The sequence below is a fragment of the Gobio gobio genome (assembly GCF_949357685.1).
Source record: "Gobio gobio genome assembly, chromosome: 23".
Taxonomy (NCBI): Eukaryota; Metazoa; Chordata; class Actinopteri; order Cypriniformes; family Gobionidae; genus Gobio; species Gobio gobio.
The window spans coordinates 10,323,217-10,395,305 of record NC_137119.1 but is presented as its reverse complement, the minus strand read 5'-3'; the positions used below and the strand labels follow the sequence as shown (position 1 = coordinate 10,395,305).

At 42.1% G+C, this 72,089-nt stretch overlaps 1 protein-coding gene across 1 annotated transcript; it reads right to left on the bottom strand.

The window, feature by feature from the left end:
- Nucleotides 1-23,156: 23,156 nt before the first annotated feature.
- On the bottom strand, nucleotides 23,157-61,590 carry LOC307119574 (NXPE family member 3-like; the record flags this gene model as incomplete). Its single annotated transcript, XM_079805917.1, has 8 exons — nucleotides 23,157-23,354; nucleotides 43,307-43,647; nucleotides 46,535-46,750; nucleotides 57,491-57,561; nucleotides 57,700-58,115; nucleotides 58,331-58,696; nucleotides 60,715-60,814; nucleotides 61,553-61,590. The coding sequence occupies 8 exons, from the start codon at nucleotides 61,588-61,590 to the stop codon at nucleotides 23,157-23,159; spliced, it is 1,746 nt and encodes a 581-aa protein (XP_079662043.1).
- Between the last annotated feature and the right edge of the window lie 10,499 nt (nucleotides 61,591-72,089).

The window sequence follows — 72,089 nt, the reverse complement described above, 5'->3', positions numbered from 1 at the left end:
TGGCCCCGCCCCCGACACAGCACCTTGCAAGTTGCTCAAAATAAAAAAAGTCTGATAAAAATGGATAACAGGAAGCGCAAAGGGGCGATGAAAAGGCCAGAATAAAAAAGAAGAAAGCTTTGGAAACTGACGCGGCCAAATGTTCTAAGCTGAGCACATTTTTCCTCAAAAAAACAAATGAAGATGACGAGGCCGGTAAGTAAGCTAACATTAAAGTAGTTAGGAGCAGTTCAAAATGCTAGCGACCGTGCAAAACAACGTGTTCTGCAAACCACGTTCATGAATCAAACTTTTTCTTGTAGCTCTTCAGCAGCAGCCGCCTCTAGTCCGGTTTGCTGCTAACAGTGAAGAGCAAGGCCCAGTAACTTTACCAAACTCCAGTCATGAGCTCAACACACCAGAATGTGCAGGTAGGATTGTCATTCAGAAGAACTAGTAATAGTAACGAAGAGCCCTGCTCAATGAAAAATGCCCTGAGATAATTAATGATACCTGATGATTCAGCAATACATTAATGAAACTGACTTGACTTGATTTGAAAGCTTTGTAAAAAGGGGATATTTGTGGTGAGAAATAAATGTAACAAATTTCATTTAGTGTCAGAAAGAGAGCCAGGACCCAGTTGTGAAGAGACTTATGCTCTAACTGTGAAAGACAGGTAAGCTGTTATTGTACCATAGTGTGTGAATAAGCAAACATTATCACTGAAAAAATGCTTTTCTTACTTAGTATCTTACTTGTTTACAGTTCAAATATATAAATTATTCTTAATTCAAGATACATTTACTAGACAAGTGAAATGGCATAAGAAATGATGTCTTGTTTTCTGGAGAAAAAATCCCCCTAAAAAATATTATTATTTTGCTTAAAACAAGCTAAATCTAAAACAATTATTTTTTAGATAACAGTGCAATACTTGTTTAATTCTTTAACTAATGTTCTCATATTTGAAGTTGTAAAGCAGCTGTTTCCTTGAAAAAGAGGTGCTACTGTCATTAGAAAGTGCAATACATTTTATTTTAATCTTTATTTTTTATATATTTATTTTTGTTAGATTTTTTTGAATATAGTCAGTCGTGAACTAAAGTGGGCCGGTCTAAGGCATGAAACTCCAGGGCTGAAAATGAGTCCCAATCCGGCCCTGTTTCCGGGAGTCTACAGGCATTTACGGGGTCGAAAATCCCACTTTTCATGCAGTGAGTACACCAAATCCTTCTCTGATAAGACCCAGAAGATGCTTAAACATATATATCTTTCCATCTGTAGTCCCTCATGAGTCATGACCTAACATGCCAAGAACCTTTTGACTAAAATGTTTATTAGTTTCAATGATATTCATTCACTTATTCTGATTCAGTTTTGTATTTAATTTTACTCAACAAACTTTGTTTAACCTGTTTTTTGGGAAGGTTACAACTTTGGTGTTCAACATATTGTTTCAGAAATGCAAACAATTCAAGATATTGAAATTTCAACTTCATTTGGTTGGTTTTATAAGAAAAGAAATAGGACTTTGTAAAAGGAAATTGGATTATTAAAGGTGTTTTTAAAATGAGGTAAATAAAAAATCTTCTGCGTGTCTATTCACACCAAGTGCAAATAATGTGCCTTGTTGACTGGATAAACATTAGATGCTAACTGTTTTTCAAATAGTGAATATATTCTTGCTATGGGAACAACAAAATACCCTTGGTGTAAATAGCATCTATCACTATTTTCAATTAGTGCAAATAGCCACTGCCAATTATCTTTCCAATCTCACATAGGTTTGATTCAGATTTAATTAGATGGTCCGTTTACACCCAGATGATGCAACTTACCCACTGACTCGGATCAACTTACCCCTAACCTGGGGTAAATTGAGCCATATGATAAATTTTTTTTTATTAGAAGCCATATTTTTAGAACCTTTTGCCATAGATATATTTTAATCACTTAAAATGATAGCAAACATTTTTTAATTTATATACTTTAGATACTTTCATTGTACTTCTGCCTTATTTTCTCTTATCTTGAGGATCACATAAGTAAAAATGTCTCATCTTACCGCACTCTCCTCTATGTGAAGTTTTAGCTCAAAATACCCCACAGACAATTTTTATAGCATGTTAAAATGGCAATTTTTGGGGGGTGAGAAAAAAAAACGTGCCGTTTTGTGTGTGTATCTTTAAATGCAAATGATGGTCCTGGTGTTAGGAGATTTTCGGTTTCTGAGATTTTCTGTTTTAGTGGTCGGAGCATACATTAATATTCATGAGTTTCCCGGGCATGCGCATGGAACTGAGAATTTTAGTTCATGCTCCTTTCTCAGCAGGTTTAAAGGTGCACTATGTAGTTTTTCACCGCTAGGGGTCGCCTATTCAAAACAAAGGCGTAGCTTGATGACGCCGAGATTGAGTGCGGAATCTTGGTAGATGTCGTCTTCACTTCACAGCCGGTAGAAAAGAATCGGGATAGGAAATCTTCATGAATGAGATTATTAAAGTTACTGTAGTTACTGTAGAAGCAGAGCAAGGCCGAGTGCTGTGGGATCTGAACGAGGCCGCTGGAGCGATTGCTAATGAAAGACGACGAGACACGTGAGAATATCATATTAATAAATGCTGGATGGGTTATGTTGCAAAAAATGCATGTAATGCAAATTAATTTTAAAACATATTGTATGACAGGGAAAATGCTGTTTTACTGTAGAATAATTAGTTTTCTGTCGATGAACATATCCAAACAGTTGTTCCCTTGTCTAATAAATCACAAAATATATTAAAGTCTTTGGTTTTTCCATGGTTTCTACAAAATTGAAATTGAGGGTAAAGCAGGTATGATGTCATTAATATGTGACGCACGGACACGGTCCTATTCATCGTTAAAATAGCTGATTTCTCTGGATTTAAACATTCTTAGAAACATTTGGGACAAAGTACACAAGTCAACAAAATATATAACATTTTTCTAGTGGTTTTTGGATATTTGAATAATATTGTGCTTTTAATGGATTATTTCAAAAAAGGTAAATATAGTTTCAGCATGAATTTATGCCTAAACTAGGCTACTAATGTTTTTTGTTTCATAACAGTTTATAATTTTTTTATTTAATATTTTATAATATCTTTAATTTGTGGACATGTTTTTTTTGGTACCCTTTACTGGTGTGATGATCCATATGATGTTTGTTCCGAGCATGACTATTCAACATTCTCCATTCTCTGGTTATGAACAAAGTCGTGCAGTACTGTTTTTTCATGTTTCCAATAAAAATATGTATATATATTTTTTACAAACAAATATAAATGTAAAAATTAAATTTAACTATAATTTAAGTTCCACTTGCACAGTGAAACAAAAATACAGAACACCTGAATGATTACAGCACTGATTTCCAACAGAATAGCATATATAGAATTTTCTTAATACATTTTTTTAATTAATTTATTGCTATGCTCTTCTGTTAGCTTATGAAGCTTAAATACTGTGTAATACCACTGGCAATGACTGAAATAATGTCCGCATCCATATCAGTGGCCTAATGATCATTTTGCAACAATGATGTTATCCGTTCTTTCTTTGACCATGTGTTGCACTGCAAGGATGAATTAAATTGATTTATTATGGAGACAGATTAGTCTCATTAATAATTCACGCAAAAAACAAGATGCACACATGATGTGTAGCCAATTTCACATGCATAAAACCAAATTCACGTGCGCAAATTAAAATTATACATTCATAAAATACATTTCACAAATGCAAAACACAATTCGTAGATTTACAACTGTGCACAAAAACTTCTGAATGTTTAAAATGTACACGTTCATCCTGTAATGTGAATGTGCAAATCGTCATTCACTCGTGTGAATTGCTTTGGATTTGTGCGTGTGTTTTTGAGACTTTCCTGGCAGCACTCTCCTCCCACCCACATTTAAGCTTATCAATCGGCCAATCATTATCACGTGGGGGCGGGCCCACCTGCTGTTACTTCATCAGCTTCCTTTCGACCACAAGCAGAGGTAGTAGTAGTGGGAAGTTCGGATCATTTTACTGACTCGGATCTTTGAGTCTCGTTCAGCAAAATGAACTAATCTTTTTTCGAGTCATTTCGAGTCATTTCGTTCATTTCAGATATAATTAAAATGACATGTTAAATAGCCCAACCCATCTAGTACTTATGAAAATGTTGATTACATTTGTAAAACTAAATAAAAATAAACTATAGGGTACTGCAACCAAAGCCAAATGATAAGAAACTGAAACGTTTAATTAATTGATTAGTTGTTGGGTCAGGCTATTGCAGTCTAACTCTGTTAGTTCACCTCACCTCCTGATCCAAGACATTCTTTCTTTTGCAACTTCATATTTATCACGTTTGTTCTCCGCCTCTCGTGTCTTCGAACTCCTCGAGACGTTAGTTGTCGACTCGTCTGTGTCTGACTCTGATCTGGGGCCGGCTGGGCCATGTGACACAGGTCCGGGAACAGAATGATTAGTTCATCTTTCGAGTCTCGAGTTCGGGTTTGAGTCTTTCAATCTTCCTGTCAGTCCCATAGAGTCTATGCTGTCAGTAGCGGAAACAGAAAAGATTCGTTCTTACGAGTCTTTCGGGTTTGACGTTTGAGTCTTTCGTTCTTTTCCCACGTGACTTGTCACTGTGTCTGTATTGAACACTAGTTCACAACCTTTTTACTAACAAGCACGTAGTTATTTTTTTATCTTATTTTTATTTTTTTATATATATAATTCTCAGTTAATATCAGACATAAACAAATATGGGAAATATATTGACTATTCAAGTCTAACATCACAAATTCAAGTCAATTAGACTATTACTCATTTTGAATCATATAGCACAAACACACACACACACACACACACACGTGGGAAAAGAACGAAAGACTCAAACGTCAAACCCGAAAGACTCGTAAGAACTAATCTTTTCTGTTTCCGTTACTGACAGCATAGACTCTATGGGACTGACAGGAAGAACGAAAGACTCAAACCCGAACTCGAGACTCGAAAGATGAACTAATCATTTTTGTTCTTTCCAGTACAGATTCAGCGTAATGCGCATGCGCGGTCAACACAAAATGAACAAATCATTCTCTGAGACAACTCGATAGTCCCGAGTCATATTAAAGATTCGTTCAAAATGAACGAATCGTTCATGAACGACACATCACTAAGAGGTAGGCTATGTGCAGTGTGATCGGTTCATTTCTGTGTTTACTGAAACGAAGAAGTTACAGATCAGTTGAAGTGATAGTTTATTAACTGCTGTGTGAAAATAAACATTTATGTAGCCTATTGATGGATTCTTATGTTTACTTCATAAAGAATTATTCATATGCATACCATACAATGCTAGGATTGTAGATTCATAAACTCCATAGAAAGCATAACAATGGTTTGAATGATGAGAGATGGTGTATATAAATAGACTATTATGAAAAGTATAAAGTTTTTGGATATTTTTCACTTGTTCTATTATTTAATTAGGAAAGAGCAGTCACAGCAGTGTGTTTGTAACTGAATGTCATGTCCACCACACATTCAACTGATGATGATCATTATGGAATGAAGTGCATACATTGGAGACCATGTACGTTTCATCTATGCTTTGTTTTAAGCTGCATGTATAGAGTTTTATTGTTTCAGATTTACAAGAAAGATGATGTATGAAGTTGCAGAGACAACCAGTACCTTGACCTTACCATTCCTACTGTAATTCTTTCAAAACACTCATGTTGCAAGCCATCCATTTTGACTGTTGTTTCAACAGGAGGTTTAAAGTCATGCATTGTTACTGTATTAATGTACACACTCAAGGAATAAAGCCCTGCTATGCACAGTTGATGTATATGTTTTATTAATTTGAAAGTTTCTGAATCCTTTGGGAATAAAACCAATATGAAATGACTTGGCCATGATTAAACCCAAAAAAATCACCCAAAACTTCTATCAATCCTATCAATGGTTGCTATATCTGCTTTGTTTAAACATTCTTCCAAATATCCTCCTTTTTGTACAGCAGAACAAAGAAATTCATACAGGTTTGGAACAACTTGAGGGTGACTAAATGATGAACTTACAATATCAAGTATGAATAAAAAGTATGAAGAAGGACAACATGTATTACAGATATATATATATATATATATATATATATATATATATATATATATATATATATATATATATATATATATATATAGAGAGATAGATAGATAGATAGATAGATAGATAGATAGATAGATAGATAGATAGATAGATAGATAGATAGATAGATAGATAGATAGATAGATAGATAGATAGATAGATAGATAGATAGATAGATAGATAGATAGATAGATAGATAGATAGATAGATAGATAGATAGATAGATAGATAGATAGATAGATAGATAGTAGATTGATAAGTAAATCAATATTTATGGCCAAATGATACATTTAAGTGCAATACATCAGGTGAAAAGTTAACAAATGAAATGTGTTTAATCTAGACCTCTCGCTGTCAGAACAGATAACAGATTTTGGTTTGATATTTAAAACAGTCAGCAGCACGAAGTATAATAGGTACAGGCAGATGAAGAGCAGGAAGCAGGAGATGAAGTGATGGTAAAATAATTGAATATAGTTTACTGAGTAATCTTAGTTGCATGATGTTAATTGCATCTTTGATCTTTGTCTGATCAGCATAAAAACTGCTTTTTTTTTTTTGCCAGGCAAAGTAAAATTTATGCTTCACAACATTTTCCTGTGACATTAAAAACCTTGAGATCACAATACAGCTCAGAACATGAAATAACATGTGTATTGAATAGATTAAGACATTAATACAAAGTATAAAAGAGAATAAAGAAACTGAAAATACAGGGGAACAATAATACTTTAACACTGTATACTGTTGCACAAATGGCATAATATCTATCACTAAACAATGAGTGCTCATAAAAATAAATCTCGATGAGGTTAGTGCTAAGTGGGATTCGCCACTCAGATAGGGTGACCACCATCAAACAAACCAAATGTGGGACGATTACTAAGTTTGTGTGGGACAATGTGGGACAGTTGGACGTTACCAACATTAAAACATAACCTGAAACTGTTGTATAATCTTAAATTCAACATCACTGAGCCCAAAGGCAGCAGGCATCATGCAGATAACTACTTTTGAAACAGTTCTGACAAAGTGCAACTAAAATCCAACTAAATATATAATGAAACAAATAAAACAACATTAAATTAGTTAATCTTATATATATATATATATATATATATATATATATATATATATATATATATATATATATATATATATATATATATATATATATATATATATATATATATATATATATATATATATATATATATTTATTTATATATATATATATATATATATATATATATATATATATATATATAAACTACAATCCCGACCCCCCCAAAAATTTATTTTTATATATATATATATATATAAAAAACGGCTTTTGTATTTGTGTAAGGCGGGATGTTACTTCTGACGAAGTGCTGTTAAATAGAGGTAAAAAACGATGCCGCATAAATAATAAATAAAATGCTTTCTTCAAAAGGCAAAAGAACGCATGCATGTTTTCTCAATATGATCATTAAAAATCAACAGACTGGTGAAAATGCGGGACATTTTCTCAATATGCGACATTTGGGACAAGGGGTGAAAATGCTGTGCGGTACAACGCAAAGCGGGACAGGTGGTCACCCTACACTCAGATGATTGTTTTGCACTCATTTATGTGATTGTAACTGAGAGAGATGTCCGTCTCTGTACCTGCAGCTAAAATCCAACACAACAAGCATCACTTTCCTCTTCATATGGGACATCTGATTACCACAGCAGTTGCTTACATCTGTTAATTTTTAATAAACTATCACTTCAACTGATCTGTAACTTCTTCGTTTCAGTAAACACAGAAATGAACCGATCACACTGCACATAGCCTACCTCTGCTTGTGGTCGAAAGCTAATGACGTAACAGCAGGTGGTTAGGGTTAGGGTTAGGGTTAGGGTTAGGGTTAGGGTTAGGGTTAGGGTGGGGTTAGGGTTAGGGTTAGGGTTAGGGTTAGGGTGGGTTAGGGTTAGGGTTAGGGTTAGGGTTAGGTTGGGTTAGGGTTAGGGTTAGGGTTAGGGTTAGGGTGTACATTTTAAACATTCAGAAGTTTTTGTGCACAGTTGTAAATCTACGAATTGTGTTTTGTATTTGTGAAATGTATTTTATGAATGTATAATTTTAATTTGCGCACGTGAATTTGGTTTTATGCATGTGAAATTGGCTACACATGTGTGCATCTTGTTTTTTGCGTGAATTATTAATGAGACTAATCTGTGTCCATAATTTATAGGCTATTGTTATATCAAAACAAGCACAAGCACACTTTTCAACCAAAACATAAAAAAACAAAAAAATATGTTACATTATTTTTCCAGTATGCATAATAATTAAATACAATTATTTTGTGAACATCAAATTGGTTGTTTATTCTATTCCGTAAAACGATGTTAAGTATTTTTCTCATTTACAGTAGTTGTACCAATTTCTCCATACACTTTTGTTTAATCTAAATTTCACTTTTTATGTATTAAAGAGCACATATAATGGAATTTTGAAATTTACCTTTCATGTAGTGTGTAACATAGATCTAAGTGAACAAAAACATCCTGCAAAGTTTGAAATATGACAGTGCACCGTTTATATAGTTATTTTCTTTCAAAATTAAGAGTCGACTCTGAGTCATTTTTAAGAATCGTTAGAAGACCGAAGCTTTTTCTCTGACTAGATGACGTCAACTTGTCAAGTCATTTGAATACGATACGCCCACTTATTGCGCTCCAAGACGCCAGTGAAAACTAGAAAACATGGCGACGAGACGCTGTGTTCTGAAGTGCGACTCAAAAGCAAACTTTTTTCATCTGCCCAAGGATGAGCATTTGAAGACTAAGTGGCTTGAAGACAAACCATACATCGTCGCGATTGTGTGTTTATTAGTCTTCAAATGTCTCTATTTGCATGTTTCGCCATCTCAGGAAGCTTTTATTATGGACTTCTATTATGGCACATGGTATCTTCTTCGTCTGTCTGTACCATATATGGATTACATGTGCACAGGGCGCCCTCCGGCTGCCAGTATGAATTGAAAACAACACATAAGAGACTCAATCGCTCAAGATTAGGCTATATGCGCATTTTGAGGAAGTATTGAATAAAAAATACTCCTCTGTTTAGAAATTTGACACAGACATATGAGAATCTATCAATATGTCTCCTCATCAGCACACTTTTGAACTAAAAGCCCTGAGGGATGTTGATTTGTCGTGAGTCTTCGTGACGAGAATAGAGGAGTTTTTTTATGAATGAAAGCAGTTGAGGCTCATATTACAATCAAGCGGTACCGACGCGGTTTTCATATTCATAACTCCTGCCACATATTAACAAATTACTGTCACTATAAGACTTTGATGGGCGTTCCGTTTCCGAAAATATCTGCACAGACTATACCAATCACAACTGACTGGGTCATCGGACCAATCACCGCAGATTAGCGTCACGTAAAGGCAGGGTTTTGAAAAGTGAATCAATAATGGAATCATTTGAGAATCGCTGTCAAAACAGGTAAAATAAATGCATATTATAAGAAAACTAAAGTCTTTTTTGTCATTGCATGCATGCAAAACTGTTGTTGGGCACTTCTAAAACAATATTTGGAACATTTTAAATGCCATAATAGGTGCTCTTTAAAGCAGGGGTTCTCAACCCTGGTCCTCGAGGCCCACTGTCCTACAAAGTTTAGCTCCAACCTTGATCAAACTCACCTGCCTGTCGCTTTCTAGTAATCCTGAAGAGCTTAATTAGCTGTTTCAGGTGTTTTTATTAGGGTTGGAGCTAAACTCTGCAGGAATATGGGCCTCGAGGACCAGGGTTGAGAACCCCTGTATTAAAGCAACACATTAATGCTTGTGTGTGGTCTTAAATTATTTGGCTTATACAGTTGCAAGAAAAAGTATATGAATCTGTGAAAATGTGTTCTGGCTGGGACTGGGTGGCAGAAGAGCTGCTGCATGACTGGAGTTAATAGGGGAAAATACAAGTAAAGCAGACGATTATTCAATTCTCAATTCAATTCAATTCTCAATTCTTTATTTAATGACCACACAGCCAGGCTGGTGGAATTTGTTTTCAGTACAGCTCTATGTACAGGTTCCAACATTACATTAAACAGTAACAAATAGGGTGGTCATGCCTACTCCACAGTACTCAGTGTTCAGAGTTCAGTATGCTTATTGCTCTGGGGATGAAACTGTTTTTAAAGCGAGTTGTTCTGGCGGCGATTGTCCTGTAACGCCTTCTAGAGGGCAGTAACTGGAAGGCGTAGTGTGCTGGGTGGGTGATGTCTGAGATTATCTTGTGGGCTCTGCGTAGTGTCCGTTTGTGGTAGAGTGATTCAAGTGATGGTAGAGGTGAACCAATAACTTTGGATGCTCTGTTGATGATGCGCTGTAATTTTTTCTGGGAAAGTGTGTCTAGACTGCCAAACCAAACTGTGATGGATGTGGTGAGGATGCTCTCAACGATGGCCGTGTAGAAGCGGAGCAGGAGATGAAACCTTACTCTAAACCTCTTAAGCTGTCGGAGATGGAAAAGTCTTTGCTGGGCTTTTTTGTAGATATGATCTGAATTGATTTTCCATTTGAGGTTATTGCTGATATGGATTCCAAGGAATTTGAATGTGTCAGTGATGGAGATAGGTTCACCGTCAATGAGCACAGGAGTTTTGGGGGATGGCCGATGTCTTAGGTCGATGATGAGTTCTTTTGTTTTTGATGTGTTGAGTAAGAGATCGTGGTCTATGCACCAGGTCACTGTTTGATTGATCTGTGCGCGGTATTCGGTTTCTTGGTTGTTGGTAATGAATCCTACGATAGTTGTATCGTCCGCATATTTGTATAGGCTGACAGAATTGTGGTGTGATGTAAGGTGGTTTGTGTAGAGAGAAAATAGCCAGGGTGAGAGAACACAGCCTTGTGGTGCGCCTGTGCTGAGGAACAGAGGGGAGGATGTATTATTTTTAATCTTTACCTTCTGTTGCCTATTACAGAGAAAACTGTGAATCCAGTGACAGATGCATGGGTCGATATTCATGTCCAGTAATATATTAAACAGTTTGGAAGGGTTTATTGTATTGAATGCAGAACTGAAATCCATAAACAGGATGCGGGCATATGTGTTTGCGGACTCAAGGTGGTTCAGTATGTGATGTATTGCCAAGTTGACGGTATCCTCAGCTGACCTGTTGGCTCTGTATGCAAATTGGAAGGGGTCCATTAGGGGGGTGGTGACGCTTTTTAGGTGTTTGAGTATGATGCGCTCAAATGATTTCATGACTGCTGATGTCAAGGCAATAGGTCTGTAATCATTGAGGCAAGAGATGGTCTTGGTCTTGGGAACCGGGATGATAATGGATTCTTTAAAGCACTTGGGTACTGAGTTTTCACAGAGGGAGTTATTGAAAATGCTGCTGAAGACTCCAGCCAGTTCTGCAGCACAGTGGTAAAGAACGGTGGGGCTGATGTTGTCTGGGCCGGGGGCTTTATTCCTCTTAAGTCCCCTAAAGGTGCTCCTCACCTCCTCCTCATAAATGATATAAGGGGGGTGGTGGAGGGGGTCGGTGGTTGATGGTGGTGTAGCCGGTGCCTGCTCAAATTGATTATCAGTTTAAACTAAAGGTTTGACTCGATAAAGAGTTCCTTACTAAAGATCCAGTGATCCATGGATATTGACATGTAGGATATTTTATATTTTATATGGATAATTCCATGTAGGAATTGTGTTTTCCTAACATTATCATGAGTCTGATTTCGACATAAATATTTATCCCTGTCAGTCATCACAATTTCGAGAGTGAATCCCGCATGTGCATACTGATGGTTCTATGTATTTAAGGTGCACTATGTAGGGTCTAGATGGGTCTATGTATGTGGCCGCTTGTCAAGTATTAATAACAAAAGTTTTTTTCAAATTCTGAATATATTATTGGCCTATTCATTTTTTCTTTATATTGCCTAGACAGTGCGCAAGAGCACTCCCTTTATAATCACTAAAAGCTGTCACTCATTCAATGAATGCAATCTCACAAAGTTCTGTTATATTATTTACATAATATCCACACTTAGAGAAGATTAGCGCACATGCAGAACTCAGCACTGGACAAACACTCGAGCGGTGAGTGGATTCTAACTTCAACACCTGTGATTGGCCAATTGTGTTGTAGAAAAAGAAAAAAAAATAACACAAAGAAATAAAGCCACAACACAAAGAAAAAGCCACAACATAACAGAATAAAGCCACAACACAATGAAATAAAGGCACAACACAACGAAATCAAGCCACAACACAACGAAAAAGCCACAACACAACTGAAATGCTCCCGACCACTAGGGGGCTCTCGGAGTGCGGTAAAGTTAGTTTTCCTTGCATTGTTCTATAGATTCGCCAGTCTTACACATATTTAAACACTACGATCAGTTTTAATTGTGCTATTGTATATTGACATGAAATATCAATTCAAAATCACCTACGTGCATTATATCTGCATATTTATACTCGAGAACGCTTTGACCCGCTGCCACGGCGCTAAGGGAACGTCTGCCAATTCCACCAAGTTGAAACATATAATTTGTATGAATTAAAGGGGTGGTAAACCACAATTTCACTTTTCTAACTTTAGCTAGTGTGTAATGTTGCTGTTTGAGCATAAACAACATCTGCAAAGTTACAACGTTCAAAGTTTAAAGCAAAGGGAGATATTTGCTTTTAAAGAAATCCATTTCTAAGGACTACAGCAAACGGCCGCTAGGGATTACTAGACATTCCTCCAGGGTTGCTGACATCACCAACCCCAATATTTACATAAACCCCTCCTCCGAGAATATGAAATAAGGGGGGCGAGGCCATTTTGTATCACCGCGGGGAATAGTTGTTGTGGTATAGTTAGTAGGCTGGAGTGTTGTTGAACTTCCACTTCCCAATGGAAGTTCATTGGGACTTCCCCAATGAAGTGAGGATTCCAGCATGGTAATCCCCACTTCACAGGTGCAAAATCTTGGTGACTTTTTTGATCCACAGTTAACATTTGAAGCACACATAAAACACATCTCTAAAACTGCATTTTACCATCTGAGAAACATAGCTCGACTTAGACCTTTTCTCTCTTTTGCAGACACAGAAAGGCTTATACATGCCTTCATTACAACTAGCTAAATCTCTGAGCAAGCTTCAGTATATTCAAAATTCTGCCGCTCGTGTGCTCACTCGTATTTCTCGTGAACACATTACACCGGTTCTTTCACAATTGCACTGGCTTCCCATAAATGCGAGAATCAATTTTAAAATTCTTATTTTAACATAAAAGCTACTTCAAGGGACAGCACCAGAATATCTTTGTGATCTCATCAACCCTTATACTCCATCACGCTCTCTTTGCTTCACCAATGAGAGTAAAAAAACATAGACATACGAATCCATATTAAGCCCTGCAGCTCGTGACGATACATTGATGTCTTAAGACACGAAACGATCAGTTTGTGTGAGAAACCGAACAGTATTTATATAATTTTTACCTCAAATACAACACTATGTACAAAAGTCGCAAGCGCGCCATCACTTCCGGCCAGTGAGGTCAGATGTACACGATAAGGTGTATCTCAATGGGATACAAGCGACAGAAGTGATCTCTTGCGCGTATCTCTACACCATATCGTGTTATTTGACCTCCCTTACAGGCAGTGATGGCGTGGGGACGGCTGATGTACATAGGGTTGTATTTGAGGTAACAAAAAATTATAATTACTGTTCAGTTTCTCACACAAACTGATCGTTTCATGTCTTAAGACATCAATGTTAGAGAACTCAGAATTTCCAAATCAAATTCGAAATTTAACTGATGCCAAAGGGTATGGCAAAATAATTTGGAAGCATCTAAAGAGCCTACTAACTCCAAAGGGTACCATCACCCAAAACAAATATGAACTTAGAGTACAGGTGCTGGTCATATAATTAGAATTAGAATATCATCAAAAAGTTTATTTATTTCTCTAATTCCATTCAAAAAGTGAAACTTGTATATTATATTCATTCATTACACACATATCAATATATTTCAAATGTTTATTTATTTTAATGTTGATGATTATAACTGACAACTAAGGAAAATTCCAAATTCAGTATCTCAGCAAATGTGAATATTGTGAAAAGGTTCAATATTGAAGACACCTGGTGCCACACTCTAATCAGCTAGTTAACTCAAAACACCTGCAAAGGCCTATAAATGGTCTCTCAGTCTAGTTCTGTAGGCTACACAATCATGGGGAAGACTGTTGACTTGACAGTTGTCCAAAAGACGACCATTGACACCTTGCACAAGGAGGGCAAGACACAAAAGGTCATTGCAAAAGAGGCTGGCTATTCACAGAGCTCTGTGTCCAAGCACATTAATAGAGAGGCAAAAAGATGTGGTAGAAAAAGTGTACAAGCAATAGGGATAACCGCACCCTGGAGAGGATTGTGAAACAAAACCCATTAAAAAATGTGGGGGAGATTCACAAAGAGTGGACTGCAGCTGGAGTCAGTGCTTCAAGACCCACTACGCCCAGACGTATGCAAGACATGGGTTTCAGCTGTCGCATTCCTTGTGTCAAGCCACTCTTGAACAACAGACAGCGTCAGAAGCGTCTCGCCTGGGCTAAAGACAAAAAGGACTGGACTGCTGCTGAGTGGTCCAAAGTTATGTTCTCTGATGAAAGTCAATTTTGCATTTCCTTTGGAAATCAGGGTCCCATAGTCTGGAGGAAGAGAGAAGAGGCACACAATCCACATTGCTTGAGGTCCAGTGTAAAGTTTCCACAGTCAGTGATGGTTTGGGGTGCCATGTCATCTGCTGGTGTTGGTCCACTGTGTTTTCTGAGGTCCAAGGTCAACACAGCCATATACCAGGAAGTTTTAGAGCACTTCATGCTTCCTGCTGCTGACCAGCTTTATGGAGATGCAGATTTCATTTTCCAACAGGACTTGGCACCTGCACACAGTGCCAAAGCAACCAGTACCTGGTTTAAGGACCATGGTATCCCTGTTCTTAATTGGCCAGCAAACTCGCCTGAGAAGATCTATGGGGTATTGTGAAGAGAAAGATGCGATATGCCAGACCCAACAATGCAGAAGAGCTGAAGGCCACTATCAGAGCAACCTGGGCTCTCATAACACCTGTTCATACTTTTCAGTTGGTCAAGATTTCTAAAAATCCTTTCTTTGTATTAGTCTTAAGTAATATTCTAATTTTCTGAGATACTGCTGTGGCGGAGGGGGCGTGGTTTCGCGAGGTCTGCAGCAGGAGAGAGAGGGCGGAGCCGAGCGGTGAGTAAGTAGGTCAAGTGCAGATCACAAACACCTGTGTCTCATTGCAGTAAATGGCTTGGAGAGACCGCATAAAAGCCGCTGCGGGACGAGGGAAGTGGAGAGAGAGAGACACCGGGAAGCTGGGACTCGAGAGCTTACATGAGCATGCAGAGCGGACCTGCCCAAACCGACGATTGATCCAGAGAAAGAGTTTATATGAGCGTTTATGTTGTGCGACGTGCACACCCTTTTGAATATTGAGAAAAGAGAAATAAAAGAGTACTCACGAGTCCCAGTAAGCCGACCCCGTCTTCTTCCTTCCCACACCCACATGAACCTCACTACACTGGTGCCGAAAACCCGGGAAGGGAGAAGACCCCGCCAAAGACGCCACTTGCGGACCTCGTCAACTCGCTTGCCGGTCTTCACCAAGAGCAACATCAAGACCTGCTGGCCGTGAGGGAGGACCAATGTAAACACTTTGAAGCCCTCCTTCTCGCCCAGCACGAAGACCGGCAGCTGTTCCGGAGCTGGTTTAGCCAGGGGATTCCGGTCATCCCCCAAACCACCAGCGACTCGGCAGCCACCCTGCACCACCCCGACGCCGGAGGACGATCCGTAGGCGTTCATCGACCTCTTCGAGAGGTCTGCCGAGTCCCGGGGATGGCCCAAAGCGGACTGGCCGATGCTGCTCCTGCCGCTACTGTCTGGAGAGGTGCAGGTAGCCGCCCACCAACTGCCAGTCCAGAATCTCCTGGCTTACGACGACCTCAAGCGCGCGATTCTACAGCGGGTCGGAGCCCCGAACAGCATCGCCAGAAGTTCCGCACACTCTCCCTGGACGAGTCCGGCCGACCCTTCGCCTTTGAGCACCAGCTCCGGGACTCCTGCCGCAAGTGGCTGATGGCCGACGGAAGCGACGTCGAGGTTGTCATCGATCGTGTGGTACTGGAGCAGTTTGTCGCGCGGCTTCCCAGAAAGACCGCGCAGTGGGTCCAGTGCCACCGCCCGACGTCGCTGACCCAGGCCATCCAGTTGGCGGAGGATCAGATGGTGGCGTGCCACGGGGTCGGCGAACCCCTTCCTTCTGCCTCTCTCTCTCTCTCTCTCTCTCTCTCTCCCTCTCTCTCTCTCTCCTCTTCTCTCCCCACCCCCTCTGTCTCCAGACCTGTCCCTTTTCCCAGGACCCGTGGCGGCGCAGCACCAAGGCCGGCCCCGCGATGGAGGATGGGCGGACCCACTGACCCACCTGCACCTTCCCGGCCGGCGCCGAGGGGAGGCGCTACACCGCCGGATCCATACCCATCTTCCTTCGTCCCCGCGCTCTCTCCACGCCATTCTGCCGACCTACTTCCGGCCACTAGGGCAGCGGGAAGGTCTGGGCCGGCTTGTTGGCGCTGCGGGGATCCGGGCCATTTCATTGATCGCTGTCCGGTCATGGAGGTCGGGACGCTGGTCCGGGTTCCCGACGCTCCACAAGCCGCCCCTGATCAAGCTGGACTGTACCTTATACCTGTGAGTATCAAGGGGGGTACTTATCAGGCTTTGGTGGATTCCGGTTGCAACCAGACCTCTATACATTAAAGCCTGATTCAGCCTAAGGCATTGGGTAACAGCCGTGTGGTTACGGTGAGGTGTGTACACGGGGAAGTGGTGAACTATCCGTTAGTGCCCGTCACTATTCAATTTAGGGGACAAACACATAGTGTCGAGGTTGCAGTTAACCCGCACCTCCGGCATCCACTAATTCTGGGAACCAATTGGCCAGCTTTTAACAAGTTATTGGAGCATTTGTGCGCGGATGCTTCTTGGGGAAAGCGCTCGGAAGGGAAGATGGCGGTTGCTCAATTGGGGGAGGCGGAACCGGGACCTCTGGCGGCGGTTTCAGGGGAAACGAGCGAGCTGGAGACACCGGTGCTCACAGAGCGCAATGACTTTCCCCTGGAACAGTCCCAGGATGACACGCTTAAAAATGCGTTTAATCAGGTCCGTTCCATCGACAGCCACCTCCTCCACCCTGATCAACCACTCTCCTTTCCCTATTTTGCGGTTATAAAAGATAGGTTGGATCGGGTGACCCAAGACGCCCAGTCAAAGCAGGATACAACCCAGTTGTTAATTCCTAAAAGCCGCCGGGAAATGCTTTTCCAGGCGGCTCGTTTTAACCCGATGGCCGGGCATTTAGGTCACACAGCTACGTTGAACCGTCTCATGGCCCGGTTCTTCTGGCCGGGCATTCACGAGAATGTACGCAAGTGGTGTGCGTCGTGTCGTGAATGTCAGTTGGTAAATCCACCGGCCACCCCAAAAGCACCATTGTGCCCACTTCCTCTGATGCAGGTCCCCTTCGAGCGAATTGGTATGGACCTCATCGGGCCATTAGAAAGGTCAGCACGTGGGCATCGCTTTGCATTAGTCCTGGTGGATTATGCAACGCGATACCCGGAAGCAGTTCCACTCCGCACTATTTCAGCGAAAAGTGTTGCGAGTGCACTGTTTTCATTAATCTCCCGGGTGGGAATCCCGAAAGAGATTCTCACCGATCAAGGCACGGCGTTCATGTCACGGACAATCCGCAAACTATACGAGTTATTGGGCATTAAATCCGTTCGCACCAGCGTCTATCACCCACAAACAGACGGTCTGGTGGAACGTTTTAATCGCACGTTGAAAACAATGATTCAGAAAGTTCGTTCACGAGGACGCCAAAAATTGGGATAAATGGCTAGAACCTCTCTTGTTTGCTGTGCGCGAGGTCCCGCAAGCCTCCACGGAGTTTTCCCCCTTCGAGCTTCTCTATGGACGCCAGCATCGGGGGGTGCTGGATGTCCTTAGAGAGACTTGGGAGGACGGACCATCCGCGAGTAAAAACTAAATTCAATATGTCCTGGACCTGAGAACAAAACTCCACACTTTGGGACGGCTATCAATGGAGAATTTGTTACAGGCCCAGGACAGACAAAAATAGCTATACACAGAGGGGCTAAGTTACGTCAATTTGCACAGGGAGATAAAGTGCTTGTGTTACTCCCTACCTCTAGCTCTAAATTGCTCGCAAAGTGGCAAGGGCCCTTTGTGGTCACATGGCGAATTGGGGACCTCAATTATGAGGTTGTATGTTCAGATAGGGATGGAGCACGTCAAATATACCACCTCAACCTATTAAAAAAATGGTCAGAGGTGGAGTCAGTGATGTTGGCGACGGTGGTGAGCGGAGAGGAGGATCTCGGGCCAGAGGCGGTTCAAAAGTCCCAATCTCTCGCTCTGGCCCCGGGGGGGGGATCACCTCTCGCCGTCCCAACTCACTGACGTAAAAACATTACAGGCCGAGACCTGAACACAAAAAAAAAGTAGTTCAGGCTGAATTAGATGCCATGCTAGAGATGGGCGTAATAGAAGAGTCCAGCAGCGACTGGGCCAGCCCGATAGTTTTGGTCCCAAAACCTGACGGCTCGGTCCGGTTCTTTGTGGACTACCGTAAGGTAAACGCGGTGTCGAAATTTGATGCGTACCCAATGCCAAGGGTTGACGAACTGCTTGATCGGCTAGGGACCGCTCGATTTTATTCGACCCTGGACTTAACTAAGGGTTATTGGCAGATCCCCTTGTCTCCAATGACCAAAGAAAAAAACGCCTTCACCATGCCGTTTGGGTTACACCAATTTGTCACCCTTCCTTTCGGCTTGTTCGGAGCTCCCGCAACCTTCCAGCGTCTGATGGACAGAATTCTCCAGCCGCATGCTGCGTATGCCGCTGCCTATCTCGATGATATCATCATCTATAGCGCAGACTGGCAGCGGCATATGCAGCACCTGCGTGCTGTCCTGAAGTCGCTGAGAAGGGCGGGGCTCACGGCCAACCCGAAGAAGTGTGCGGTTGGGCGGGTGGAAGTAAGGTATCTGGGCTTCCACTTGGGTCATGGTCAGGTGCGTCCCCAAATTGATAAGACCGCGGCAGTTGCGACCTGTCCAAGACCTAAGACCAAAAAGGAGGTCAGACAGTTCCTGGGGCTAGCGGGATATTACAGAAGGTTTGTGCCTAATTATTCGGACCTCGCTAGCCCGCTGACTGATCTGACTAAAAAAGAAGTACCAGATACGGTTCAGTGGACGGAGCGGTGCCAGCAGGCCTTCACCCAGATAAAGGCTGCTCTGTGTGGTGGGCCGCTCCTTCAGGCTCCTAACTTTTCTCTCCCTTTTTCTCTGCAGACTGACGCCGTCCTGTCCCAGGAGGTGGAGGGTGAAGAGCGGCCGGTGCTGTACATCAGTCGTAAGCTCTCACTATAAACAGCACCATAGAGAAGGAGTGTTTGGCCATCAGGTGGGCCGTTCTCACCCTCCGCTACTACCTCCTGGGGCGGGAGTTCACCCTCTGTTCGGACCACGCCCCCTTGCAGTGGCTCCACCGCATGAAGGATACCAACGCGCGGATCACCCGTTGGTATCTAGCTTTACAGCCTTTTAAGTTCAAGGTGATCCACAGGCCGGGTGCACAGATGGCTGCAGCTAACTTCCTCTCCGGGGGGGGGGGGGAGCAGGGGGGCTGCATGCCGGATGGCTCCCCGTCCTGAGTCGGGCGGTGGGGGTATGTGGCGGAGGGGGCGTCGTTTCGCGAGGTCTGCAGCGGGAGAGAGAGGGCGGAGCCGAGCGGTGAGTAAGTAGGTCAAGTGCAGATCACAAACACCTGTGTCTCATTGCAGTAAATGGCGTGGAGAGACCGCATAAAAGCCGCTGCGGGACGAGGGAAGTGGAGAGAGAGAGACACCGGGAAGCTGGGACTCGAGAGCTTACATGAGCATGCAGAGAGGACCTGCCCAAACCGACGATTGATCCAGAGAAAGAGTTTATATGAGCGTTTATGTTGTGCGACGTGCACACCCTTTTGAATATTGAGAAAAGAGAAATAAAAGAGTACTCACGAGTCCCAGTAAGCCGACCCCGTCTTCTTCCTTCCCACACCCACACGAACCGAACTGCATTTGGGATTTTCCTTAGTTGTCAGTTATAATCATCAAAATTAAAATAAATAAACATTTTAAATATATCAGTCTGTGTGTAATGCATGAATATGATATACAAGTTTCACTTTTTGAACGGAATTAGAGAAATAAATCAACTTTTTGATGATATTCTAATTATATGACCAGCACCTGTAGGTGAAAACATCATTACTGATAATGCCCAAGTTGCAAATTAAATCCTTTTTTAATTTATACAATCTGTTAATAAACTTGCATCAAGTTTTCCAAGCAAGAACGATATAGGCCTAACAACAATAGACCTGTAAAGATCAGGATAACTAATTTCAGCTCAGGGAGGTTGGTCAGACAGATGTTCTGAAAGTTATACAAAACCTAAACACCACCTTCTCAAAAGATATTCACAATCTAGATACAGCTTTTCTTCAAAAAACATAGTAGCGTTCTGGTCCAGCCTCTCACCAATCTCATTAATATCTTCATTAAATCTGGGCAATTCCCAGATAAATGGAAAAATGCTTTGGTAACCTCGTTTTAAATCTTGCGATGTTGAAATGTCCTGTAGTTATAGACCTATTAGCCTCTCTCCAGTCTTTTCTTAAGTCCTGGAGAAGATTGTCTCAGAACAATTGATGCACTATCTTGAGACAAACCATTATCTGAGTCCTCTGCAATTTGGATTCAGGCACAACCATTCTACAGAATCTGCTATTTGTTTATTAACCAAAAATATAAAACAATCACTTGACAAGGGAAATGTAGTTGGTGCAGTATTTCTAGATCTAAAAATCTAGAATTTTTTTTATCCAAACAGTCGCTGTCCTGGTTTGAATCATATTTAAAAGGCTGCGAACAATGTGTTGTAATTGATAATGTGAGATCCACCTTTCTTAAAATTGTAACAGTGATCCCTCAGGGCACTGTCTTGGGACCTATACTTTTCAGTCTCTACATACAGATCTACCAGATGTATGTTCAGATATAGGTTTGCAGATGTATGCAGATGATACAGTGGTGTATGCATTTGGTAATACCTGTACTTCTGTGGCTGATAAACTAAATGCCAACTTAGAGAAAATATCATCTTGACTGACCTCATCTTGTTTAATCTTAAACACTCAAAAAATCTAACTCTGTCTGCTTTTCCATTGAAAAACTACCCCTAACACAAGTAAATGTAAAAATTAATGGGGAGCTTATTGAACAAGTACCAGAAGTAAAGTATCTGGGAATAATCATAGACTATCAGTTGAATTTTAAAATTCATATCAAGAAAATCAGTAAAACCATTAAGGCCAACCTGGGCTGTTTTAGGATGATAAGAAATAGTTTGACTCTTGACTGCATTTATTTGTATAAATTCTATGATTTTCTCACACATATCGTATGGCTTAACCACATGGTCCCAGGCTCACCAGTCATCAGTTAAGTCTATAGAGTGTCTTAACCGAGCCTTGAAAATCCTGGACAAGAAGAGATTAAGGTATCATCATTGCCAAATTCTAAGCAAATATAAGATTTTAAGTATTGCTAATTTTATTAAAATTATGGAATTCTCTACCAGACCACTTGAAATGTATCCAAACATTACCTGTTTTTTTAAATAAAAATTTGTGGTTAATTCAAGAACAATACTGCTCACATGTGTAGTCCCCCCCCCCCTTTTTTTATTGTATTGCATCTAGTTTTATTTTGATCTCATTTTTTATGTTAGTCTATATTTAAAAAAAAAAGCCCCTCTGGGGACAAGTGTTGTGAATTAGCTTTAGCTAAAAACACTATGATGCATACATCAGATGAATGTTAAAGTTTATCTGTCTTTTGTATCTGTCTCTATTCAAATAAACTAAATAAATAAATTGTTACGAGCCGCAGGGTTTAATATGGATTTGTATGTATATGTTTTTTTACTCTCATAGCTCTCATACTCTAAAATGTTCCCATTGACATGCATTATACGACTGGCACATTGCAACGGTTGGAGTTAAAAATCTTCATTTGTGTTCTACTGAAGAAACAAAGACACCTACATCTTGGATGCCCTGGGTGTAAGCAGATACATATAAAATTTTCATTTTTGGATGAACTATCCCTTTAACTGGATTCCACTCTTCTTTTTATTGAATGAATTAGGTTGGTAAGTTCAAAGAGTATTAGCAGAAGAAAGGGGAAAAACCTTCAACAAAAACAAAAATACAAATAAGTAAATCAATTGAAATAAAGCTTATTAAACATTGTGTTGTTGTCAGTTCTTTTTATCTATTTTGAAATACAGTACTCAAATGATATTCAACAAGCTTAAACACTTTCTGTGTACAAACTTTACACAAATCAAACACAAACAAAGATACACAAATCAGTACACCAGTAATATAATAACATTAATATCTGCTACACAAACTCCATTCTGCACGAAATGGTTACATAATAAGCATATAAGAAAGTAGGCACGGAATATCTCCGTGCCAAACACAAACAGACTTGCTGCGTTGCTTGTTGCTTGCTTCCTCTTTGCTCTAATTGGCTGAGAGACTACTCTTGCTTTTATTTATATTTTATTTGTTTATATTTTGTTTAAAATTCTTATATTTTCACTAGTTTGACTTGACAGTAGCTGCTTATATACTCTGGCTGTTGGCTGTTGATTGGAAGATTAGATGGGCTCCTCCCTGAATTACGTTTAGGAACTTCACCTGTTGAGATTTCAATTAAGTTTGTTTGTATGTACATTGTAGATGATGACGAAGCAAGGTTGTGTCTGATGAATCAGACAGGACAGATATATGAGAGAAACATTTTGACCTCATTTGCAACGACAACAGGTCCTGGGTGAATATGTTCACTTAGATAGTGACAGGAAGTCATCTGCCAGACATCGAAGTAGATTACTCCATCAATATCTCTGATCATCTCCTGCATCACTGTGTTCAACTGCATTGTATACCAGTCACTTCGAAAAATGTCCTGTAACAACACAGATCAGAATCACAATCATCAAAAAGAGCCTGCATGTATTGCACAACCAGTTTATTCCCTATGGTAAATTAAGCTTCCAGTGCACACATACAAATAAAACAAGACACAGAATAATACAATTAAAGACAAAAATATAAATGTGTGGCAATCAGAGGTATTACAAGGGCGAATAGCAGCGATGGGCACTCAACTTTCTAAATTATATTACTGAGACCAAAAGATAACGAATATGCCACCCAGAATTAACCATCCGTGAAAAGCCCAAGGGACACAGGTTTGATTTCTCATAAAATGACCAGGAGGCGTGGGTGCCTTGTATAAAACTTGTACATCTTTATTAAACAATAAAGTGATCATTTAAAATTTGTCTCATTCAATAGATCATACATAACAGAGGAAAGGTTCCACACAGCAAGCAGCAACAACTGCTGTAAAACAACAATTAGACATGAAACTAACAAAAAAAGGAACAAAAATGGACACACCACAACAATTGCTGTGGCTTCCCACCGGTCTTCAATAATGCCCATAGAAATAATCATAATCACATGTGCCCAAAACCACACTCACACTCCAAATGATTCACTGCAACTCCACGCCACTCAGGTGAACGGGGAGATAACCATACAGGAAAGGTAAGCCTGCCTTCCCCAGGCCCCCAGCTCCAGCACAGGGAAAGGAGGAAGAAAGAAAAAGTTACACTGTATAAAAAAAGAACATCAACCAATCAACAAACAGTTAATGCAACAAAACAAAAGCAAGCTTGTTACAATTACCATAAATAATAAGTTACAGCAAAACAAACATCAATGAAATGGAACAAAATCAGTGAAAGCAACACTAAACAAGTTTGCAACAAATTAATGAAGACAGAACCAAAACAATAAAGGCAAAATAGCATTACTGATTGCAATAAATTAATAAAGGCAAAACAAAATAAGCAAGACAAGTTAATGATTACACACCAAATTAATAAATGCCAAGCTAGCGTTACCAAATATAAAGCTAAATAAATGAATCCAAAACAAAAGAAAACACAATTGATGCAAAACAAATTAATGTATGGAAAACAAAATAAAAAAACAAGCGTTACCAAACGCAACGCAAACTTAACGGATTCAAAACATCGTTTTAATGAATGCAAAGCAAACATTACTAAATACAAAACAAATTAATAAAAAAAGAAAACAAACAAAATAAAGTCACAACAAAATAATAGAAACAAAACAAATGCAAGACAAAATTAGGTTATATAAAATAAGGTATCTTCATTGATACTGTAACGCTAATGGGCGATGGCAGTTTCAGCCATCTAGCGAATGACCAAGGCCTGAACTCCTCACAGCATCCCGTGATGCCCTAATCAGATCATACATAAACGTCTCGGTTACGTATGGTAACCCACGTTCCCTGAAGGAGGGAACGGAGACGTACGTCGGACGTACCGACAAATTGGGATCACTTCAGGGAGCCCCTATCAGCTTCGAAATATAGAGAACAGGCCAATGGGCCATTGGCGTGCGAGATTTGCATCTCGCGCTCCGCCCCGCGCCGCGGGTATAAACAGGAAGCGAGAGCGAATGCACGCTGTTTTTCACTGAGGAGCCGAACTTAGTGGCTCAACCTGCAGTGATGGTACAGCAACTGTGGCGACGGGACGCACGTCTCCGTTCCCTCCTTCAGGGAACGTGGGTTACCATACGTAACCGAGACGTTCCCATTCAGTCGGTCACGTTCGACGTACGTCGGACGTACCGACGAATTGGGATCCCTTATGGAAAACGCCATAGTTACTACCACTTCCAGCGCCCAGCGATGAGCCCCTCAGACCCAGATCTGATGCGGGCGGGGAATTCACGCAGGGAGAGTCCAAGCTGCTGTTCCGCAAAAGCCCATTCAGCTGACTGTATTGGATAACGCTGGGAAAGCCTGCCTGTGAAGGCCGCTGCGGAAGCCACATCATGCCCAGAGGGAGTTACCATGTGGAGAATACACGAATGGGCTGGCCGTGGGCAGCACAACATACGGAAGTCCCAGGGGTGGCCCCGGCCAATTAGTGGAGGGGGACAACACGTACCTGGGACGGCAGAGGAGACTCTGCCGAGGGAAAGACACGGGCTCTCCGTAGGGAGCCGTACCGTGGAAGAATACACATATGGGACCGCCGTGGGGGTCACTACATATGGAACCCAGCCTAACACAAGTTCCACCAATGCATACGAGTGTTAGACCCGCTGCGGAAGCCACATCATGCCCAGAGGGAGTTACCATGTGGAGAATACAGGTATGGGCTGGCCGTGGGCAACACAACATACGGAAGTCCCAGGGGTGGCCCCGGCCAATTAGTGGAGGGGGACAACACGTACCTGGGACGGCAGAGGAGACTCTGCCGAGGGAAAGACACGGGCTCGCCGTAGGGAGCCGTACCGTGGAAGAATACACATATGGGACCGCCGTGGGGGTCACTACATATGGAACCCAGCCTAACACAAGTTCCACCAATGCATACGAGTGTTAGACCTGGCGTTGAACGCTCCGCCACGTCCGACTGCCGTGGGTTGCGGAGGACTCAACAGGGTTCGCCGATCCGGGGAACTCGACTGGAGCAGAATAAGCGCACGCATCCGTCTACCATAGGGGAGGGAATGGCGCAGCAAGCCGACACTAGAACAGGCATTTCAGTGTTACTGACTATGGGAAGTGAGCACACAGGAAGATACAGGCTCTATACGGAGGCTATAGAATCTAGTGAACGTGTTAGGTGTCGCCCAGCCCGCAGCTCTACAAATATCTGTCAGCGAGGCGCCACGAGCCAGCGCCCAGGAAGAGCCAACACCCCTAGTGGAGTGGGCTCTTAACCCGAGCGGGCAGGGCACGCCTTGGGACTCATAAGACAAGACGATGGCATCCACTATCCAGTAGGCCATCCTCTGCTTGGAGACAGCCTTTCCCTTCCGCTGTCCTCCGTAACAGACGAAGAGCTGCTCTGAGGTCCTGAAGCTTTGCGTTCTGTCCTCGTAAGTCCGGAGAGCACGGACGGGACAGAGAAAAGCTAGGGCTGGGTCTGCCTCCTCCGCAGGCAGTGCTTGCAGGCTCACCACTTGGTCCCGGAAGGGAGTAGTGGGAACCTTGGGCACATATCCAGGCCGGGGTCTCATGATCACATGAGAGTTACCGGGCCCGAATTCCAGGCACGATTCGTCAACCGAAAATGCCTGCAGGTCCCCTACCCTCTTGATGGAGGCCAACGCAGTCAGGAGTATTGTCTTTAACGACAGAATTTTCAACTCAGCTGACTGCAGAGGCTCAAAGGGTTCTCTCTGTAGTGCAGTTAGCACCAGATTTAAGTCCCAAGAGGGTATGGAGGGAGAACGAGGCGGATTTAACCTCCTCGCCCCCCTAAGGAACCTGTCGACCAGATCGTGCTTACCTAGAGATTTTTTCCATCTACTAGCTCATGATTAGCGGCGATAGCGGCAACATAGACTTTGAGGGTGGAGGGAGACAGCCTTCGCTCCAACCCATCTTGTAGAAAGGCAAGCACAGATCCGATCGAACATCTTCGGGGGTCTTCTCGGCGAGAAGAGCACCAATCGACGAACAGGTTCCACTTCAACGCATAGAGGCGCCTCGTAGAGGGGGCTCTAGCGGAAGTGATGGTGTCAACTACCGCTTGCGGTAGGTCACCTAGAACCTCCGCGTCCCGTCCAGGGACCAGACATGGAGTTTCCAGAGGTCTGGACGCGGGTGCCATAGGGTGCCCCGTCTCTGAGTCAGGAGGTCCTTCCTCAGAGGAATGGGCCAGGGAGGTGCTGTCGCAAGGAGCACTAGTTCCCCGAACCAAGTCCGGTTGGGCCAATATAGAGCGACCAACAGGACTTGCTCCTCGTCCTCCCTGACTTTGCACAGTGTCTGCGCAAGAAGGCTCACTGGGAGAAACGCATACTTGCGTTCTTCCCGGGGCCAGCTGTGGGCCAGGGCATCCGACCCGAGGGTTCCCTCGGTCAAGGAATAAAACCACTGACAGTGGGTCGTCTCTGGGGAGGCAAACAGGTCTACCTGTGCGGCCCCGAAACGACTCCAGATTAGCTGGACCGCCTGGGGATGGAGTCGCCATTCTCCCGGAAGCACCGGCTGACGTGACAGCTCGTCGGCTGCATGATTGAGCAGGCCCGGAATGTGAATGGCACGAAGCGACCTCAGATGCTTCTGACTCCATAAGGGGAGATGGCGGGCGAGTTGTGACATGCGACGAGAGCGTAGACCACCCTGTTTTTTGACGTACGCAACGGTCGCATTGTTGTCCGTACGGACCAGAACGTGCTTGCCTCTGATCGGAACTTTGAAGCGGCTGAGTGCAAGACGAACTGCTAACAACTCGAGGCAATTGATATGCCATTGCAGTTGAGGCCCCGTCCACAGACCCGAAACTGCAAGCCCGTTGTACGTGGCACCCCAACCCGTGGATGAGGCATCCGTGGAGACAACGGAGTGCCTGGACACTTGTTCTAGGGGAACTCCCGCCCGTAGAAACAAAGGGTCCGACCATGGGCCGAAGGTTTGGCGGCACCTCGGAGTCACTTGGACACGGAGGGAACCGCTGTGCCACGCCCATCTCGGGACTCGATCGTGAAGCCAGCGTTGAAGCGGTCTCATATGAAGCAATCCGAGCGGCGTTACTGTGGCTGCGGATGCCATATGCCCCAGGAGCCTCTGAAAATGTTTCAGTGGTACCGCTGTCCTGCCTTTGAACGAATTCAAGCAGTTCAACACTGACTGGACGCGCTCCTCGGTGAGGCGCGCTGTCATGGCGACCGAGTCTATCTCCATACCGAGAAAAGAGATCCTCTGTGTGGGACAGAGTTTGCTCTTCTCCCAGTTGACCCGAAGTCCTAACTGGCTGAGGTGACTGAGCACCTTGTCCCTGTGTTCGCACAACTGCTCTCACGACTGGGCAAGGATCAGCCAGTTGTCGAGGTAGTTGAGAATGCGAACACCATGCTCTCTCATGGGGGCAATGGCCACCTCCGCAACCTTCGTAAAGACGCGGGCGACAGGGACAGGCCGAAGGGCAAGACGCGGTACTGACATGCCCGTCCCTCGAACGCGAAGCACAGAAAGGGCCGGTCGAGGGGAATCGAGAATGAAAGTACGCGTCCTTCAGGTCGATCGCTGCGAACCAATCTTGGGGATGGACGCACCTGAAGATGCGCTTCTGCGTTAGCATTCTTAACGGCAGCCTGTGAAGGGACCGGTTCAAGAATCGCAGGTCCAAGACCAGCCATAACCCGCCGCCTTTCTTGGGTACAATGAAGTACGGGCTGTAGAACCCGGACCTCATATCGGCTGGAGGGACCGGCTCCATCGCGTCCTTCGCCAGTAGGACTGCGATCTCCGCCCGGAGAACGGGGGCGTTCTCCTTCGTTACTGGGAAGTGAACGCCCCCAAACTTAGGGGGACGCCTGGCGAACTGAATCGCATAGCCGAGTCTGATGGTACGGCCCCGAGACGGGCTGGGAAGCTCTAGCCAGGCTTCCAGACACCGAGCAAGGGGATTAACCACAGACGTACCCGCAGTGGGGCAGCGACGTGGAATGCAGGGATCCGACTCGGACGGCATGGAGCGGCCCGAAGTGGGATCTGAGTGTGCTGTGCAACACTTACCTGCGTCCGCGGAGGGGGCGTGCGAGTGTGGGGAGGCCGCTTGAGTGCGTTCCCACAGCCGCCGCCCCCTGCTGGCGAAGGGAGAGGCGTCTGAGGGTGGCGAGGCATGGGAGCGTCGACCACCGCCAAGCGCGCTCCCAAATGAAGGAGGGGCTGAGCGTGGCAAGGCTTTGTGGCGTTGCGCACGGTCTGCCTCACCTCCTTCCTCAGCGGGGAACAAGAGTGGCGAGGCATAGTGTCGCGCACTGTTGTCCACGCACCGCTGAGAAGAGGGGAATGAGAGTGGCGAGGCTTTGTAGCGTCACACACTGCCATTCTCGCCCTCTTGTGGGGAGGGGAATGAAAGCGGCGAGGCTTTGTAGCGTCACACGCTGCCATTCCTGAACTCCCGAGACCCAGAGGTATTGGAACTGCTCTTTATTTTTTTTTTTTTTTTTGGGTACCACTGGCTGTTTTTAACATCAGTGGCGGAACAGAATTACTAATGGTTTTCCACCCGGCCCTCCTCCGGGGAAGAACAGTTCCAGACCAAATCCGGGTCAATTGTGTTTCTGGACCAGGGTGGACATCGTCTAGCCAAGGGCCAGCGCTGTGCGCAGCTCAACCTCGGCTCAGATCTACCCTCGTGCTCTAAGCAGGGCGGAGGTGGCCTGCCAGTGGCACTGCCACCCCACCGATGAGGGTAGTGAGAGAGAGGAAAACTTTATACAGGTTATGGCCCTATTGGTGTTCCATATTTTGGCACCAATAGTTCCACAATGCCAAAGCCTTCCAATGCACATCCGAAAAAAGGCAAGGGGCAGGCAAGGCGATTTACGCGTTGCACTATGCCTCAGCCATCCGGGAAAGCATGGCTGTCAAGTATGAATCTGATTCAGCACGAGCGCCCACTATTACGGTGGGAATCTCAGCATCATCTTCATTTTCAACACATAACAGCCCTCTCTCCGATGCAGCGATTGACATCTGTCCTCTGCTAGAGCCCCAAATGAAACGCTAGGTCCCCTTTCAAGGACCAGCAATCCCACCTGTAAGCTACCAGCAGACACGTAAGACAGTGGGCGTGGCCGTGAGACGGCACACGGCGCGCTGAACACTCAAGCCCTTATGAAAAAGGCAAGACGAACAGCGCGCCGACGTGGCTATGCTCTCATGAGAGAGCATAGACCACCCACGAACACAGTCTCAACATGCTTGCGATGCGATAAAGGAGTGAGGGGCCCACAGAGATGTACGCGGCGGGGAAGCCTCACTGTAATCCTCAGGTCACCCAGGCTTATCAGCCAAAATAGTCCCCCCTCTGGTGCACCAGAAAAGAGACTAGATCGGGGTATAAGCGAAGGGACTCAACCCCGTTTGAGGCATCATACTCTCGACCGCGCATCGGAGGCGGCGAGTGACGCGCGCAGAGTTGCCGTGGCAACCCGCGCTGTCACCCGGCAGCCAGACAGCACACGGCGCGCTGAACACTCAACCCTCACGCGGAAAGTGAGATGACCAGCGCGTCGACGTGATCCCGTTCCCCTGAGAGAACATGGATCACCCACGAACACAGTCTCAACATGGCTGAGAGGGATCGTGGCCGTCAGGACAGGAAACAACCGCATCCAGAAACGCACGAGTGGAATGACGTCTTGAAAAAGACGCAGTGTCACACCCGTGTTGCTCTTTTGTGAGGAAACGCTCTTTAAACAGTGCTGAAGCACCCAGGGGAAGACCGCGGCAACACACAGGTGGTAAGTGCAGTCCTGTGTTTGCGCTCACTGAAATAAAACGCCCTCACCAAACCGACAGTTGCTGTGAGAACAGCAGTTTGTTATGCTGATGCAGCGGTGAACATGCGGTCGCGCTGATTGTGCCTTTTCGCCAACACAGAGCGTCCTTTTCGTTCTCTGGAGCATCTCTCTTGCAGATAGGCTCTCTTTTAGAAAAGCAGTCTTGCTTCATCAACGCCGTTCGGCTCCGAAGTGAATGACAGCGTGCATTCGCTCTCGCTTCCTATTTATACCCGCGGCGCGGGGCGGAGCGCGAGATGCAAATCTCGCACGCCAATGGCCCATTGGCCTGTTCTCTATATCTCGAAGCTGATAGGGGCTCCCTGAAGTGATCCCAATTCGTCGGTACGTCCGACGTACGTGACCGACTGAATGGGAACAAAAGGGCCCTTGTGTGACGAACATACAACTAATTTACAACCTAAGGCACCACAATGTCTCCCAGATAAGGCGCCACAATGTCTCCCGAAAAAATTGTGAGCGTTGAATTTTATGGCACCCCAATATCTGCGCGTGACTCTCACCCACACCCACACGACCCTTGTGCGACCTCTGACACACACACATAGTCCCAATACACGTGCACTGTCTCGTGACACACACACATCAGCCATATATGGACAAAAACTACCTCTACAACGTATTAAATATATATATTTTGTTGATTTAAGGCTTTATACAATGTATTAAAATAGCTAGGATGTTTACTGTATGTTGAATCAAACCCTGTATGCTAGTAACTGTGGAAATCTGTATCTCTGTACTCTCAACTCTCAGAATTAGAGTTTGTGGTATCTCCCCAATCGCAGAAACCCGACTGTACCGAATCTCGTTCACAAATTACAACAAGGTGCATTATTACAAAAGTATCAGCTTTCTGAGAATAGATGCTTAAACATATCACCCCTTTTGATTAGCCAAGAGGGGGGGAATTCAACAGACAAAGGAAGGCTCGCGCCTTTGGTCTCCCGTACGTGATTGGGTCATCTCAAGATAGGGCGTCAGCCCCTCTCATCTATAAGAAAACAGCATGACCGTTAACTCTTCGCATTCCGCCAAAGAGAGACCCCCGGCTTTCCGCCAGAGAGATAGACCACTGGCATCCCGCCAGAGAGAAAGACCGCCAGCTTCCTAGAACAACTATTCCAGCGCCAGAAAACTCCTCCAAAGAACCGAAGATCCGCACCCCACTGCTCTGAAAAGACTCAGAGGCCAATTGAACTCAGACACACACACACCAGAAGCCAGATCAAAGCAAGTATTTTATTTCACAATCAAACTGCGGTAAAAAGGTTGTCTGAATTATTCCTGTTTACGGGTATAAGAATTAACTCTTTTAATGTACTTTATTTTATGTATACATAACATTGAAAAGGTGTTGTCTCAGTAAATTATGTCTGAGTTTTCTGCTGAGTGCGGCTGACAAACCCAGAGTGTCCTGTCTGCCGTTTCTGATAGTTTTCTCTTCTACTGCTGTAAGATTCCACTTCATATAAGGTGTTGTTTTCCTAACCTTGTAACCCATATGTGTATATAAGCTGGGACGGCCATGTTTAGTTCAGTTGGGTAGGAAGCAATAAACCATTTGTATCTTTGCTCTTGGCTTATTGTTTCTTATTTGAGCGCTCACACAACTCCACCACGAGGGACGGCCAGAGCTCGGGAGACGACCAGATAAATTCTTACAACGGGATTATTAATTACTTGAGGTCTCTTGCAAAGGGCTGCATAATAAAGTTGTTTCTCTCTCTCTCTCTCTCCCTCTTTCATTCTCTCTTTCCTTCATTCTCTCCCCCTTTATATTATTCGTTAAGTTTGATTTTCCCTGTTTGTACCATATTGTTTGTTTTACTCCCTACATATATATGCATATTTACCTTGTGTGAATCGTAGTTCTGTATATTTTAGTTGTTTTATTAAAACTCAATAATTTCATTGAATTGAATCCGTATTATTTTGCTCACAAAGATCAAAGTCAATGAGACGTAATATCTTAGCTACCAATCAAGCTTGATTTTCTTGTTACTACTTCAGTAATACAAATTGTACAAACATAGGAAATATTATTTGTCCTGATCAGCAGATTAATGTTTCTTAAAGTTTGTAAGATTGATATTTGATGAAGAAATTTAATTTTCAACTCGCAGGACGAGAAGAAATTATGGATAACTGAAATCAATTTGGGTGAAGGTTACATTTACATGATTAAAGGTTCCGTTATAAGTTAATATTTTGTGTACAACAAGCAAATCATATTCATAGACTCATGAATATTCACCCCATTTGAATTAATTATTCCCCGAAATTCAGTTTACGACTTCACATCTCCGTTTGCAGCTCCTCCCCGCCTGCACGCAGCTACTCTCGCCGATCGGTTGCATCCAGCCGCATCCAATGTCGAACACACCTATTGGTTGTTTTAGTCATGTGTTCTCGGTTCAGTTCTATCATTGGTTCATTGTCTTGATTGTTCACAGGTGTGTCTTGTTTAGTCATTAGTCTTTGTGTATTTAAACCCTCATGTTTGCCATGTGTCCTTGTCGAGTATTGTTCCCTGTGTATGTCTGTCATGGTTTAGTCAAGTCTGTTCATGGATCAAGTCAAGTCTGTTCATGGATCAAGTCAAGTCTGTTCATGGATCAAGTCAAGTCTGTTCTAGTCTGTTTAAGTCAGTCCCATTCAAGGTCATTATTTGTTTTGTTTCTGTTCATGGTTTGCACATATTGGATTTGTAAATAACCTGCACTTGGGTTCACCACTACAACTTGCCTCCAGTGGAATATGTTACAGAATACTCGACCTTCAAAAATGAACCCAGCAGTTGTTAATCTTGTGTGTCTATGCCAGGGGAATCGTCCCCTGGAGGATTATGTCCAGGACTTTATTGAACTTTGGGATTTGGTGGGTTGTAACGATGTGGCACTTAAGGACATTTTTAGAAATGGGCTGAAGGAACCTATTTGTTCCCGGCAGCCAGGAGGGAAAATCCACTGGTCCCTGGAGGAATATATCAATTATGCCCTTCATTTGGTTGGATCCTCATTTACTGTGGGAACGGTGGATGAGGAGCCCCGCCATTCCACAGTACCCGCCACAACAGAGTGTCTCCATGCCCATAGTGTCATGTCTGGGTTAGTTCACTTCATGCCTGCCACGCAGGGTTTCCGTTGTCCGGTAATTACCGGACATTGGCCGGGAAAAAAATTAAATGTCCGTCAAAATTAAATCTTTTCGGTCAAATTGTCAAATTAAAACTGCCTAATAATCCCGGCCCCGCCCCCCTAACACAATCTGAATCGACCGTTTGAAAGTTTTTAAACAACATCGCATGTTGCATTTCAAATAAAGCGCACGCCTAACGGCTATAATATAGACCTAAACCACGAACTATAGAGAGACGTTTCAAATATGGCCAGGCCCAGGCAGACTAGCCTTAAAAGTTTTTTTCAAAGGCCAGACGCGAAGGAGGATACTGAATCAGGAACGCCTGAAGCCTCAGATGTCCAGAGCCAGACAGCTCCGCCACCACCGGAGAAAAAGCCGAAGTGTAGGGCGTATCAGTCGGAATGGAGTGACAAGTTCCCATGGCTAAGATGTGAGGTAGTTGATGATAACGAAAAAAATTTCTGTTCGCGCTGCGAAAAGGCAGAACGACGCAACGGATTCACAAGAGGGTCGAATAATTTGAGAATGTCTGCTCTCATTGAACATAATCAGAGCAATGACCATGTTGCGGCGCACAATTTAACGCCACAGCAGGTTGCGATGAAAGGCCACTGTGACAAGGCCACGGAAACTTCTAAAAAAAACTATGCTCTCAGAAACACGATCTCCTCGGTGTACTCCTTCTACAGACACTCTGCCACCAGAACAGCCCGGCTCCGCCAATTAACAGCTGCACTCAGTGATGAGGACATGGTCAGCCTCAAGCAGCCATGTGCAGTCCGCTGGCTATCCCTACACAGGGCTGTGGAGGCCATGAAGCACAACTGGGCAGCTGTGGCCATGGAAATTAATGAAGAGGCAGTGGGAGGAAATACCCAAGCACAAGGACTGCTTGGTCAAATCCAGACCTACAGCTTCTTAGCCCTGACTCACGCACGATCTACTACCAGTGATGACAAAACTGAATTTAGTTTTTCAGAAAGACAACGTCAATCTTTCCAGCATCCGACCAATAGTGCAAGCATCTGTCGCGGCATTTACACACTTACGAGATGTCACCGGTCCAGAAGAGGAAACATTCCAGGCGGGATTTAAAGACGGCACGTACAAGGATGTCAAAGTGACCAATTCAAGCGACCGCTCCATTCAAGCTTTCAAAAAACCAGAGAACGCTATGTTCAACATCTGATAGATGCCTTGCTAGATCGGTTCCCCGACGATTGCATGGATCTACTTCACTGCCTCGATGCCCTTCTGAACCCCTCTAGATATCCGCAGACACATAGTGGTAAGTAGGAGATGTTGATATGGGTCATTCTACAGAAATGTCCACTTTTGGTTTGGCAACCGGCGAGGTGTCTTAAAAGGTATTTGTTTTTCTAACATTTAAATACACCACATTATTAGATTAATAAAAATGTAAAATATTTAAATAAAAAATTATATTTTTGTGCATTTATTTAAAGACGGCATGTAACTTTTGTCACTGGTGTTACCATACTTTGGCAATTTCAAAGGTTTTTATTAAATATTATTTTTCATTTTTTTTCAGCATAATGTAGTCAGAGTTAATGAAAAATAATAATACAACAAATATGGAGATAATGTTTTATTTATTTTAATCAGGGTTGTTAAAATTGTTAATTGAGGTTAGTTCGTTTGCGCAACCATGTAACAATGAAACTATTTGAAAACCGGTTACAATTAATGATGCAATCCTTTAAATCTTAACTTTTGAGTGTAGCAGAATTAAATGGATGTAAAATTATTATAATGTCACATGTCGCATTGTATTTAATGTGACAGAAAAAAAAATATTTTATAGTTTAAATATGGGATATAAGGGGAATTCTGTAGAATTAATACAAATCAAATAGCCTATTGATGGCTCAAGAAGGTGTAATTTTTCAAATAACATATTGTTTTATTTTAAAATGTAAAGAAATTGTAACCCTTAAGTGTTTTTAAGTGTGATATTTTTGTAAAGGCTAGGGACAGAAAAATGGACATTTCCACAGAATGACCCATACAGGCCTATTTATAATAAACACAGCATTCTTTTGTAGGCCTATAATTCTAATATCGTTCTCACCTATTATATTATCTTATAGCTCTCCAAGAATATGCAGAACCAGCGATCAGAAGGATTGTTTGCCATTTTACAAGACTTGAGTCTGCAGACAACGCTCCTCTTATCGATACTGTAAGCCTGCGACGTGATGCCCTCGCTGTCATGACAGCGCTCCGTGGCTATGGAGGATTGCATTTCTCCACAGCCTGCGAAGTCCTCATATGTGATTTCAGCTAAATGTATCCAGAGTGGACCAAGCTCGCCAAGATAGCCTGTGTAATCCTTGTCTCGAGTGTTCCTGCAGAGAGGGGGTTCTCGCTGCAGAATCAGATCAAGGCGAAGCAGCGAAGTCGCCTTGCGGAGAACAAGGTTACGCGGCTTATGCGCATTGCAAGTAGTGGAGAGACACTGGGAACTTTTGATTTTAAGTCGGCAGCTGCACAATTCAGCACTGCAAAAAAGCGTAAAAAGTAGCCAAAAATGACGCGAGACAATGTTATAGGCCTAGTCATTTGTTTGTTCAAGTTCATTTGACAAGGAGTCATTTCACACGGTGGCCAATTTAAATGTTACCAACTAAATGAGACATACTGAGTTTATAATTAAATTTTCTTGAGTAAAAACAATGCTATATTCGGATATTTTATGTGGGGAAGGGGGGTTGGTTTGTTAAACTATGAAATGTGAAACCATAAAAAAAATTGGTTGATTGACACCAATCGGAAATCATGAAATATGTCCATAAAAAACTTAAATGCACTCGCTCCGGTCTATATCTGTGCTGTATGATCCATGTGGTGAGCATTGTTAATCTCATCACAATGCTCCGTGCAGAAACTGCTCTCTTGCACGTGCCGCGTGTTGTTTGAATTCTCTGCTGTAATCAAGGGCTGGATCCGAAATCGCCCCCATAACCTCAAATAGAGCATTATCAGGATAAGTATCAGTGGATAACGTAGGGAATAGTGAATCAGGGTTTAGGGGGTGATCTCTGATTCAGCCATAGGCAACAGTGAAAAGGGACCCCTCTCAAACAATGTTGCGCTGCGCCGTGTTCCGAATGTTGTTTAAGCGACATATACCGGTATTGTGGTATAATCAAAATTCATATTATAACACAAATAAACACCGGTATTCGGTATGAACCAGTATACCGCCCTTCACTAGTGGGTTACAATTTATTTTAAGGTGTAATTATACAATCCTGAATAATAATGATGAACTACATGTACTTACTATTGGGCAAGGGTTTAGTTTAGGGATTGTTGCACAATTTGTACATGGATGATCTTTCAACAAAGTTAAAGGTGGACTGTATAAATTTTAGCGACATCTAGCAGTGAGGTTTCGAATTGCAACCGCTCAACCCTCCCTTTCAAAGCACATATAGAAGCTACGGTGGCCGACACAGGACAAAGATGTTGTTGTCTGAGACAGCAGAGAGTAGCTAGCACTCTGTAGAGCAGTTTCTCCATTTAGGGCTACTGTAGAAACATGACAGCAGAGAGTAGCTAGCGCTCTGTAGAGCAGTTTGTCCGTTTAGGGCTACTGTAGAAACATGACAGCACAAAATGGCGACTTCACTGTAAGGGGACTGGTGGTGTATATAGATAGAAATGGCTCATTCTAAGGTTATAAAAACATAACAGTTCAATATGTAAGGTCTTTATAAACCACTGAAAACATAGTTATGTATATTATGTTGCATTTCTGTCAAAAGATCCTCATTAATATTACACACTGCACCTTTAAATGAATGTAAGTATCAACCATCTGATGAATGCTGATGATTTAGTTATTCTGTCTCCTTATAAATATTTATTAGACAGTGAACAAGAACACTACACAAACTCCATAAACATTAATGCAAGATACTGAACTGAGGAAAACGTCTCAGGTTACTTGCGTAACCTATGTTATCTGAGTAGGGAACGAGACGTTGCGTAACTTTATGACGTAATGGGACGCCCTCTTGGTGTGCCGACTGTCTGAAGCCCTTATAGAATCACGCCAATTGATTGGCTGATGGCGCGCGTGTCTTTGACGTTGTCACTCTTATACTGCGCGCGTGCGCCATCTGCTCCTCAGATTTCTCTGCCGAAAAGGAAGGCCTGTCGGCAGCGCGAGGAGCTTGGCAGCGTACGCAGCGTCTCGTTCCCTACTCAGAGAACATAGGTTACGCAAGTAACCTGAGACGTTCTCTGAGTAGGGAACGAGACGCTGCGTCACTTTATGACGTAATGGGAACGATATACCAAACACGCCAAGCTAAAGCGCTTCCGTATCTGGCTCAAAGAACACCAGATAACCTGCATGACTAGGTTAAGCAGACAGGACATGCAAACCCAGAGCCATGTCGAGATCCAAACTATAGAATCTCACAAAAGTGTGCGGAGAGGACCAACCTGCCGCCACACAAATATCTTCCAAAAGAGCCCCTCTAAAAAGTGCTTGAGAGGAACACCTCTGGTAGAATGCGCTCTAATATCAAGAGGTGAAGGTAAACCACGCACCTCATAAGCCAGGGAAATAGCCTCTGTCACACAATGGGAAAACCCTTGCTTCGATGCGGCGGCCAGTACCGAAGCACATCAAGAGCTGGTTAGATTAGGTCTTAAGGTAACCTTGACTAGGCCAGGAGCAAAATCCATACAGGACCCATTAACAAAGAGGGCCTGTAGATCGCCCACTCGTTTCAAAGAGGACAGTGCTAACAAAAGAGTAACCTTGAGAGTCAGAATTCGCTCAGGAGCTGACTCCAAGGGCTCAAATGGAGCGCCAATGTTAGCCCTTCAAGGACCATGGAGAGGTCCCAAGAGAAAATACATGGGGAGCGTGCTGGTCTCAGGCGCCTATCCCCTCGCATGAAAGGTGAAACCAGTCTATGTTTCCCTAGAGGGACTTCGTCCGACTCCCTACAGGCAGTGATAGCTGCGACATAGACCCGAAGGGTGGTAGCCGCTGCTCCAGCTGCAAACTTTTCTTGCAGGAACTCCAGAACTGGACCCACCAGGCAGTTAACTGGGTCCACCACATGGGAAGAGCACCATGACTCAAAAGACCCTCCACTTGGAGGAATAGAGCCTCCTAATGGAGGGAGCTCTAGCACTCGCAATGGTCTCCTGAACATCGGCAGGAAGACCAGTATCCAGCGCTACTGGCCCTTGATGGGCCATACCCACAACTTCCAAATTTCCGGGTGAGGATGCCAAATCCTGCCCTGAAGCCGGGACAATAGGTCCTCTCTGATCGGGATCTCCCAGGGGGGAGAATCCAGGAGGAGAACCATCTCCGAGAACCAAGCCTGGGACGGCCAGAGTGGAGCCACCAGCAGGAGGCTGACTCCACTCTCTCTCACCCTGCAAAGAACCGCCGGAATCAGATGATGGGCGGGAACGCATAGAGTTTCAGATTGGGCCGTGGATGCGCGAACACATCTATCCCCAATGAGGCTGGGGAACTCAGAGAGAACCAGAGTAGGCACTGGGACGACTCCTTCGAGGCAAAAAGGTCCACCTCCGCTTTTCCGAACATACAGTTTGAGGGTTCAGCATCCATTCTCCCGACCTGAGCTTCTGCCTCGACAGGTAAACCGCTGCGAGGTTCAAGACACCGGGTACATGGACTGCTCTCAGGGACAGAAGTTTGTCCTGAGACCACAGGAGGAGACGGCGCGCATGCCTGTCCAGGGTGCGTGACCGTGATCCCCCTTGGCGATTCACATGAGACACCACCGCCATGTTGTCCGTCCTGACAATGACATGATGTCCCATGAGGGAGGGGAGAAAGAAGGGCCAGGGACACAGCTCTCATCTCTAGGCAGTTTATGTGCCAAGAGTGAGCTTCCCCTTTCCAGACCCCGCATGCTGGTCTGCCCTTGAATACCACACCCCAGCCGGTTAGAGAGGTGTCTGTCGTGACCATTTGGCGACGGAATACAGCCCCCATACTGACCCTCTTCCGAAGAAAGATAGGGTCCCGCCATACTGATAGGGCACGGAAGCAGCCGCGTGACACCTTCAATCCTGTTGACCGAGCCCTTGAGCGTGTCATCCACCAAAGGAAGGGTCTCATGTGGAGCAGTCCCAGGGGAGCACCGGGGAAGCTGCGGCCATGAGATTCAGGAGCCTGCGACATGTACTCACAGAAAACATGATGGCCGAGCCTGAAGCAGGCCAAACAAGTTACAATACTGGAAATCCGAGCAGGGGCCAAGCGGGCCTGCATCGGAACGGAATAGATGAACTCCTAAGAAGGTGGTCTGTTGAGTTGGAGTGAGAACACTCCTGTCTGTGTTCACTCTCAAACCAAGAGACTGAACGTGCTGAAGAACGACATCTCTGTGGTGAGTCACCAACTTCCTGGAGTGGGCCAGAATGAGCCAATCATCCAGGTAATTGAGAATACGGATGCCCTGGAGCCTCAGCGGGGCAAAAGCAGCATCCATACACTTCGTGAATATCCTCGATGCCAGGGCGAGGCCGAAGGGAAGGACTTTGTATTGCTAAGCCCTCCCCTCGAAGGCAAATCTGAGAAACTTCCTGTGTCGTCTGACGACCTGAATATGGAAGTATGCATCTTTCAGGTCTATCATAACGAACCAGTCCTCCGCATGTATCTGTGACAAAATAGCCTAGAATGTTAGCATCTTAAACTTCCCTCTGTAGAGGGTGAAGTTCAGATGACGAAGGTCCAAAATGGGACGCAATCTGCCGTCCTTCTTTGGAACCAGGAAATAGCGGCTGAAGAAGCCACATTTCTCTTCTGCTAATGTAACCTCCTCTATCGCCCCCTTGAGGAGAAATAAGTTCTTGTTGTAGCACAGAAGCCTCTGAGGCGCTATTTACTACAGTTTGAATGACCCCGTCGAAGCGAGGGGGGTTGTGACAAAACTGGGGTGTGTAATCGTACTGAATTGTGCAGAGGACCCAGGATGATATCCCTGGCAGAAGCTTCCACTCATGGGAGAAATGTGACACAGGGAGTGGGGTATTGAGGTGCAGTGGACATACCTGAGATAGGGTGTCGAGCTAAACCTCTAAGGAAGGCGTGGCCATCCGCGAAGGGGAGCACGTGGCGTCCTGGCGCGGAGTGGGAGATGTCACAGCCAGAGTGGGAAGACTGGGTCGCTCTGTTTCCCGGAGAAGACCGAATATGTCTCCGTCTGAACGAGCGGCGGATGGTGAGCCAATCAAACATGAGGGGAGAAAGCAAAAGGCGTCTCCTTCCTTCAGCACCGGAAAAAGGCGAGGGTCGGGCCAGTTCTGTACTTCAAAGCGCGCTGGCGGCGAAAGTAACAGAGCCGGATAAGGAGAGCTGGTGAGAGGCGGGCAGAGACGCTTGCGCGGTCTGACCCAGCTTCGGACATGTGCTGAAGCTCTCCTTTTTCTGACCGGAGGGTCAGGAGCGACTCTAAGTGGCCGGAGCAGAACGTTTGTTGGGCCGCTTTGGGTAGATGCATCTGTGAGGACGTTGGTGGGGAAACGGGCGACCACAAGCTCCCCAGACCGTGGTGGGTGGGGGATGGCTTTGGTCGTTCCTCCTACTGGTAAACTCCCTTCTATAAGAAGGGCGTTCTCTGAGAGGGGGAGGGGCTAGGAGAATCCTCTTCGCTCTCCTAGGCATTGCTTAAAAAGCGGCAGATTGAGATTTAGCTTTTTTTTTTGTAAACTTCTCAACCACCGTGTTGACCGCCTCCCCAAACAACCCAGACTGCGAAATCGGAGCGTCCAGTAGGAAAGCCTTTTACTATCATGGATTTCCGTGAGGTTGAGCCACAGGTGGCGCTCTGCCCATGCCCCCCATTGAACGTCCTATGGCGCGAGCTGTGCTTCGGGGCTCATAAAGCCAACTCCGCGGCTTAGCGCAGCTCCTTAACTCCTTCCGGTGTCAAACCATAGCGTGCGAAAGTACGCCGACGAGCTCCGCGCATGTCGTTGAACGCCGCGCCTCCTGGCCGCTAAGCGGGAGAGCGTCGTCATTACAGGAAGGCCCGAAATCCTCAGAGTCGGACGCTGCGGTAAACACGACATCATCATCCAGTCCGAAGGAAACCGCGTCGCGTGCCTCCGGTTTGGGAAACAAATAGTCGTGTGAAAAACTCGACGGGCGGAGTCCCGCGCACGTGCTCGGGGGAGAGAGGGAGAGAAAGGGCGAGGCCCGTCTGCTGGCACTCCACTCCTCAAGCTCTATATCCGAACCCCAGGTCGCGGATCCAAGAGAGGCCTGCGCGGCCTCGGGAGCGCGACGGGGAAAAACGGATGACTCCTTCACAAAAACCGCGAGCCTCGAGCGGAGGGTTTTGAGAAGGAGATTATAGCAAAATTTACATTTTGAAAACCCCTGAACCGCCTCGCGCGTGTGTGAGAACCCCAAACATTTAACACTTACTGTGGGGGGTCGTCGTTCGCGATGAAGCAAGTGCACGGCAGCGGGCAACGACGAAAATCCATGGTACTTCACCACAAGGAGAACAATGTTCCATTATCCGCAGTCGCTGAAGTGCTGGTGATAAAGTCGAATGAAATCCAGGATATTTGGGCCAGAAAAACCGAAACCGAAGGGCATGAAATGGCCGCTTCCTGAAGGCAGAGAAATCTGAGCAGCAGATGGCGCGCGCACGCGCGCGCGCACAGTATAAGAGTGACAACGTCAAAGGGGGCGGCACGCGTGCCATCAGCCAATCAATTGGCGTGATTCTATAAGGGCTTCAGACAATCGGCACACCCAGAGGGCGTCCCATTATGTCATAAAGTGACGCAGCGTCGAGTGAACCTATGAAAGAGAACAGAGGGCTTAAAAACACAGAGGAAGATTATTAAAGAAACATGGAACAGGTGAGGACTAATCAGAAACCACAGCAACTTATAATGAACTAGAACACACGCAGTGACAAGGAAAACCAAGACATTGCAACTAAACATAGCTGTGGGTGTGTCTCAATCAGCTCCCTAGTTCAGTAGTCAGGGCACTGATCAGGGAGTCAGCCCATTTACCGATTCCCTGATCAGTGCCCCCTGACACCTGAACTAGGGAGCTGATTGAGACGCACCCTGTGACAAATAACTCTTAGGCATACTGTACTTCACTTTATATAGGCTTGATAAGGCTAAAATTAAAATGCTTCAGGAGACATTTAATGATGCATTAAGAATCTTCCAAAGTGGATAAGTGCGTCTAGACTTTCATTAAAAAGGCAGCAGAACAAATATTTTCTTCTTGAGCATAAAACATTATCACAATAAAACTAAAATGAGCAATTGTACCTTCATTCCTGCAGTGTTTCCAGACTTGATGATGACGGTGGTCTCTGGGGCACGTCTCAGCAGTGCAACAACAGACTGACGGATTTTGGCCACTTCATGCACGTAAAATGTTAATGGGTGAAAAACCTGGTGGGCAAAGATTGTGAAAGCAACCACTGCATGAGGACCACCAGCTATTTCATCAATATCATTGCTGATATAATGAAGATCGGTAATGGGCATTTTAGAAAATCGCAAAGGAACACCGTGTGCCCTCCAGTGAACAATGATATTGTTTTTCATCTCTACAGCCATTAGGGGTCCACCAGTACGAGGATTGTGGAGGTCCATTCTTTTTAAGCCTAAACAAGATAAGTGAAGATATCATTAGAATCATTGCTTTATTCATTTATCAAATACCTTTACAAAGTTGCTTTTTATTGTACACAGCAGCCCCCTAAAATATATGGGCATCATTTTCTCACCCTCATGTCATTCCATACCTGTAAGATTTACGCTCATCTTCAGAACACAAATGAAGATCTTTTTAATGAAACCTGAGAGCTTTCTGTCCCTACATTGACAGTCCATGCAACTACCACTTTGACACCTCAAAAACTTCATAAAGAGATTGTAAAACTAATCCTTAAGAATCAAGCGTTTTAGTCAAAATTTTCTGAAGAGACACCTTATATGATGAACATGTTCAATTTAGGCTTTTATTCACAAACTTTGTTCAGCTGATATAAACAAAAGTCAAACTGTTCCTGATTGACGCACAAGAACAAACCTCATTAGTTCTTGCGGAAGCTCAAATGTGCTGCGTAACACAAGAATGAACCTCATTGGTTCTTGCAGAAGCTCAAATGTGCTGTGTAACACAAGAATGAACATCACTGGTTCTTGTGGAAGCTCAAACAGGGGTGGACTGGGGCAAAAAAGTTGGGCACAAAGTGGCCCATCACACCCGGTCTGCAACACATCTCACCATAAACCCACCAGCTCATTATACACAGGGCAAATTTAAACACAGAAGCTATTTATACAAAAATATGAATTATATTAATTGTTTTATTGAAATGCTTATCATACTGAATGACTGGCATAACCTACTTCTTCAGGTTATAATTTGTCTTTCCTGGTGCATATGGCAAATAGTATTTTTTTTAAAAAAATACAAATTTTGATTTCTCTTTTCCATACACTGTAGTTTAATATCATTAAGTTCAATACCTACCATAAAATCAGACCATATACAATGCTATGGTCTAGAAGTCAGAGGGTGAGAGAGAGAGGACCCAAAGGCGAAGGCAAGTAATTCTGTCTTTAATTGAGTATAAGCAATACGGCCGCTGAGCCGTCAAACAGAAAGTTATTTTCAAACAAATGTCAACAAAGAGGCTGTAGACCCGGGTAGATAACCGGTCCGTAGAAGGGAACAAAGGTGTCAAGCTGACGGCCGTAGACAGTGGTACACAGAGTCCTGGTCACAGTGTTCAACGGCAGGCGAGCTGGGTAGAACAGACTGAGACACCGGGACTGAGCAGGCTATAGATTAGAGTTTTACAAGGAGTTTTGCCTCAAGAGGGCTGCGCGGGCCATTTGTCTGGGCTGACGGAAGTATATAGGCTACGTAGTTTTACTATAGTTTATTCTTCATATATTTACGTAGCAACGGGCTGGCCCACATTGTCCAGCGGCCCACCGGGAAAACGCCCGGTACGCCAGATGGCTAGTCCGCCCCTGAGCTCAAACATGCTGCGTAACACAAAAGAATGAATCTCATTGGCTCTTGAAGAAGCTCAAACGTGCTGCGTATCACACAAGAATGAACCTCATTGGTTCTTGCTGAAACTTAAACGTGTTGCGTAGCAAGAATTCATCTCATCGGTTCTTGAGGAAGTTCAAATGTGCTGCGTAACACAAGAATTAACCTCATTGGTTCTTGCTGAAGCTCAAACGTGCCGCGGTAACACATTTAACCTCATTAGCTCTTAAGGAAGTGCAAACGTGCTGCGTAACACACAAGAATGAACCTCATTGGCTCTTAAGGAAGTGCAAACGTGCTGCGTAACACACAAGAATGAACCTCATTGGTTCTTGCAGAAGCTCAAATGTGCTGCATAACATGAGAATGAACCTCGCTGGGTCTTGAGGAAGCTCAAACGTGCAGCGTAACCCACGAGAATGAGCCTCATTGGTTCTTTTGGAAGTTCAAACGTTCTGCATATCACACAAGAATGAACCTCATTGGGTCTTGAGGAAGCTCAAACGTGCTGCGTAACACGAGAATGAACCTCATTGGTTCTTTTGGAAGCTCAAACGATCTGCATATCAAACAAGAATGAACCTCATTGGGTCTTGAGGAAGCTCAAACGTGCTGCGTAACACGTGAATGAACCTCATTGGTTCTTTTGGAAGCTCAAACGTTCTGCATATCTCACAAGAATGAACCTCATTGGGTAGGTGTAACTTGGAGGGGCGTGGTTTGTAGTTCTCCGGGACGCAGATAGACCCATGTCAATTCCTTATTTAAATGGGCCATGAACTGCATTTTATTGTTTTATGATGTTTCCTGGGGTGCACTTACAATGTTAGAATGCTTTTTACATAAAAAATTGTCGTACTTTATAAATAAAAGGCATTTTTCCTACCCTGATTTTAGCCTTCTGCTCTGAACACTCCGTTTAAAGGGGCGTGTCCGCGGTGAGACTTCTGTGTAAACACCCACTGCTGTGATTGGCTAATGTCTTTGCATTTGAAATAGCTTAAATTCTCTCTCTCTCTTAGCTCGTTTTTACAATTACATTTCTCATGGTTAACTAATCGTGAAAAGTGTTGCATTACATTTAGATCAATGGCATTATATTTAGAACTATGGCATTATATTAAGATTGTGGCATGAAAGGTTGCAGTGATGATCATTGTAGCCGATCACACACATGTTGAGCGCGTGAAAGCAGCAATCTCGTCATTGCAACTCAGTTTCTGTACACTAACGAATGCTTTCATCTTCACTAACAGTGCAAACGTGATATAGTTAAGAGATCTGGTGTCTATAAAAGCTTTTCTTTGACTAACAAGGAAGTTTCAGCTCTGAAACTTACAAGATATTCTTATATTACCATGACCTTTTATATATCAAAAGCTCAAGGGAAAATTGATTTCTCAGTTCATCACCCCTTTAATATTATACATTCATGCTATTTAAGTCTTAAATTAAATGACATTGACAACAAAGTCAATTACTGAATAACTTGCCTGGCACGGTTCCTTCTAAAAACTCAAACCACTGCCTTGTGGTAGAGTCTCCCATCAAGTAGACTATCTTGTTTTTCAGACAATTTCCCATTTGTGAAGAATTTATCTGTTGGGTGTTGCATACAAAAGAATTCCAGACATCTTTCAGATAAAACCCTGCAGGAATGGGTGTTGTCATGCCAGCTATGCATCTCTCTTTTGTGCCTAAAGCAAAGAAACTTGTAATAATTATGCAAATTCATTCCATTCATTTGATTTCAGATTATATCTGTGATCAGCATATGTTTTGACCATTTCCTATTTGGAAAAAAAGAAAGAAAAATATATTTTTTTTTCAACATTTTTTTTAAATCAAAACACATTTTTTATGTTTAGGCAAAAGTAAAAAAAAGTGGTCTGTTTTTTTTTGTGTTTACAAATATTCTCTTAGGCCAGCTTCGGCTTCATACCAGCGTGATTAATCGATCTTCAAGCAAAAGGATCTGGATTAATATTTGAATGCTACCAATCCCGATGACTAGTAATGCAGTCTGAAACCCCCCCAGTTTCTCTTAGGGGTTTTTTCGCCATTCTGTCACCTGATAGAGTTTGGGTTCTTTGTCACTGTTGCTTCTGGTTTGCTTAGTAGGGACACTTAATATTCAACATATTATTGATATGACTGCACTGACGCTGTTGTTTGAGAACTGAACTGGGCTGGACGTCGTTTTTTTTTCAGAACTGCTTTATAGATTATATTATTTTAAAATTTATGATATTTACAATTGAATCAACAACAGCCGAAATGCATCATTTTCCTGTTATCACTATAAAGCTGCTTCTTAACAATCTATAAAGTGCTATCCGTATAAATAAAGGTGACGACAAATTGGTTTATAATTTGAATATTTCATTCACTGAAATGCTGTCTTCATCTACACAACAATATTTTATTAAAGTGTAAACACATTGGCAGTGCTTTACCAACTCAGCCTGACACAATAAAGGCTGTACAGAAGAACTTTGACCAATAAGACAAAAGGGCGACATCAAGGTTGCCATGTCTGTGCAACAAAAGTAGACCAATGGCCAGTCAAAAGTAGCCCAAACATAGCCCAATGTGTTTCTGCATATCAGGCGGCTGAATTCTCCACTGAATTTGTACATCTGTGGGGATGTTTTGGCGGTGTTGGAATACTGAAATCATATGTACAGGGGTGGAAACCTTTTTTAACCTGCGGCAACCCTTAAAAGTAACCCAATTCCATGGGGAAACCGTGGACTTGGCAACGTGATCTCATGGGTATTCGTATTTTTTTACGTAAAGTGTGGATCTATTCGAACTCAGACTGTGACCACAGTCTTTTCCTGAATGATGACATTCTTCTATGTACTGAAGTATAATGTTATTTGCATACCACAGAATAAGCCTGTGCTTTGTGGCAGATCTAGCTTGTGTGTTCCCGTGTAAACAACTGTTAATAAAGACACGTCAATTGTACAGTATCTCTCCGGCTCGCTATTCTGCTGCACCACAGAATATCACATTCTGCTAATCTTCCAGACCAAATATAAAAAATGTCAGGTGACTGACCTTAGGGGTTTGCTATATAACATCCAGATGACCCAGCCACTTCTTTGCCTTTCTTGCCTCATCAGAGACCGGATTGGTAGATTGCGTTTAATGGGATAGTTCACCCAAAAAGGAAAATTCTGTCGTTAATTACTCACCCTCATGTCGTTCCAAACCCTTAAGACCTTAGTTCATCTTCGGAACACAAATTAAGATATTTATGATGAAATCCGAGCTCTCAGGCTCCTCCATAGACAGCAATTTAATTAACACTTTCAAGGCCCCGAACGGTAATAAAAACATTATTAAAATAATCCATGTGACTACAGTGGTTTAACCTTAATTTTATGAAGCGATGAGAATACTTTTTGGGCACCAAAACAAGCAAAAATAACGACTTAATTCCACAACTTCGTTCTAGTCTGTGTCAGTCTCCTATGCAGTTAATTAAATTGCTGTCTATTGAGGGGCCTGAGAGCTCTTGGACTTTTTTTTAACTTTCCAATCTGCTGCATTTTTGGTCAGGTGCTTTACGTCCCTGAGAATTGCGGTGGATTTTTCCTAATTTATATATCTTCGTTGGAACACACGTTGGTGAGTGTTTCTTTAGTTCTATTGTTTGCTTACAGGTGTTTGCTGTTAGTTCACAAGTTCACACTTACATCAAATTAAATAGAGTAAAGATTATGCGTATTTGGCGTGCTGTCCGGCGGAGGGCTCCAGGGTCGGAATTTTGGCCCGAACCCAGAGTATCCCCCCCTTGATAGAGATAGTCTAGAACTAGACTGTATTATATTATGGATTGTGTTGACGTCTAATAAGAGTTTATTAGAATCAAAGTGAGGAGATGGGGTGGTGGAGGGATGCTAAAATAAAAATGGTCAACGAAAGAAGGTAAATCTGCTGTATATATACATCTCTTATCGTTGATGAAATTGATTGGCTTGATGTGCTCCACTTGTGTTTAATTAGGTTTAATTATCTGCACATGCTCCTCCCAAAATGTGTTAATAAAACATCACTTCACGAGTTCACCCTTACATCAAATTAAACAGAGTAAAGATTATGCATATTTGCCGTGCTGTCCGTGGGAGGGCTCCAGGCTCGTAATTTTGGCTCGAACCCAGAGTATCCCCACAAAATGCAAAAAGCAGAGGACAGCCACCAGAAAACCCCCAAATACGCAGAGAATTGGTGGGCTGGCATTTAGATAAGCTTGGTTGCTTGACCAGGAAGGCCCGTGTTGCCTCTGATGGGAGCAGCTCACGGCATCGGGCAGACAGGCCCTACTGGCTGATGGACTGGGAGCAACCTTATTTTGGAACGACCAATCGGGAAGGCTCTTGCGACATGTGGGAGGCCAAGGCTCACTGTATCAGATGGGAAAAGCCCTACCGGTCGAAAGAAAGGGGAGCAGAGATTTAATAATGAGGATGAGGAAGCCTCGCTGGACGGAGAAAAGAAAAGGTTAAGCATTGACCAGGAGAGCTCTTGCAGCGTCCGAAAGGAGATCAAGACTCACGGTATCGGACGAGTAAGCCTCGCTGGATGGGAAAAAGAAAAAGATGGATAGTCTCCGGGAGAGCCATTGCAGCATCCAACAGGAGATCAAGACTCGCTGCATTGGATGGGTAAGCCTCGCCAGATGGAAAAGGAGATAGGATAGAAAGGTTAGGTCGGTCCTAATTTAGCTTCGGAAAGCGTGTGACTACCATCTTCCAAGAGCTTGAATCTGCTTTTTTTTTGCTGCTATTGTTGCCGCCCCGATGCAAAAAGAGTGACTTGAAAAATTTTGTGCTGAGGTGCCTGATTGCTGGAGAACAGATTTGAGCTGTTTTTTGGATTTGGGTTTGTCATGGGTTTGTTGGAGGCGTCTATGAAAAGGGGTTCAGAAGGAGATTAGCCTGAGATTTCCTCATTTGGAGGTACGCAAGAACAGTTTGGTTGTTGAAACGGGATGTTGAAATATACATGAAAGCTTGGCCTGTCTTGCTTCGTTCGATTAAGTATGATATGGTTTTGCCATCGAGTACTGATATGTCCGAGATAGTGGGGTGGATGTTAGGGTCGAATTTGGAAGTGATCGCAATCTGTGAGCATCCTAAGAACCCGAAAAAGCTAAAACAAGCAATTTTGAGTGTGCGGGCTGCACTGAGGGGCTGAAAACCTTTACAAAGGGTATGGATACATTTTGTGAGAACGTCTAGTATTATGGGTTATCTGCTGTCGGGGTGGGTGGGCTGTGATCGCTGAATCCCTTCGATCAGGAGGGAGGTTTATGAATTCTCAGGGGAGGGAGCGCCATAAATCAATTGTGGAAAAATTGTACGCCGCTCAGGTAGCCTTTAATGGACCCAACTTGGAGGCCCTTAACAGTATTAAGGTAGGAAAAAAGTGAGGTGATTGAAAGGAGGGAAAATTCGAACGGCATGTTATAAGAGAAGTGGAATGCTTTAAACATCTCCAAGTGGTCACGTAGGATTGGAAGGTTCTGGGACGGAACATCACTGCTGCGGCAGTGGAGAAAAGGTTAGCCAGAGAAACTGAGCTCCTGCGGGAGCGGAAGGAAAAGCACTGCTGTGGCTGTGGAGAAATTAGCCAGAGAAACTGGGCTCCTGCGGGAGCAGAGGGAACAGCACTGCTGCGGCAGTGGAGAAAATTAGCTGGAGAAACTGAGCTCCCGCGGGAGCAGAGGGAGCAGCACTCCTGCGGCAGTGGAGAAATTAGCCAGAGAAACGTAGCTCCTGCGAGAGCAGAGGGAGCAGCATTGCTGCGGCAGTAGAAAAAATAAGCCAGGGAAACTGAGCTCCTGCGGGAGCAGAAGGAACAGCACTATTGCGGCACAGGAGAAAAGGTTAGACGGACAAATAGAGAGCCACATTCGGATGAGGGAAACAGTTATGACATTTAAATAGCATATTTTGTGTATGAACCCATACAGTAGCCTAGTGAAATAAATATCCATATTTTCATGTGATTTGACAGTTTATTTTATTAAATGTAAAAAATAAAAATCTAAAAGGTGTGCATAAAACCTGACACCTAGATGAACACTTTACAGTTGTTTTTATGACTGTAAGCCATTCTCTTCAAATGCTATTGAAGTTAGAAACGTGTATACCAATGTTGTATGTAACTTTAGAGACGGCCCCTAAATCAGCGGATATCGAATGTCCAATGTCAAGCCAGCTTTACTCCAGTTAATTTCACCTGTAGTAAGTCAGTCTGGCCAGTAGGAATGTACTACAACCTTTGGATCATGAAAAAAGGGAGTTACTTTTATTATTATTATTATTATTATTATTATTATTATTATTAGTGGACTGTACATCCATTAGGGGAGGTATTGTCTAAAACGAGATATTGGCCAACATCTACACTGTAAAACAATTGCTGTAAAAAAAACGGCCAAACTCTTACAGTAACATACTGTTTTTCATGAAGACAGTAATGTGCTGTAGAAAACAATGAATTCTGAGCAATATTTTTCACAGTAAGCAACTGCTGTTAATTTACAGCCCATTTTCAACAGTAATCTAACGTATTTATGTATTAGGGTTTTGTATTGTAGTATGCAATACAGTGAGGGCTGGTGTATTTTTGAAGTAGAAGCATAATGGCACTGGACGTGTTTTACAGGCGTTTGAGTGTGAGCTTCCTATCCGTGTTTGCGGCAAGAAAATTTGTAAAATAGAAGAAAACTAATCGAAGCAGAGAGGAGATGGAACAAATCCTTATTTATCAATATTAAAATATTAAAATTGTGGCATTAATATTTTAATTCTATATTCAATTGTCATATGATATTTTTATTAATCGCATCTAAACAGTTTGCTCTTCTGCTTCATGTGAAATGATAACATTGTTCTGACACTTGCTACAAGCTTTAAAACACTTTTACGGCAGTGATATCAAACGTTTCATCACACTTCATCATATAGGTTTAGAGGCAGGAGTGAGATTAGCAACTCAAAATATCTTTTTAATGCTATATTGTTACTAAAAGTGTAATTTTCCTTCACATTTCTATCCATTAAATTGTATTATTTTTATATCCTCTATTATGTTTGGATTTGGGGCTAGAATTAAGGGATTTACAATTTATCTATAATATGGTAAAAAGGTAATTATACAACTATATTTATGATATAAAAGATATGTAAATATTAGGGTTGGGTGATGTCCCCTAAACTGGCAGTTGACGATGTTTACAGTAAAACATTGTGATGGTCGATGATATCGATGGTCGAACTTCGTTATTTAACTAACCCAGTATTTTGTATGTGAATGCTGTTTCCCGTAAATATTACCCCAGGAGTGAAGCACAAAGCTTTGTTTAGCCTAGAAAGGAAATAATGGTCAGATAGCACTTTTTCATTCTGTTTTGCGATCTGGACCTGGTCACTCGATTTTCCATGAATTTTAACAATAGGCCTAGTAGTCCATTTTATCCCAATGGACATGGACATCTCGTTTCTTTTCCCAAATCTTCACTCACGTCGCACCCATGTTCACAGGGGATTATAAACGTTTCTTCCTTTCGTTTGCTTATTATTAAGTCTATTATAACTATTCACATCCTTTACTGTGGTAAAGTATAAAAAACACTGTAGGACAAATACCTTTTTACTTCAAATTTTATTTTACCCTTAAATGCATACGTCGGGTCTTTAGCGACCCGAGACATCATTCACTACCCTCCTCCTCATTCATTTTTTTAAAGTTAGACATCAACCTTCTTAGTATTCCTCAATCAATCCATTTTTAACAATACAACAAGAAAAAAATAATAAAATTATAATTGAATGCCTGTTTTTCCACTAGTTTTTTGTCAAAATTGTATAGGGTTGCTAACGACCCGAGGTGTGCAAGATTGTACGCATTTTTTTATCTGCACAATAATAAATTAATCTATAATGACGAAATGAGTGCAATTCACCTTTATTCCACAAGGTGGCAATGTCTGATACACAATGATGAAGTGATGTTTCACTCATATTTACCTCAGACAGAAAACGAAACAATAATATATAATCTGCAAAACTTGAAATGGCTCAGCGATTTACTGCAGCGACAGTACTGAACGCAATCAAATATTAGTGTCACTGTCACTTGATGGTGGATCTGGTGAAGGAAGCTCTCATCAGTGATCAAAATATTTATTTTGAAGACGTTGAAAATGAGTTTTGAGGATATGTGTGAGATCACAAATATGAGGGAAATGTTGAATGTAGTACTGGGAAATGAGTTCTGACGACGACAGTGATGATGGTATAAAACATCTGCTCAAACTGAACCCTTCCAAGCTCCAAAAGGTAACGAAATATGTTTTATTTTATTCTTCTGTAATTGTTATTCTAATATCAGGAGTGTTATATATTATCGCGACAGGTATAGATCTATTCATGTTAGATATAGATCTGGGTCGCTAAAGACCCTAATATGTAAAAATGTTTGGCAAAACAGTCAAGCATTTAAGGGTTAACACAGTTTGTTCTTGTTATTAAACTTGGTAAAGTGTGTCAAGTTTGGTTTATTTGAATAGTGCATTTCACACACACACACACACACACACCGGTGATTTTAGTTTAGTTTTATCTGGCAGTGAATAATCAAACATTGCCTAAATGTCTTGACCCTGTCGAAGATAAAATCCGCTCTTCAGACCTTTTACAACAAGTTTTGTTTTTCCAACATAAGGAGAAAACATGAAGACAAAGATTCGAAAAGGTGTCTATCCAGCTTGTGTCCCACATTCCTCTCAAAGCGCAGAGAGGTATATGAGAGGTATATGAGGTATATCTTTGCGGGGAAATAGTATGAATCAAATATTTTTCTAATTAAACTAATATTTAATTTTCGTATATTCTTGAGGTTACCATTATTTACTGAAAATCGTTTAAATGTTTTATAGGCTGTAGTGTGTTGTTTCACTGACGGAAGTGCTTAAATAAACACGGATGCTTATGGATGTTTCAGCCTCAAATGATTTCAAAATGTAGGCTATATATCTGGCATAGACTACAGTATTTAAAATATCATATATGCATTAGTTACATTCTCAATTCAATTTACAGAGCAATCCCTGCTAAGTTTTTAGTTTAACTAATACTATAGAAGAGGATTAGTGTGTGTCGCACTCACAACAGACTTGGCGTGGGCAACGGGGGCGTGGCATCACGATGGTGGCGCTCCATCGTGATGTCGGTCAGCCATCATGATGGACGATGATAGGGCACAACCCTAGTAAATATGCTTCTTTAGCTGTAAATACATAATAATGTTTACATTTAAATGTTGAAAATGCGTCCATTTTGTACGATTCAGCATCTATCCAAACTTATAAAAATATGTTTTGCACCTGAAAATGTTACATATTGATACCCAAGTATTAACAAAGAGACATTTCTAGCCTGGATGCCAGCCGAACCCCGTGCCCCCCAGCCCCGCCCACGACATTTGAGGTCGGGAAGTTCGGTCTAGACTTGGGACTTGATCCGTTGTGGAACAACTATGCTCAAACAAGAGCTGTTCGGACCTATGAAATTGTCAGGGCGGACTTTATACAATGATGGACAGATGATAAAAAGTAACGTAATCATGTACGTCACCAAAGAGCACTTGGGTTGAATTCGTTCTAATCCTAAACGGCGACCTTATTCATATATGCTGTACTAAACTGAGGCCATTTACATATAGATACATATACAGTTATTTCATATGTGCGATAGTTCATTCGTTGTTATTATTTAGTCAGGTGTCTGTCACTCGCCTATTGTTAGTCACCCAGCAGGTGCGAAGGACCCGGACGCTGACGCAGTTTAGTTTAAGCTATGATCGTCATTATTATTACTAGCGCGAGACGAACGTGATGATAATGCCAGTGCATCTGCGATGCAGCAATACTAACTAATCACATGTGTGCGTGCATCAAAGAGTACGTTTATTATATTGTTTATATTTTGATCATAGTTTGTCTTTAAGACGTGCATATCGCGTCTGTCGTATCACACGTCCGTGAGTTAATATCGCTAATCCCATTATTGCTGTATAGACATATTTCTAATGCTGATGTCATACGAATTGCGGTTTATATTACAACCCCAAATCAGAAAAAGTTGGGACAGTATGAAAAACGCCAAAAAAAAAAGAAGTGATTTCTAAATTTACTTTGACCTGTATTTCATTGCAGACAATATGAACACAAAATAGTTCATGTTTTGTCTGGTCATCTTCATGTCATTTGTAAATATGCATCCTTTCCTGTCATTCAGACCTGCAACACATTTCAAAAAAAGTTGGGGCAGTAAAGCATTTACCACTTTGTAATGTTGCCATTCCTTTTCACAACACTTAAACGACGTTTAGGGACTGAAGACACCAAGTGATGAAGTGTTTCAGGTGTAATTTTGTCCCCTTCTTCCTGCAAACAAGTCTTAAGGTGGGCAACAGTACGGGGTCTTCGTTGTGGCATTTTGAGCTTCAAAATGCGCCACAAATTCTCTATTGGAGACAGGTCGGGACTGCAGGCTGGCCAGTCAAGTACCCGTACCCTCTTCCTCCGCAGTCAGGACTTTGTAATGTGTGCAGAATGTGGTTTTGCATTGTCTTGTTGAAATATGCATGGACGTCCCTGGAAAAGATGTCTTCTTGAAGGCAGCATATTTTGCTCCAAAATCTCTATGTACTTTTCAGCATTAATGGTGCCTTCACAGAAGTGCAAGTTACCTTTGCCAAGGGCACTGACACAACCCCATACCATGACAGACCCTGGCTTTTGGACTTGTTCCTGGTAACAGTCTGGATGATCCTTTTCTTCTTTGGTCCGGAGCACACAGCGTCCATTCCTCCCAAAAAATACCTCAAATACTGATTAATCTGACCACAGTACACGTTTCCACTGTGTGATGGTCCATCCCAGATGCCTCCGAGCCCAGATAAGTCGACTGCGCTTCTGGACACTGTTAACATAGGGCTTCCTTTTGGCACAGTACAGTTTAACTGGCATTTGTGGATGTAACTACGTATTGTGGTACTTGACAAAGGTTTGCCAAAGTAGTCCTGAGCCCATGTGCTGATATCGCTTATAGATGAATGACGATTCTTGATGCAGTGCCGCCTGAGGGATCGGAGATCACGGTTGTTCAGCTTAGGCTTGCGCCCTTGTCCTTTATGCACTGAAATTCCTCCAGATTCCTTGAATCTTTTAATTATGTTATGCACTGTTGAAAGTGAAATATCCAAATCTCTTCCTATCTTTCTTTGAGGAAAATTGTTTTTAAACATTTCAATAATTTTCTCACATTTGTTGGCAAACTGGCGATCCTCGGCCCATCTTTGCTCCTAAAGGATTAGACCTTTCTTGGATGCTGCTTTTGTACCAAATCATAATTACAATCACCTGTTGACATCACCTGTTTCAAATCAAATTATTATTTAACCATTTTACCTTATTACTAGCCCTAAATTGCTCCTGTCCCAACTTTTTTTGAAATGTGTTGCAGGTCTGAATGACAGGAAAGGAAGCATATTTACAAATGACATGAAGTTACAAAAACATGAAATATTTTGTGTTCATATTGTCTGCAATGAAATACAAGTCAAAGTAAATTTAGAAATCACTTCTTTTTTTTATTTGCGTTTTCCATACTGTCCCAACTTTTTCTGATTTGGGGTTGTAATTTGCATATTGATGTTTTATCAGTGTGTGTGTATATTTATAATTTATTATAGTTGTTTCTCTGTTTAGAACCACACTTAATTAAACTGTTCAACTTTGGAAGTCTATGAGTGGTGTGGTTTCTATCTCCTCCTATACAGACATCATTTAATTGTTCTGATCGGACAATCTTTGGTGGTTGCCACCGGGTATTTATTAGCACCTAAGAGCTTAATAACAAATCTTTTCATATGCATTCACTTTTACTTTTTCTCTCAAAAATGATGATCGAGTTGATAAGTACTCTGTGTATCTTTAAATTATTTTTTACAATACAGGCAAAGATCGTTTACTCTCATCATCTTCTTCTACTTCTTCCAGCGTGCGTGCATGCGTGCAGTTGAGTTCTGTTGACAACTATGCATCGCTCTGTTGCTCTGATTGGTTGTAGGTCTATCCAATTGAGTGCAGAGGCATTTTCTTTCCTGGTTTGGTTGAAACACGCCTCATAATCACAGCCCAATGGAGCAGTATCAGACTCATATTCTGACTAGAATTGAGATTGACGACGCAGGGCTGGGGATTTTCAGTGCCACCCCCTGAATATTGAAACCAATTTAAACAATAAACAAAAAAGCTGAATACTCATTTGTAGCTTGTATAAAAGAAAAGAAAAAACTTTCCAAATAGAAATGAAATGGTCAAAATGTACACGGATTATATGTAAACATACCAATGGTTGTGGTGTTGGGAAGAACATTTATTATTTCTTTGTCTCCAGTAATAGTCACATTTGTTAATTTCCTGTGAAATAATAATATTTTCCTTAGACATAATAATAATAATAATAATAATAATAATAATAATAATACTTTAAAACTTAATAATAATTTACATTTCTATAATTCTTTTGAAATTCAATTGGAATCCTTTCCCACTTACTTTGTGAAAAGTTGCTCCTCAAAATGATTTAATGGGCTTTCCAAACCTCCGAAAGAATGATAAACCAGGTTGTCACAAGAAAGTTTCTTCGGTCTCTCACACTGCCACACCGTCCCTGTTTTTACATCCTTATACTCACAGCAGCAGTCGCCTTTCTTCCAACTTCCATCTGCACCCCACTTCAGATTACATTGTACTATTTCACTGATCCTGGTTTTATTGGGTCCTGGCCCTTCATAGTGGCCATTATAGTGGCTGCGTGGGAATGAGGACTCCCTGTATTTTTTAAGAATCTGCACAACCTCACTGGAGTGCTCTAGACGTACATGAACTTGTGCCTGACCTTCCCAGGGCAGAAGAAGAGCAACAGAGTAAGTCCCATTACGGTGATCCACAACCTCCCCGTACACACTCGCCTTCAAGAAGAATGGAGAAGGTTAAAGTGTAATGCACAAAACTAATGTCTGTAGGTGAAGCAAGCTTATAAATCTAAACATTATATGCATTAGTAATATTTTGTAAATAAACCACTTAACAGGCAAATCAAACTCAATATGACAAATGTTGGTAAACTGTTTTTTTTTTTATAACAATTAATTATACCATAAAATATACTATAAAATAAATGCACCTTGAGCTTTGAATTGAATAGCTTTGCTTGGAAAAAATCTCCTCCATATCTTTTCAGGTTCTTGTTGTGGTCTCTGGCTGTGATGGTAACGGAGATCTTTTCTCCCACTTTGTAACTCTCCTTGAGTCCCACAATAGAGAATGTTGAGTGGACTGGGCTTGTGCTTTGATCCAACTGAGTGATTTCTTGATCTGGACCGGACCAGTCCAGAACCTTCTGTAGTCTTTCCCACTCCTCTTCACTGATTCCCATGTCAAGTGCAGATATTGTGGATGAAGAATGATTATTTCGAGGAACTTGTTTAGGTTTGGTGGGCTGAATTATTCTTATTTGGATCCCAGCATTCAATCCCCATAGAGATAGAGCCTGGGAAAGGACGAGGATATCAATCACACCAAATTACACTTTTTCTCCTTTTAATGTTCATTGTGGATAGAGATATTTTTTGGATAATACTAAATGTGGATCTGTAGGCGGTTGGTGAAATCATGCACAAAGTGTGAATGGGTTAGGTCCTACTATATACAGTAGCTCAAACAGGAGACGCCAAGGTCATGGATTCAAATGCATCAAGTAAAGAGTTGCCTTTACACAACAAGTCAATATGGAACAGCAAAGTGAACTGAGTTCTCATCAAGATGGCTGTCTGTCAGACATTTAACTCGCTTTCCCGCCACTACTAAAATAATTGAGAATACTTCCACCAATTAGAGAGTCGCGACAAGCAAAATGTCTTCCTCTTCTCTCTGTAACCTCCTAGTATACAATAATGTGACTGGACAAGAGAGTGTACACAGCCGCCAAACTTCCAGTGAAAACGACTTATAGTATCTAGAACGATATAAAAATTATGTTGCAAACCAACCAGACATTTAAGAAATCCTTTGGGGAAAAAAAGAATGTTTCTTGTTTGCTCATTGCCTGCAGTTTGTGATAAGCAGTGTGATTAAAGTTTGAAAATCAAATTTGTAAAGCGTTTACCAAACATAATATAATTTCTATTCACATGCTTTCACAACTTATAGAAAATGCATGCACAAGAACGAAGATGAAGGAATCAAGTATTTACGAGGCCAGACAAACTCAAACTGAAACAGGGAGAACTAAATAGGCTACAAGAGATAATGAGATGCACAGCTGAAAGGAATGATTAACTTTATTAGGTCAGTCTGGTAAAAAACTTAAGTTTCTCAATATGTGTTCTTGTCTGTACTTGTGTTCTCGTGGACTTGTGAAACGTCATCAGTCGCTGCCCAAGTACTGTTCCAATTCAAAGTTCACATCTAGCCAAGTCCAGTTTAAATCCCCGGATGTGTCCTTGATCCGCCCCTTTTATCGAGGATGCATCAAGAGGAGACTTCAGACAGACCGGTATCCCAGAATGCATCTCGCACCAACGGACGCAACGATCAGTAATGCCCCCCAACACCCCCGCATGATAAGCTGAACTTGGTTTTACTAAGAACGTAACCGAGAGCAGAGCGACATTATCATCAATTAAAGTAATACTGTTTGCATGTGCTTAATAACAGTCTCAACGGGGTGCGGCATTGTTTTGTCACTTGCAACACATCCAGAATACACATAATTTCTGCTTAAAATAAGCCTAAAATGCAAAACAAAACCAATTTAGGAGTTATTTTTAAGCACAAGCCTAATACAACATTTGAAGTAAAACAATGTTTTTTTTTATTTAGTACTTATATAGTAGTATAAACTTGTGAAAATTAAAATATTAAATACAATTATAAAATGTTAAAATATTTGTTAAATAGTTTTATTTATCATATTTATGTTTTATTTTTGTAATGTGTTTTTGTTAAATCATGTTATAATATTGTTTTGAACTGCTTGTTATTTACAATGGCAACTATTAACTGTTTAAATTTTTTTGTGCGTTGAATTGTTTTAAATCTACATAAAAATCCTAATAATCAAACTAAATCATAATAATTATTAATGTTAATAATAATATAGAGAGCCAACATCAACAAATAAGCAAACAAAAACATTTAAAAATATATTGTCCCGTTTTTAAATTAAAAGATAACAAATTAGATTTTAGAGATATTTTGACCACTCAAATAGGAAATGTCCCCGGTTTCCATTTCAGAAATCTGGTCACCTTACCTAAACCATATATTAATGTTTAATATAGGCCTATTATTTTTTTTTAATCTAAACGAAAAGAGGGAGGGTTGTGTTTTATACTTTGTTTTGTTATAAATTTATAAGAGAATGTAGCTGCCTGAACGACATTTGTATGGCTAATATGTTTAAGATTTTTTGTAAAAAAAAATGAAAAGAGGCAGTGGTGTTTTATGACATATTTCGTTTTATTGTAGCCTAAAATATATACGTTTCTCTATACCAAGTAGGCCTACGCGAACTTCTGACTTGCGTCCCGTGGTCGTTAATTCAGGCTTGCCATGTTCAACTCCGAAGAACGAACTCCCGAGGTCGGGAGGACAATAGTCCGGTACTCTGCAAATGGAACAGCAGCAAATTTCTTGATAGTGTTATTCAGAGTAAATATGTATATTTTAAGCTACAATAAAACGAAATATATGATAAAACACCACTCTGCCTCTTTTCATTTTCATTAAAAAATGTAGTGCAGGCAATGCTATTGCATGTATATTTATAACAAAACGAAATATTAAAAACCCTGCCTCTTTTTGTTTACATAAAAAAAAAACATTAATGTTTGGTTCAGACAAGTGTGATTATCACTGTAATAAAATGAATTATGACATAAAACACAACCCAGTCTATTTTTGTTAAATGTCAGTTAATGTGTTTAATAGCCTAAAAATATAAGTTATGAAACTTCACTTTGCCCTCAGTCAAAACGATTTGCCAGGGAACAAATTATAGATTCATGAGACCAAAGATCGCCCGCTAGAATACGAATTATATCTGAAGACATCAGAGCCAGCAGCAGATGTCAGAAGGACTAGCCGCATTAAGGCTTCTCTCGGCGGGGAGAGCGCCCACTGATCGCCTGGATCTCACAACTCCGAAAACGGCAGATCAAATTTTCAAAAAGGAGCTCTCTTTATAAATAAACCACAGATTTGAGCTTTAAACAAGTACATTCTCGCCTGAAAAAGTCTTAAAACTACATTTTGTGAAACATTAACAGTAGTATTTTTAAATTACGAGGGGTTTCTCATCCGCTATTGACGTTTGCTTGTTGGTGCGAGATGCATTCTGGGATACTGGTCTGTCGGAAGTCCACAAGTCTCCTCTCGATGCATCCTCGATAAAAGGGGCGGATCAAGGACACATCCGGGGATTTAAACTGGACTTGGCTAGATGTGAACTTTGAATTGGAACAGTACTTGGGCACAGGTACAGAATATTCAAATAGATATACAGTGGAAAATGGTATCCCACAAGGCAGTGTATGTAGTCCAATATTATTTAAAGGTGTCATGAACTGGCTTTTTAAAAAATTTTGATACTGTTGTCTGAGGTCAACTTATGACATTTGCGTGGTTTTTACATTCAAAAACAACATAATGAATATGGCTATTTTCTGCCCTGGTTTTGAGGCTCTCTCAAGAAACGCTCGGTTTTAATGGGCGTGCCGCACTGAAGACTTAACGACCACTGCCAGGATTTGATAAGATTTGCATATTTAATGAGCTTCAGCTCATCTGTCAGTGCATGTGGGAATTGTTTTGAAAGCGTGTGGGGAAACGCTCACTGGGCTCGCAAAATATCTTTATCAAACAAATACAATGATTAATCTCTCATCCACCTGCGATTTAATTTGAATGTTATTTTTTTTATTACTTGGCCGGCCCGATCGGTGAATATAACTATGAACCGTACACACACACGCGCGCACAAGAAAGGAATGTATATAACTATTTAACATAGCCCGTCGGCAGGCCGGGCTTACATTTTGGTAGCCCGTCTGAAAAACATAGCCCTGGGACGTTGGGCTTTGTGAGCCCTGGCCCATAACGTTACAAGTCCGAGTCTGATCACGAATGACCCAATAACACCTCAAATAAAGGATTCTTCAGCTTTTGACAGCATGCTAAGGTATGTTCAGTTAGGCATATACACATAATCAATATGATCTGTAACAACGCAATACTAACACATATAAAAAACATGTTTTACTCACATAAGTGTGTTGCACCATTCCTGTCGGATCCAATATTCACTCACCTAAAGGATTATTAGGAACACCATACTAAAACTGTGTTTGACCCCCTTTTGCCTTCAGAACTGCCTTAATTCTAAGTGGCATTGATTCAACAAGGTGCTGAAAGCATTCTTTAGAAATGTTGGCCCATACTGATAGGATAGCATCTTGCAGTTGATGGATATTTGTGGGATGCACATCCAGGGCACAAAGCTCCACCACATCCCAAAGATGCTCTATTGGGTTGAGATCTGGGGCATCATTTATAAAACTTTGCGTAGGATTTGCGTCAGAAGTGGCGTATGGATGAAACTTAGGACGAGCGTACGCACAGAAATATTCGGATTTAAAAAACCCTGCGCACGCACATCCCACGCAGTTTTCCCTTAAAAAATCACAATCAATTCTAAATGTAGCACAGCTTTTGCGGCTTCATGTCACGCCCATAGTTGCCCATAAATAGTCCGTGAAATGCCCACAAGTTAATATTCATTGATTGCGAAAATCATGGCAAACACAGAGAGGAAATAAAAAAAAACGTAACTTCACTCAATGTGAAGTAGAAGTTATCGTTGGCGAGGTGGAAAAGATTCCACCTCGCCAAAAAAAAAGAAAAAATTTGTTTTGTTTTCCATTTGCACACTGTGGGAATTACTAATGCCAAAAAGGCACTTGAGTGGCAAAAGGTTGCAGACGGCGTAAATGCTGTAGCCTCACAACCTCGGACTGTGGCCGAAATAAAAAAGAAAGGTCGGACATCGAAGTCGAGGCAAAAAAGCATCTAGCACTCCATCGCCAGAGTGTGTCCTCATTTGCCAGCAAGTCTTCTTGCTGTCTGAAGATGCGTTCACTCCGAATCCTTCCATTGGCCACATCTTCTAAGAGTGCAAGATCAGCCATTGTGCGTCATTAGCTACGCATTGTGATGGGGCATTTTATTTCCATCCATTTAATTGCATCTGACAAGCTACATATGTCGGTTATAATCTACGTGGAAATGGGAAATAGTTCAGTGCAAATGTAATGTCTTGCAGCTTTCTGAATGGTTGAGACATGTCATACGTTATTTGATAAAAAAACTAAAACTAAAGGCATATGCATGAATACCATGATTCCATAGCTGATGAAGAAATTTTACTATGAAAACAACTCTCCCCAGTGGACAATTAATAGGCTACATCTATCTATCTATTTATCTATTTATCTATCTATCTATCTATCTATCTATCTATCTATCTATCTATCTATCTATCTATCTATCTATCTATCTATCTATCTATCTATCTATCTATCTATCTATCTATCTATCTATATATCTCCCTAATTATCTATCTATCTATCTATCTATCTATCTATCTATCTATCTATCTATCTATCTATCTATCTATCTATCTATCTATCTATCTATCTATCAGTCAATCTAATTGCATCAATATCTGCTCCGCCAGACGGACACATTGACGACAATATCAGTTTTGCACATTATTTCGTTCTGTTTACCATATTATTTATGAGGATGAATTGCATAACATGCCAATATTATTGCAGAACATATTTCACTTTTCTTTTTGCAAGTGTTAATTTGCATTTCTGTTGTAAATTTCTTTTGATTTTGTTTGTTTTATACTGCAGATCAATCAAACGGGTGTTCGTGTAGGCTGTTAATTGTAAGACTTGCTTTGTGAAGTCTTCATGTTATTTATGAGAGGCAGTATTGCCATTTCTTTTACACAACGGTCTACAGTTTCACACACTTTCACGTGTTTCTTCCATCTGCCGACGGTGTCGCCATTTCTCATTTCACCCGTTTTTGTGCGTACGCCTGGGTCAGAGCTCGCGGGAAGGACCGTACATTTTCCCGCTACATTTTTGCTTTTTATAAATACCAATTATTGCGTTGAGAGCGGCGTACGCCTTCTTTTGTGCGTACGCAACGTTTATAAATGAGGCCCCTGGTGACTGTGGGGGCCATTTTAGTACAGTGAACTCATTGTCATGTTCAAGAAACCAATTTGAAATGATTCGAGCTTTGTGACATAGTGCATTATCCTGCTGGAAGTAGCCATCAGAGGATGGGTACATGGTGGTCATAAAGGGATGGACATGGTCAGAAACAATGCTCAGGTAGGCCGTGGCATTTAAACAATGCCCAATTGGCACTAAGGGGCCTAAAGTGTGCCAAGAAAACATCCCCCACACCATTACACCACCACCACCAGCTTGCACAAGGCATGATGGATCCATGTTCTCATTCTGTTTACACCAAATTCTGACTCTACCATCTGAATGTCTCAACAGAAATCGAGACTCATCAGACCGGGCAACATTTTTCTAGTCTTCAACTGTTGTAGCCCATCCGCCTCAAGGTTGTGCATGTTGTGGCTTCACAAATGCTTTGCTGCATACCTCGGTTGTAACGAGTGGTTATTTCAGTCAAAGTTGCTCTTCTATCAGCTTGAATCAGTCGGCCCATTCTCCTCTGACCTCTAGCATCAACAAGGCATTTTCGCCCACAGGACTGCCGCATACCGGATGTTTTTCCCTTTTCACACCATTCTTTGTAAACCCTAGAAATGGTTGTGCGTGAAAATCCCAGTAACTGAGCAGATTGTGAAATACTCAGACCGGCCTTTCTGGCACCAACAACCATGCCACGCTCAAAATTGCTTAAATCACCTTTCTTTCCTATTCTGACATTCAGTTTGGAGTTCAGGAGATTGTCTTGACCAGGACCACATCCCTAAATGCATTGAAGCAACTGCCATGTTATTTGTTTGATTAGATAATTACATTAATGAGAAATTGAACAGGTGTTCCTAATAATCCTTTAGGTGAGTGTAGAAGGCACAGCATTGTGTTTCACTGCATGAAAAGTGGGATTTTCGTCAGTATGTGACACTGTAGATTGCCATGAAACTTCAGGTTTACGACTGTGCACGGCAATTTGCAGGCAACACCGAAAACTGCCGTAAATTGTGGGAAATTGGCGTGGGCCTTACTTGGCAGTTGTCCCCCCATGACCCCCCCTCCCCTTAATTCTAGGGGAGGCTTTATCATGTAAATGAAGATGCTGTGAGCTACACAAATGCAAATCAGAGTAGCAGCAGGGGGAGTTTTATCTAGGTTCTGAATTTTTTTTGACTAAAACAAGTTTAAAGTTTAAGTTAAAATGTTAACTTAAATTTAAGTTAAATGTACTCGTTTTAGTACACATTACTACATTTTTAGGGCAACCAGTTTGCTCCAATTTTTTAAGTAGATTCAACTTGTCCGGGCTCACAGTGTAGATTAATTACTCTGTATGTCATTAGCAATAACCAATGTTATGTAAAAAAAATAAAAAAATACAGGACAGCAGTTCATGTCTTCAACCTTTAGAGAGGTTATGTGATGCAACAAGACAATGAACCAAAGCACACAAATAAATCAAGTAAAGCATACAGTTTACATACCAACATTAATTTTTCCACCCTGCACTGTGAATGATTTTTTAAATGGCTATTAATCATAAATGTGAAAAGTACAAGTTTGTTTGTTTATAGTTAAGTCAGATTGTGTTTTTCTGTAATTGTCATTTAAATTGAGCTCACACCACATTTTATGAATTATCAATGCAGATTTTCAAGAGGTGGTTTTCTGGACAGGGTTTAAATTATGCCAAGAGTAGGCCTTAATCTATTTAATCGTGAGTTAAAAAATTGTTGCCTGGAACAAAGATTAAGCACAGATTACTAACACCTGGACTATGAGTCCTGAACTAAAATAAACTGGATTAATTTACAGTTTTATCTAATTGCTTACACACAATTTCTGAAAATATGGCTCCATTTCTTGTAACTCTACACACAAAACATCAGACATCTCTTGCAAAAGCAACACTTTGTGCAAAACTATTTTAACTATTTCCAAAAATGTTGTTTTTGCATATATCTAACTACACACAATGCACAACTGAGGAATTTACATTTGAACTGAAATCAACTGAACTGAATCAACACTGAAGTCACTTGAGCTGAATATTGACACTATATTGGCTTGTTAGAGCCGGTTTACAGCAGAATTTGTTTTGAACTTGTTACTGAAGCTGCTATGAAACAATATATTTTGTTGTATGCAAATTCTTTCTTTCTCAAACCTTAGTTTTGATTTCTAAGTGATCAATTTATGTATGTGTTTTCACACATGATCATTGGCTGTATGGGTCCTCAGTAAATGAATGTGGCATTTAAATGGCAAAAGTTATTCTTGTCTCTATAACTTATGGCTTCCTAAAGACACGTTTATGGGTAAATAAAATATTAATAATATAAATAAAATGAATATCAAAACATATTTTAAATATAATGAAGTCATTTTATTATAGCACTCATCAGATGTTCCTGGAAACAAAACAGAGACAGAACAGTACAACAAACTAAACACCAAATTACAAAAACATTATTTTGTGAAAGTGAATAAAGTTGTGTGTGTGTGTGTGTTTTCAGTTATAAATATGTGCTGTGTAAATTAGCCTATATATACTTTTAGAAATTATATATAGCCTAACTTTAAAAAACAAACAATAACCCATATAGATAAATTATAATAATTGTATAATATTAAGCATTTACTTAATATACATTGTAACATTAGGCTACTTTACTCTAGCACAGTAGTCAGTTAAGCAATTAATTAATATCTTATATTAATATTTATGTAGCCTAGGCTACATCTAAAGGTAAGTCTGCTTTAAAAAAAAAAATATTACACTTCGACATGTACAGAATGTGCGCGTTAAGAAACACGTTCAAATGTGTCTTCTTAACATGTTAAAACTGTGCGTTGACTGTGTGTGTATGCCTGTTACACGACCAGAATGTGCGTGTCTACACATACAAAAGAAACACGTAAAAAATTGCTGCGTTGAAGCGGAAAACAGGGCGTGTTGAACGCGTCACGCGTTTCGTATAAAGAGATTTGGCCCCGGGCGCGTTCCATATCAGAGCCCTAGTCCAATGAGGTGCGAGGTCGAGGTCATGGCCATGACGCATAGAAGACGAGCTTTAAACTATTTTTTTATGTTTTTTGCTGCTTTCCTTTTTCGTGATCAACAATGACAGGACACCGTCTTCAACTCAATCTCTGCATGGACGCGACAAACTTTTTGGACTCATTTTCAGGAGGCTGTCTTCGTCTTCATAACTCTGAGGCAAACTGCAGGCGCTATGAACCACAGCATGGGTAATGTAACGTTACGATTTAAAGAATATGCTTTTATTCAGCTGTATAAGGAAATGGATGCGTTAATAGATCCAAGCTTAAAACTGCACATTTTGTTTACACAGACTATCCTCGCCTCATAACGAAGCCGTGAGCTCTTATCTGCTTGGAGAGATTTCCGCGAGTCCAGATTTAACCGCTGATCATGACGAAATTGTGTGTAAGTAACTTCTAATGTGTTTCTCATTCCTTGTTTAATTTTACCGTGACTGTTTTTATTAATACCAGTCTCATGTAATTGTTTTCCAGCTGCCTGTAAGACGTATTATGAATCGACACGCCGGAGCTTCAGATACAAACAACCTGAAACTGCGAAGTTTAGCTCGGAGTCGATCAAGAAGAAAAAGGGTAAGATTATTATATTAGATCCGTTTTTTGTCAATGTGAGTATTTTTCAGGTTGCTTATTGTCTTTATGGATTGTATTACAGTTGCTGGAAGCGAGAGTGTGCTGGATGAGGTGGACGTTTGGAAGTCCGCGACCATTGAACTCATATCTGACGAGGAAGACGGCTTTGTTGACGGGGTGTCTGGATGGATTGTGCGGCCACCGCCCTCTCGCAGCCTGGAGCTCGACAAACTTTACATTACATTACGAGACATTACTGCTGCACTGTACATAGTTGTGTGTTTAACAATAAAGCTCTTTCTTTGAGTAAACCGCTGTGTTTTATAAATGAAGCCCTTTCTTTGAATGAACAGCTGTATGCTTATAAATGAAGCCCCTTGTTTGAATAAACGGCACGGTCCGTATAATTTTCCCATATATTCCTTGATGGTATGAATACTTCATAGCACAATAACATTAATATGAAACAAATTATTACAACATAAATTATATATTTATTATTATTATTGGGGTTTACATTTATAATGAGCCAGGGGGACCAATAATGATTGGTTTGCAGTGATCTGCAAACCAATCACGAGGGATTTTTCTTTTTTAAATGTAGTGGCTTCAGCCAATAGTGAGTGAGTAAATATAGGTCTGGCCGTTGACTCTCTGGTTTCGCTGCTATTCATATGCAAATTAGAGGCGTCGCACCTCCGCGCGGTCTCTCAGCGGGGGGCTCTCCACCTACGTCATGGTTCGTTTACGACAATTTGTGGCACAGACGAACGCGACGTTCGCTGCCTCTAAATTGTCGAAAACTGCCGAAAATTAGGGAGATTTCCAGGAGTATACAGGCGTTTACGGGGTCGAAAATCCCACTTTTCATGCAGTGTTTTAATCTCAATATGTCTGCAAATCCAGTCTCGACCTGTATCTTGTTTACAAATGATTCCGCAGTTAAATGAAGAGAACAAACGCACAATGTCTTACGCACATGAGCTGGAACCGGCATTTTTATTGCGGGTTTGAGGCGGCGTTTCAGCATATGATGACGTCAATCATGATTGATCTTGAACAGGTTAAAGCTGGGCATACACTGTGCGATTTTCGTCCAATTTCGAGCCGAATTCTGACTCGTGCAACTCTTTTTTGGGTCAGGCCGATTTTCAGCTTTGTCGTGCATCGTTTGTCGTGAGGTGTTCATGCCATGTACAGGAGGAAACGAGAAGCGAGAAACCTCTCCCGATCGGCAATCAGATGATCGGATGAATTTCTGGAATGTCAGAAATTCTGGTCGCCCCTCGTGAGGGTATCGCACAGCTGAAGCAGAGCAATAAACTGACTGCCCAATTTCCCTCTCACTGCGCCTGTGCGAAAGCAGAAGTTAAATAATTGAATCTTTAATGCAACTAGAAATAAAATGAAAAGAGGGATATCTTGAGTGGACAATTTTGGACAATTTCATGCTCTCAATTTTTTCCAACATGACTGCGCACAAGTGCACAAAGCAAGGTCCATGAAGACATGGATGAGCGCGTTTCGTGTGGAGGAACTTGACTGGCCTGCACAGAGTCCTGACCTCAACCTGAACCTCAACACCTTTGGGATGAATTAGAGCAGAGACTGTGAGCCAGGCCTTCTCATCCAACATCAGTGCCTGACCTCACAAATGCACTTCTAGAAGAATGGTCAAAAATTCCCATAAACACACTCCTAAACCTTGTGGAAAGCCTTCCCTGAAGAGTCAACTCCATATTAAACCCTATGGATTAAAATTGGGATGTCGTAAAGGCAGACGTCACAAAACTTTTGGCAATATAGTTTATGCTTGGACATTAACATTTGAATGCATCAATATATTTAAATTGAAAACACATGAGGAGAGTCTCCACATGAAAGACCCAAGACTGGCAGATCAACATTCTACTACATTTCTCTCCGAAACTGTAGGAAATTAAATTAAATTGAATGCGGATGATTTGAATAGTAACAAGATAATTGACAGGGCAGTTTACAATGATAGGATGCATGTAACTAAGCGATAGAGCTGTCCGTTAATAATGACACGATACGCCCCAAAGTTTGCCTTCTCTTCTACTACACACTCAAAAGTATGTACTTTTTCTTCACAAAAAAATGCATACTTTCAGGGCTTAGTTGAAGTAAGCTAATTGGGATGCAGCACAACGGAACTGTGACACATGGCTGTTTGCTACTGAAACCAATGATAATATTCCAACAGTTCAGTCAAATTTAATTTGTTATTTGGCATTCAATTACATGCTTTTTGATGATATAATACACTACTACTGCTGCTGCTACTACTACTACTAATAATAATAATAATAATAATTATAATAATATGCACTTTTGATGTTTTAGAAAAAAGTGTTTTATGTTCAAGACTGCATTTTCAGTATTTGTTCAGAAATACAGTAAAATCTGTAATATTGTGAAATATTAGTACAATGTACGCACACAGACACACACACACACGCACGCACGCATGCACACACACACACACACACACACACACACACACACACACACACACACACACACACACACACACACACACACACACACACACACACACACACACACACACACACACACACATGTTTGTTTTTGTGAAATGTGAGGACATTCCATAGGCGTAATGGTTTTTATACCGTACAAACCGTATTTTCTATCCCCTTACACTGCCCCTGCCCCTAAACCTAGCCCTCACAGGAGACTGTGCAGTTCACTTTCTGTGAAAAAAAACCTGTTCTGTATGATTTATAAGCATTTTGAAAAGTGAGGACATGGGGAACGTCCTCATATTTCACCCTCTTTTTGTAATACCTGTGTCATACCCATGTCATTATACACATTTGTGTCCTGATATTTCACAAAAACATGCCCACACACACACACACACACACACACACACACACACACACACACACACACACACACACACACACACACACACACACACACACACACACACACACACACACACACACACACACAACAAGGCAAGGCAAAGTTTATTTGTATAGCACATTTTGTACACAGTGGCAATTCAAAGTGCTTTACACAGAAATGGAATTAAAATATTCGTAAGTGAACAACAACAACAACAACAACAACATTTATTTATAAAGCACATTTAAACACAATATGGATTGCAAAGGTGCTGCACAGAGTAAAAAGCAGATCTACACAAAAATAATTACAGGTTTCCAAATGCTAAATAATAAAAATATGATTTAAGAGTAGATTTAAAAATGTCCAATGAAGGAGCAGACCTCACATGATAGGGGAGACCATTCCAAAGCTTGGGCCAAACCACAGAAAAGGCCCAATCACCCTTCTATTTATTGTGACACCAACGCACAGTTAAAGGGGCACTTCAGTGCTGGGAAGATGAACGGTATTTAAACTGTGTAATTTATGTAGTAGAAATGTGAAATTATTTTTGAATTTGGTGCCTTCTATACTGAGAAAAGACATGGATGAAAGACAACAACTGCCAGAATGCACTTGCTTCCCTGCCCTAGGAGGCCACTCCCAAAGCCACGGCTATTGGTTATCACTTGCCCACCGTGGCACTGCCCCCAACGTTGTTTTGATATTCATAGTAATAAAATAATTTTGTTCAGTTAGAGAATAGACACTACAAATATAAACTGAATGTGTCTTTTCAATAAAGTGTGAGTGAGCCGAACGAAAGTCACGGCACAAACACAACAGGAGTCAGATTTCATTCATCACGAGAGAAGAGCTGAGCAGAGCTGAGCTGAGGTAAGCGCGGCTGTCATTCTCGGTGGGTGTCCAGTCTGGCGTGTTATGAGATCGCATATGGAAGCTTAACACTCAATGAATAATAGGAATTCATTGAAAAATTGAAACACTCACTTTGCTCCGTACCGCTCAGTTATTAATGCCCGAGCCGAGCGGCAGCGGGCATTTACATTCTATGAGTGAGATCCCTCCCCTTTGGGCAGGTTGAAAACA